We start from the raw sequence: 72,089 nt of genomic DNA on the forward strand, positions 1-72,089 counted from the left end.
CTGTATTGACTCTGTGCCACCTGTCCTGACCTCTGTCTGCTCACTGTATTGACCCTGTGCCACCTGCCCTGACCTCTGCCTGTTCACTGTATTGACCCTGTGCCACTTGTCCTGACCTTTGCCTGTTCACTGTATTGACCCTGTGCCACCTGTCCTGACCTCTGCCTGTTCACTGTATTGACCCTGTGCCACCTGTCCTGACCTCTGCCTGTTCACTGTATTGACCCTGTGCCACCTGTCCTGACCTCTGTCTGCTCACTGTATTGCCCCTGTGCCACCTGTCCTGACCTCTGTCTGCTCACTGTATTGACCCTGTGCCACCTGTCCTGACCTCTGTCTGCTCACTGTATTGACCCTGTGCCACCTGTCCTGACCTCTACCCGTTCACTGTATTGACCCTGTGCCACCTGTCCTGACCTCTGCCTGTTCACTGTATTGACCCTGTGCCACCTGTCCTGACCTCTGTCTGCTCACTGTATTGACCCTGTGCCACCTGTCCTGACCTCTGTCTGCTCACTGTATTGACCCTGTGCCACCTGTCCTGACCTCTACCCGTTCACTGTATTGACCCTGTGCCACCTGTCCTGACCTTTGCCTGCTCACTGTATTGACCCTGTGCCACCTGTCCTGACCTCTACCCGTTCACTGTATTGACCCTGTGCCACCTGTCCTGACCTCTACCCGTTCACTGTATTGACCCTGTGCCACCTGTCCTGACCTCTACCCGTTCACTGTATTGACCCTGTGCCACCTGTCCTGACCTCTACCCGTTCACTGTACTATATGGTCTTGTAATTTGGAAACGGTATGTTAGCATTATTTTAATAAAGTGATATGGAGACCATATGATAATACAATGTAATTACTATATTGTCCTATATTCAGGAGAATGTGTGGTAATATGATTCAGAGACCATAGTGGTATTTCAGTACTATGTAGCGCTGGGATTTATTGCTCCGTCTTTGAGCCGTGCAGCTACTACAGGTAATTATCCATCACCACATACTGACATACAAACGAAAAAAAACGAAAAAAATTCTTGTTGCTTAGCACCGACTAGGCCAATAGAGAAGTGTAGTTCAGCGCATGCGTCATTAGTTACATACCGCGCGCTCAGGTTTTTCTTTTTTGGCCATGGGCCAGGCGCATGCGCGGTGGCGCTAGTGGATGAGTGTGAGAAGCTGGAACAGGGCGCATGCGCGGCACCGCTTTTCATTTGCCTGTGGCGCAGTCTGCTGGGAGAAGCGGCTGAGGAGATGGGAGACCCCGCGGGTGACGTGAACTCCAACCTGCTGATACCGAGCTCCACCGGGGATGCGGAGCTGGACGCCGCGGTGTGGCGGTGGCTGCGGTGGGATAAGGTGAGAGCCGGTCTGTAGCGGTGCTCCGCAAGTGATGGACGGCGGTGTCAGAACTACAACTCCCACCATGCTTCATTCCTGCATCCAGTCAGGGCATGCTGCAAGTTGTGGTCCTGCAGTAGGTGACAGGTTGCTGGGCAGATGTCTATAGGTATCTGTGTGGCGGTGGAGACGTCTGTGGAGGTGATGGTGGAGACGTCTATGGAGGTGATGGTGGAGACGTCTATGGAGGTGATGGTGGAGACGTCTATGGAGGTGATGGTGGAGACGTCTATGGAGGTGATGGTGGAGACGTCTATGGAGGTGGTGGTGGAGAGGTCTATGGAGGTGATGGTGGAGACGTCTATGGAGGTGATGGTGGAGACGTCTATGGAGGTGATGGTGGAGACGTCTATGGAGGTGATGGTGGAGACGTCTATGGAGGTGATGGTGGAGACGTCTATGGAGGTGATGGTGGAGACGTCTATGGAGGTGATGGTGGAGACGTCTATGGAGGTGATGGTGGAGACGTCTATGGAGGTGATGGTGGAGACGTCTATGGAGGTGATGGTGGAGACGTCTATGGAGGTGATGGTGGAGACGTCTATGGAGGTGATGGTGGAGACGTCTATGGAGGTGATGGTGGAGACGTCTATGGAGGTGATGGTGGAGACGTCTATGGAGGTGATGGTGGAGAGGTCTATGGAGGTGATGGTGGAGACGTCTATGGAGGTGATGGTGGAGACGTCTATGGAGGTGATGGTGGAGACGTCTATGGAGGTGATGGTGGAGACGTCTATGGAGGTGATGGTGGAGACGTCTATGGAGGTAATGGTGGAGACGTCTATGGAGGTGATGGTGGAGACGTCTATGGAGGTGATGGTGGAGACGTCTATGGAGGTGATGGTGGAGACGTCTATGGAGGTGATGGTGGAGACGTCTATGGAGGTGATGGTGGAGACGTCTATGGAGGTGATGGTGGAGATGATGCTGAGACGTCTATGCGGAGGCGGCGGTGGGGAGGTCTATGCGGAGGCGCCGGTGGGGAGGTCTATGCGGAGGCGCCGGTGGGGAGGTCTATGCGGAGGCGGCGGTGGGGAGGTCTATGCGGAGGCGGCGGTGGGGAGGTCTATGCGGAGGCGGCGGTGGGGAGGTCTATGCGGAGGCGGCGGTGGGGAGGTCTATGCGGAGGCGGCGGTGGGGAGGTCTATGCGGAGGCGGCGGTGGGGAGGTCTATGCGGAGGCGGCGGTGGGGAGGTCTATGCGGAGGCGGCGGTGGGGAGGTCTATGCGGAGGCGGCGGTGGGGAGGTCTATGCGGAGGCGGCGGTGGGGAGGTCTATGCGGAGGCGGCGGTGGGGAGGTCTATGCGGAGGCGGCGGTGGGGAGGTCTATGCGGAGGCGGCGGTGGGGAGGTCTATGCGGAGGCGGCGGTGGGGAGGTCTATGCGGAGACGTCTATGCGGAGGCGGCGGTGGGGAGGTCTATGCGGAGACGTCTATGCGGAGGCGGCGGGGAGGTCTATGCGGAGGCGGCGGTGGGGAGGTCTATGCGGAGACGTCTATGCGGAGGCGGCGGGGAGGTCTATGCGGAGGCGGCAGAGGCGGCGGGGAGGTCTATGCGGAGGCGGCGGGGAGGTCTATGCGGAGGCGGCGGCGGCGGGGACGTCTATGCGGAGGCGCCGGCGGAGACGTCTATGCGGAGGCGCTGCTGCTCGCAGTTTTGGTTGTTTTTTTTTCTTTTATCCGGTCGCGGACGCCGGTGGCCGTGATCAGCGCCGCTGGTATCGTTGTGATGTTGCAGCAGTCTCTTTGGTGCGCTCACTCTTGAGATTGATTTTGTAGCTGATGTTGGCGGTCGTATAACCCCCATCATCCACTGGTCAGTATGGCGGTAAGGAGGCTGTACTCGGGGGTGGAGTCTTATTACAGTTATACACCTGTATCGGGGGTCACAGGATTTTTGCACATATGACGCTGTTACTGGAGGATTATAAGTTGGTGAATTATAGGAATGAAGGCCACCTCTGACGGCTGTGTGACGGGGGGGCGGCCACCTATGACGGCTGTGTGACGGGGGGGCGGCCACCTATGACGGCTGTGTGACGGGGGGGCGGCCACCTATGACGGCTGTGTGACGGGGGGGGCGGCCACCTATGACGGCTGTGTGACGGCTGTGTCGATTTACGTTATAATTCGCTGATTTCCAATGACTGAGGGGGTTGCCGCCCTCCCCTCCCCCACCTCCCTGACTTTTCGTTCCCCCCTCCCCCCCCCCCCCGCTCCTTACCGATCAGGTGACCTTTTTTCATTCCTTGACAGAACCTGAAGACCAGAGATCAGATCGGGCGCCTGCTGCAGGACGGGAAGAACAAGGAGCTGCGGGAGCGGCTCTGCTCCCGGATGGCATTCGGCACGGCTGGCCTGCGCTCCCCCATGGGGGCCGGCTTCTGCAGGATCAACGACCTGACCGTCATCCAGACCACGCAGGTGAGAGCCCCGATCACACCGCTGCAGGATTGGTTTTCTCCTCTGTTTCTGGAAAAGCTGGGTGGCAACAAACATGGCCGCCTTCACCGCTGCTCTCGGCATGTCAGGACGATGTATCCACAACACTGTGCTGATCTGACACCCAGGAGTAATGTATGTACAGTGACTGCACCAGCAGAATAGTGAGTACAGCTCTGGAGTATAATACATGATGTAACTCAGGATCAGTACAGGATAAGTAATGTATGTATACAGTGACTGCACCAGCAGAATAGTGAGTGCAGCTCTGAAGTATAATACAGGATGTAACTCAGGATCAGTACAGGATAAGTAATATATGTACACAGTGACTGCACCAGCAGAATAGAGAGTGCAGCTCTGGAGTATAAAACAGGATGTAACTCAGGATCAGTACAGGATAAGTAATGTATGTACACAGTGACTGCACCAGCAGAATAGTGAGAGCAGCTCTGGAGTATAATACAGGATGTAACTCAGGATCAGTACAGGATAAGTAATGTGTGTACACAGTGACTGCACCAGCAGAATAGAGAGTGCAGCTCTGGAGTATAATACAGGATGTAACTCAGGATCAGTACAGGATAAGTAATGTAATGTATGTACACATTGACTGCACCAGCAGAATAGTGAGTGCAGCTCTGAAGTATAATACAGGATGTAACTCAGGATCAGTACAGGATAAGTAATGTATGTACACAGTGACTGCACCAGCAGAATAGTGAGTGCAGCTCTGGAGTATAATACAGGATGTAACTCAGGATCAGTACAGGATAAGTAATGTATGTACACAGTGACTGCACCAGCAGAATAGTGAGTGCAGCTCTGGAGTATAATACAGGATGTAACTCAGGATCAGTACAGGATAAGTAATGTATGTATACAGTGACTGCACCAGCAGAATAGTGAGTGCAGCTCTGGAGTATAATACAGGATGTGAATTTGTGGAAAGCTTCAGAGCAGATGGATGAATCCCTGATGAGGATGGTGGGCACCAGGCTCTGTCTCGATATAGTCCGTGCACATTGTTGTCTCCGCTTCGGCTGCGGTCTCAGATATCACATGCATTGTTTATGGAGTAGCATGCCGTCCCTTCTACAGGGTGTATAACATGTCTGGTCTTTGGCGGGTATCCCCTGTAATATTATAAGTTGGGGGACCCCCTCTTACATAGATCCCACCTACAGATGCAGTGTTGGTACTGTTGAAAATCATAGGCTTTATTTTATAGTACGCTCTGTAATGCCGTGAAACCCTATAGTCCTGTTCATCCTGAGCCGTCTGGTTCATGAATAGAAATGTGAAGACTCCTGCAGGCAGAGCAGGAGTCCTCAGGGTGATGACGCGGGGGTTAGTCACCCGGCATCACAAGAGATGCTGACTGCAGGACTTCTCACAGCTGAGGGTTTGTTATAGTTGTATCCAGTGTAGACATCCCTATGTCACCTGATCGCTTTCAGTATGCTGGGGGTTGTAGTCACAGCAGCTGGAGAGGCACAGGTTGCCGAGCTGCAGCGGTCCCCCGGGGCGGTGCCTTCCAGCTGGTGCGAGATCTGTTTACATGCTGCACACGGTCACGTGACTGTGCATGCCGGGGTCATGTGACGTGCATGCCGGGCTCTCGTGCTGTCCACGTGCTGCCTGTGTTGTGCACTGCAGAGCCGACTCAGTGTTACGCAATGTGGAGCTGACGTCCTCGCTCTGCTTCCCACACACCAGAGGCTCCGTTATATTTAGCACTTGACCTTATGAGATCCCGGGGGCCGGGGGAGGGTCGCTGGGGGCCTGGGGCTCCGGGGGAGGGGTGCTGGGGGCTGCTGCCACCAGTGGGAACTTAGTGCTGAGGAGGAGAGGCTGTGGCCACTGCACCACCAATGACTATAATTAACCCATTAGTTTAAGTGTTGGCAGCGGGTGCCGGCGGCAGTATCACATACCCGTCGCCCAGCTTCTGACAGGGCACAGCGATCCCGTGAACTGCACCTCAGGGGTTAATTGACGGGGATCGCATCGCCCTGTCAGAGGCTGGGTGACAGGTATGTGATACCGCCATCGGCACCTGCTTACACTTAAATTAGTGGGTTAATTATATTCATTGGTAGCGCAGTGCGCCCCTTCCCCCGACCCAAGTATTATAAATTATAACCATTGGTGGCAAAGTGCGCCATCCCCCCAGTATTAAAGTCATTGGTGGCAGTGGCCACAGGTCCCCTCCTCATTGGTGGCAGTGGCCACAGGTCCCCTCCTCATTGGTGGCAGTGGCAGCTTCTGATCGGAGACCCAGCAGTGTAATCCTGGGGCTCCGATCGGTTACCATGGCAGCCAGGACACTACTGAAGCCTTGCATGGTAACCTCCCTGCTGCGGTGTGCACAAAGCCCAGCTCAGCAGGGAGAGAGTGACGTCCTGTCCTCCCCAATAGATCTCTATCAGGGTGAATAGGACAAGGATTCTAACCCCCAAGGGGGGAAATGATTAGTAAGTAAAAAAATACCAAAATACAAAAAGTTTAAATCGCCCCCTTTCCCAGTTTTATATATAAATATATGATGTATCGCCACGCCCAAAAAAGTGCAAACTATTAAAATATAAAAAATATCTCCTATGTGGTGAACGCCATAACAGAAAAAAAAAATCAAAACCGCGCGATTTTGCCATTTTTAGTCACCTTGTCCCCCTCAAAAATAGGATGGGGGATCGGACTGTTCGATTATGGGCCGGACGTTCCATAAAATGCCGACTGCACGCAGCCTTTTGGTGGTGGTGTTTTTTTTTATTTTTTTTACTTTTTTATGGTATCGAAACCGAATCAAAATTTTGGTATCTTGACAACCCTAGTGTGATTCTAGCGTTAAACTTACCTCATTTAACCCCTTGTGCATCGGGTGATTTATACGTTTTTGAATTTTTCTTTTTTCCTCCTTGCCTTCCAGGAGCCATAAAGTTTTTATTTTTTCCGTTCACATCGCCATATGAGGGCTTGTTTTTTGCGGGACAAGTTGTCCTTACCAATGGCCCCATTTTATATTCCTTAAGATGTAGTGGGAAGCTGGAAAAAAGTCCCCGTGGGGTGAAAGTGGATAGAAAACGCAATTCTGCCGCAGGTTTACGGCTGTTATTTGTGTGGCATTGCCTGTGCGCTAACGCTGCCTTTTCTTTTCGTCGCCGTATTCTGACCCCCCCCATAACTTTTTTTTATACTCCCCTCTGTGGAGCTCGTCTTTTGCAGGACGATCTGTAGGTTTCACTGAATCCATTTTGGAGTGGGAACGACTTTTTGATCACTTTTTATTTAATATTTTTTGAGAGGTGAAGCAAAGAAAAAACAGCTATTTTTCTCTTTACACCCCAGTTTTTAGAATAGAAAAATAAGAAAAAATATTTTTCATCAGACCTCATATCAGCCCACTCAGAGCCTTATAAAACCTCAGATTAGCCCATCAGTACCCCCAATCAGACCTCAGATTAAGCCCATCAGTACCCCCAATCAGACCTCAGATTAGCCCATCAGTACCCCCAATCAGACCTCAGATTAGCCCATCAGTACCCCCCAATCAGACCTCAGATTAAGCCCATCAGTACCCCCAATCAGACCTCAGATTAGCCCATCAGTACCCCCAATCAGACCTCAGATTAAGCCCATCAGTACCCCCAATCAGACCTCAGATTAGCCCATCAGTACCCCCAATCAGACCTCAGATTAGCCCATCAGTACCCCCAATCAGACCTCAGATTAGCCCATCAGTACCCCCCAATCAGACCTCAGATTAAGCCCATCAGTACCCCCAATCAGACCTCAGATTAGCCCATCAGTACCCCCAATCAGACCTCAGATTAAGCCCATCAGTACCCCCAATCAGACCTCAGATTAAGCCCATCAGTACCCCCCAATCAGACCTCAGATTAAGCCCATCAGTACCCCCAATCAGACCTCAGATTAGCCCATCAGTACCCCCAATCAGACCTCAGATTAAGCCCATCAGTACCCCCAATCAGACCTCAGATTAGCCCATCAGTAGCCCCAATCAGACCTCAGATTAAGCCCATCAGTACCCCCAATCAGACCTCAGATTAGCCCATCAGTACCCCCAATCAGACCTCAGATTAGCCTATCAGTACCCCCAATCAGACCTCAGATTAGCCCATCAGTACCCCCAATCAGACCTCAGATTAAGCCCATCAGTACCCCCAATAGACCTCAGATTAGCCCATCAGTACCCCCAATCAGACCTCAGATTAGCCCATCAGTACCCCCAATAGACCTCAGATTAGCCCATCAGTACCCCCAATCAGACCTCAGATTAGCCTATCAGTACCCCCAATCAGACCTCAGATTAGCCCATCAGTACCCCCAATCAGACCTCAGATTAAGCCCATCAGTACCCCCAATAGACCTCAGATTAGCCCATCAGTACCCCCAATCAGACCTCAGATTAGCCCATCAGTACCCCCAATAGACCTCAGATTAGCCCATCAGTACCCCCAATCAGACCTCAGATTAAGCCCATCAGTACCCCAATCAGACCTCAGATTAAGCCCATCAGTACCCCCAATCAGACCTCAGATTAAGCCCATCAGTACCCCCAATCAGACCTCAGATTAAGCCCATCAGTACCCCCAATCAGACCTCAGATTAGGCCCATCAGTACCCCCAATCAGACCTCAGATTAAGCCCATCAGTACCCCCAATCAGACCTCAGATTAAGCCCATCAGTACCCCCAATCAGACCTCAGATTAAGCCCATCAGTACCCCCAATCAGACCTCAGATTAAGCCCATCAGTACCCCCAATCAGACCTCAGATTAAGCCCATCAGTACCCCCAATCAGACCTCAGATTAAGCCCATCAGTACCCCCAATCAGACCTCAGATTAAGCCCATCAGTACCCCCAATCAGACCTCAGATTAAGCCCATCAGTGCCCCCAATCAGACCTCAGATTAGCCCATCAGTACCCCCAATCAGACCTCAGATTAAGCCCATCAGTACCCCCAATCAGACCTCAGATTAAGCCCATCAGTACCCCCAATCAGACCTCAGATTAAGCCCATCAGTACCCCCAATCAGACCTCAGATTAGCCCATCAGTACCCCCAATCAGACCTCAGATTAGCCCATCAGTACCCCCAATCAGACCTCAGATTAGCCCATCAGTACCCCCAATCAGACCTCAGATTAGCCCATCAGTACCCCCAATCAGACCTCAGATTAGCCCATCAGTACCCCCAATCAGACCTCAGATTAGCCCATCAGTACCCCCAATCAGACCTCAGATTAGCCCATCAGTACCCCCAATCAGACCTCAGATTAGCCCATCAGTACCCCCAATCAGACCTCAGATTAGCCCATCAGTACCCCCAATCAGACCTCAGATTAGGCCCATCAGTACCCCCAATCAGACCTCAGATTAAGCCCATCAGTACCCCCAATCAGACCTCAGATTAAGCCCATCAGTACCCCCCAATCAGACCTCAGATTAGCCCATCAGTACCCCCCATCGGACCTCAGATCAGACAAAAATAAAAAACATCTTATCTGTCCTGCGCCGCAGCTCCTCTTCAGCTGTCGCGCTCCCATCTTCCCGGCCTGCGCTGCGCTGTCACATGACTGCGTACAGCGTCAGGTCATAGTGTACGGGGTCAGGACAGTGCAGCGCAGGCCGGGAAGATGGGAGCGCGACAGCAGAAGAGGAGCCGCGGCGAAGACCAGGGAGGGTAAATATTACCTGCGCTTGCGGCGCTCCGCTCCCTGCTCCTAATACATACTAGTGAGCGCTTCCATAATACGGTAATTGGCCATTTTGATGTGTTTTGTTCTCCATACGGGATAAGCAAGTTTATATTTTAATAGTTTGGGCATTTACGGACGCGGCGGTGCGCATGATGCTTATTTTTTTGTTATTTGTTTTGTTAGATCGCGTGTCCCATGGACTGCAGTGAATTACCACAGGCAGGAGGGCTCCGCAGGAAGCATCGCTGTGGTGGTCTTCAGAGAGACCGAGGCTACCACAGGGGGTGAGGGGCTGCCCCGATCACATTGCGGAGGAGCGCGGGTACCTCAGATGCTGCCTTCACAATTGACCACAGCATCTGAGGGGTTACATGTCTGTGATTTGCATCATCACCAATCGCAGACATTAGCCCTGGCCGTCTGCCGTTTAATACATCAGAAATCCGGCGGCTATGGTGCCCACTGCGCTCTGGAACGGGGGGCGTTTCTAAAGAACACGTATGTTCTCTGTTCTTGTGATTAAAGTGCAACACACGAAAGAGGCGTGCAAGGGCGGGGGGTTTGATGCCGCTCCTCTACCATTGCTATACTTCTCGACTCCTGTATACATCCTTCCCAACTTGTCTCCCCCGCCCCCCCCCTGCTCTTTCCCGGATCCCTCTTCGGGCCCCCTGCTCTTTCCCGGATCCCTCTTCGGGCCCCCTGCTCTTTCCCGGATCCCTCTTCGGGCCCCCCAGCATGTCCGATTCTTGTTGCCGCTGACACGTGCCATGAGGCCACCCCTTGTACAATGTCTACATTGATGTGCTGTGTATTAGTAGGGCACAGAGTCTCGCTCTTCCTCCAGGTGATGCCGCTATCCGGAGTGCCAGCCTGGTGCCCCAGGTGAGATGCCCGTGGTCTCGGCAGTGACGGCTTTGTCTCCATACAGGGAATGTACCACTATCTGGAGAGGAGCTTCCCGGAGCTGAAGAGCAGAGGCCTGGTGGTTGGATACGACACGCGGGGACAAGCGAGCAGCGACTGCAGCAGCGAGAGGTGAGAGGCCGTAATGTGCTCCAGTCACTTCCAGAGCTGCATTCACCGTTCTGTCGGCTGCCCCTAGGACTCTGTTCATCTACTAAACTAAAGCCTCATTCACACGTTGGTGTTCTCCACGGACAGTACGCGTCCCCGTTCATTTTATGTATTCAGACATTAGTGGTTTAGTACGGTCCGTGGGTCCGTATATTTAGCGCGGATGCATCCTCTATTTTTTCCGTGTTCACGGATCCATCACGTCCATTATAGTCTATGGGTCCGTGAAAACCATGGATGCAACACGGATGCCATTTTTTGAAAATTATTTTTCAGCTGTTCAGTGTCTGTGAAACACGGACAGCAAAAAGCGGACACACGGACCCAACACGGATCCTTCACGGATGCGGCACTGACCACCTTCTCACAGATTTGAGCACGGACATGGATGTGTGAATGAGGCTTAATGCTGTGGATATAGCACCTCCCATAATGCAGTGCGGCAAAGCGCCATCCTTACCGGATCCCGGTATCATGGTGAATACATGGGGGGGGGGGGGGGGGTCTCACATCCAGAGCTGCAGCCTCACGTCTGTCACTCCACTGTTCCCGGCGCCTCACTGCTGCCCCCTGCTGGTTCAGTCATTTCACCCAGTATCATGGTGAATACATGGGGGGGGGGGGGGGGGGTCTCACATCCAGAGCTGCAGCCTCACTGCTGCCCCCTGCTGGTTCAGCCATCTCACCCAGTATCATGGTGAATACATGGGGGGGGGGGGGGGGTCTCACATCCGGAGCTGCAGCCTCACTGCTGCCCCCTGCTGGTTCAGCCATCTCACCCAGTATCATGGTGAATACATGGGGGGGTCTCACATCCAGAGCTGCAGCCTCACTGCTGCCCCCTGCTGGTTCAGCCATCTCACCCAGTATCATGGTGAATACATGGGGGGGGGGGTCTCACATCCGGAGCTGCAGCCTCACTGCTGCCCCCTGCTGGTTCAGCCATCTCACCCAGTATCATGGTGAATACATGGGGGGGGGGGGGGTCTCACATCCAGAGCTGCAGCCTCACTGCTGCCCCCTGCTGGTTCAGCCATCTCACCCAGTATCATGGTGAATACATGGGGGGGTCTCACATCCAGAGCTGCAGCCTCACTGCTGCCCCCTGCTGGTTCAGCCATCTCACCCAGTATCATGGTGAATACATGGGGGGGGGGGGGTCTCACATCCGGAGCTGCAGCCTCACTGCTGCCCCCTGCTGGTTCAGCCATCTCACCCAGTATCATGGTGAATACATGGGGGGGTCTCACATCCAGAGCTGCAGCCTCACTGCTGCCCCCTGCTGGTTCAGCCATCTCACCCAGTATCATGGTGAATACATGGGGGGGGGGGGGGTCTCACATCCGGAGCTGCAGCCTCACTGCTGCCCCCTGCTGGTTCAGCCATCTCACCCAGTATCATGGTGAATACATGGGGGGGGGGGGGGGGTCTCACATCCGGAGCTGCAGCCTCACTGCTGCCCCCTGCTGGTTCAGCCATCTCACCCAGTATCATGGTGAATACATGGGGGGGTCTCACATCCAGAGCTGCAGCCTCACTGCTGCCCCCTGCTGGTTCAGCCATCTCACCCAGTATCATGGTGAATACATGGGGGGGTCTCACATCCGGAGCTGCAGCCTCACTGCTGCCCCCTGCTGGTTCAGCCATCTCACCCAGTATCATGGTGAATACATGGGGGGGGTCTCACATCCGGAGCTGCAGCCTCACTGCTGCCCCCTGCTGGTTCAGCCATCTCACCCAGTGCCCTCGGCTGTCCTGCACCGTGGTGGATGTAGGGTGCACACCTAGCGCTGTGCTGTAATCCGATACCGGATAATCTGCAGCGCGTTGTGCTAATGTGTGAGATCCATGTGTGTCAGCACAGGGCTGCAGCTCCGGATGTGACTGGAGTAGAACATGTGAGAAGGCTCTAGATCAGTGCAGGGTAAGACCTAGTATTTGGCACTCAGTGCTCTGGTAAGTAGCCTGCAATCTACCTTCCTTCCCATCTGGCTTCTCCTGCTACTCTGTCTTTCTCCAATGCTTTACACTACATCTCTGCTCCCTTAGGGCACAGCGATGATCAGTGACTGCAGATTAACCGCTCTGTGTGTTGGAGTCTGGAGTAGTCTGTAATAAATCTCCTGTCTCATCCACAAACACCATGCTTTACACTGCAGCTCGGCTAACTACGCGATAAGCTGATTTCCACTGCAGCCGATCACCCCTCCCCCGTGTGCAATCTGTGTTTCAGGCTGGCAAAGCTGACGGCGGCCGTGCTCCTCAGCCAGGGCGTGCGGGTCTACCTCTTCTCCAGATATGTCCCCACGCCGTTTGTGGTAAGTACCAGAGCCTGGGGGGGTGGGGGGGGCGGGGTAGCATGTCACTGTGAAGAATCATCTGGTCTCTTCTGCTACCCCCCCCAGCCGTACGCTGTACAAAAACTGCGAGCCGTGGCCGGAGTCATGATCACAGCTTCTCACAACCGCAAGGAGGACAACGGCTACAAGGTGAGGCACCACCCCTCCCCCGACATGTATAACTTCTATGCTCCAGTCACAGCTAGAGCTGTAGACTTCTACACCGGTCACTCATAAAGCTGCATTCACATTTCTGCTGCTCAGTACCTCACGTCTCGCTGCTGCCCTCTGCTGGGTGATGCATGTTTATTTCAGTAAAGGCCTCCACCGCTGTTCTCTAGTTTTGATAAATCTCCCTCAGTGCGTTGTGGCAGATGTTTACAGCGTAATATTCAGTACAGTGTATGAATTCCATGTGCCAACCAACAGCATGGAGACCGCAGCTCTGGATGTGACTAGAGAATAAAGCATTTTCCCAATATTTATAAAAGATTTTAACCGAATTGCATCACTAATTTTGCAACTACTTAGGATGCACCAATCCTGTGCTTTACTCTAATCATATCCAGAGCTGCATTCGTAATTCTACTGTAACCCATCACCATAGCCATCAAACTTTTTGTCCAAATTGCTGAGCAGTCGGTACCTGTTCCGAGCACTACATCTCCCACTAAGCAAACACGGAAGAGCGTACATTAAATAGAAGCCTCCGAGAGTGGGAGGTCAGCAGGTTTGTGTATGCAGCTGTGGTTGCGATCGGAGTAGAAGGCATAATTTAATGTGTGCTCTCCTCATACCAGGTGTACTGGGAGAACGGAGCTCAGATCACGTCGCCCCATGACAAAGAGATCCTGAAATGCGTGGAGCAGTACCCGGAGCCCTGGGCCGACTCCTGGAGTGTGAATCTAGCCGACACGAGCCCGCTCATGAGGGACCCCCTGCAGGCGATCGTCGACAGCTACATGGAAGACCTCCGGACGGTCTGCTTCCACAGGTATCCCGCCGCTCGTATTCCTGTCTCACTCTCTTTCTGAATAGAGAAAGCGAAGGAATCCTGAATTGTCACAGTGGGATGTTTCCCTTTAAATGGAGGCGGGGTTGGAGGCGGAGTCTGGGCATTGACCTGTGTGTATCCTGCAGGGAGCTGAACCAGAAGACACGGCTGCGGTTCATCCACACGTCCTTCCACGGAGTCGCTCACGATTACGTCCAGTCAGCCTTCCGAGTCTTCGGCTTTAACCCTCCGATTCCTGTCCCCGAACAGAAGGAGCCGGACCCCAATTTTTCAACTGTGAAATGTCCCAACCCCGAGGAAGGAGAGTGCGTGCTGGTAAGTACTCCCATCATCCGTACACCCCTCAGGGGGTATTTCTGTGCACCAGAATGGCAGATCCAGTGCAATGTACATCTCCTGCTTATCTTGCCATTCAGGTGTCTGGAAAAGTCGGGTGAATCCGGCCTAAGATCGTCACCCAGCTTTTCTGTCCTCCTGAGGGACTCATCTACTTCCGTGCAATGACACCGGACGAATCTGCCATGCAGGATCTGGAAAAGCTGGGTGAATCCGGCCTAAGATCGTCACCCAGCTTTTCTGTCCTTCTGTGCAGTGACACCGGACGTATCTGCCATTCAGGGTTCTCGGAAAGCTTAGTTAAAACTGTAAGCTTGGGTGCTGTAAGGGTGGTCATCTTGATTTTCACCCAGCTTTCCCATCTTCCTTGTTGACTTCTCTATCTGGAAAAGCCTGGTGATATCTCCTGCTGGTAGCTGTAGTGATATTTTGTGTTGGTGGTCACCCAGCTTTCCTAATCTGTTTTGCTGTATACGTTTTGACATTCAGAGGTCTGGAAAAGCTGGGTGAAGCCTCCTTATATCATAGTGACTCATCTACACTACTTTTCAGCATTTCTAGACAGATTGGGATCTCGGGAGCTGTATGGGTGGCCATATCGGTTCTCGCCCATCTTCCTTCACGACTTCCTGGAAAGCTGGGTGGTGCCTCTGGGTTGGAGCTGTAGCAGTGTTTAGCATTGGTGGTCACCTAACTCTTCCATCTTCCTTACGGACTACACCACCTGGCAGCATAGCTAAACAGCTTTGCCATTCGGGGTCTGGAAAAGCTGGGTGAAACATCCCTATGAGGATCATATTGGTTGTCGCCCAGTTTTCCTACCCTTCTGAATGTGTAATAATGCTGGTCCTGCTTTGCAGCGTCACTTATCTAGACCATCTTGCAGCTAGACAGATTTGTCATTCAGGCGTCTGGAAAAGCTGGGTGCCAATTCCCTGAGATCATAGTGACTTATCTGCACTACTTTGCAGCATAACTGGGCAGAGTTGCCATTCAGGGGGTCTTGGAAAGCTTGGTTGAAATGCCCCTGGTAGCTGTAAGAGTGGTTTTCTTGACTTTCACCCAACTTTCCCATCCTCTTGCAGCATCACCTGGATGAGACTGGAATGGGAGCTCAGTTGTCACCCATCTTTTTTACCCTCCTGAATGGTAACTCTAGATGACATCAGACTTATCCTGGATGGCAGCATCACCGGACAGATCTGCCATTCAGGAGTCTGGAAAAGCAGAATGTGGTGGTTGTCACCCAGCTTTCCCAGAGACAGATGCCAGGTTCCTGATGTAACACTTTTCGCTCTGCTCGTCCTAGGAGCTGTCTCTCAGGTTGGCAGAGAAGGAGGACGCCCGGGTGGTGGTGGCCACGGACCCTGATGCCGACCGACTGGCCGTAGCCGAACTACAGGACTCGTAAGCCACATTTTGTAAATTGGAATCCCTTAACCTCTTCGCTATCGGCGCTGGTGCAAAGTGCGAACATGGCGCCCGCTCGTGTGTGCAGCGGGCATCATGGCCGGCGGGTCTCTGCTGTTTCAAACAGGCCAACAGCAATTCTGAACAATACATGGATGTAAAAAACTCCATGACTTTTCAGAATAAAAAAAAAAATTATTGGATTTTGTAGGGTCAAATATAAGCTTCAAAATCATAATAAAAAAACTATTAAACTTTTTTTTTTTAAACGTCCGTACTACTAAAATTAAAAAAAACTTTTTTCCAACACGTCGTAATGGGGGAAAAAAGGTCAAAATGGCAAATTTGCCATTTTTTTCATTGCTTACCCAAAAAAGTATAATAAAATGTGATCAAAAAGTCACACACACCAAAATGGTGTCAATAAAAAGTACAGATTGTCCCCCCACAGCTCAGTGGACAGAACTATAAAAAAGTTCTGGGGGTCGGAATATGGGGATGTAAAAAAACAAACAATAATTTAATTTTAATTTGGACATAAAAAAAATAAACCCTATACACATGTGATGTCGTTGTAATCGTACTGACCCGGAGAATGAAGGGCACAGGTCAGTTTTGCCGTAAAACGGTGGAGGAATTGAGTTTTTTTTTTTTACAATTCCACCCCATTTAGAAAAAAAAAATTCTGCTTCCCACTACATTGTATCCCATGGTACAACTTGTCCCGCAAAAAATAAGCCCCCCTACAGCTATGTGAACGGAAGAATAAAAAAGTTATGGCTCAAGTAAAGATGGGGAAGAAAAAAATGCAAACGACCAAACCTCCGGTATCCAAAGGGTTAAATAAGGGACTTCCCTTTCATGATGCACCTGCCCTGGGCTATAGGACGTGTTAACCATTGACTGACCACGATGTATCCCCAGGGGCTGCTGGAAGGTGTTCACCGGGAACGAGCTGGGCGCCCTCCTCGGGTGGTGGATGTTCTTCTGCTGGAACAAGTCGGGTTCCACCTCCAAGGTCCAGGAGGTCCACATGCTGGCCACGACCGTCTCCTCCTCCATCCTGCGCGCTGTCGCCTCCAAGGAAGGCTTCCAGTATGAGGTGCGTCTCGGAAGGCCTCCATTGTAGAGTAGGGCTCTGTGACAGCAGTGGGGCATCGGGATGTTCTGTCACAGGACTATGGCATTGAACTTCTGTTTCGTGATCTCTGCTTGCCGAGAATGAATGGAAACCCCTACGGATCTAATGCTTCTAGGATTTGCTACACTTGTATCCAATCTAGACAGTCCTCTGGACTCCAGATATATTTTACCTGCACTGATACAATGTAACAAAAGATCAGGGCAGGACCTCTGTGAGAAGTGTCAGGTCACTGACAGCAAGCAGAGATAAAGAATTAGTATATCACAAAGTTGCAGAATTGTTTATAACTCAGCTTTATAGCTAACGCTTCTCACAGCTGAGGGTACGTTACAGTGTATCAGTTTTGACAATATGCTCTGATACACTGTAGCAAACAGTCAGACGATGATGGGGGGGGGGGGAGGCGGGTTTGGCTGTTCAGAGTGGAGTCATCCCTTGTGCCAGAGCTGGATTAGGACAGGGCAGGTTTTCATCCTCCTGGGTGTAAACATGGACACCTCCATTCACTGACAGCAAGCAGAAATCATGAAAATTGAAGTGCAGTTTCTGAGGAAGTTGCAGGAAGTTGTTCTTCTTCAGTAAAGTGTTATTTGGGGTGGGGTTTCCCTATGCTTTTAGTGAGAGTTCTTACTGGGGTCGTCCGTCTTCCTACAGGAGACTCTGCCGGGATTTAAATGGATCGGGAACCGGGTGAAGGCGCTGCTGGACCAGAACAGAACCGTCCTGTTCGCCTTTGAGGAATCTATCGGTCAGTGACCCCCTGACCTCCGCCTTGTCCAGAATGCAGGCCCACTGTGGACGCCACCTTATGGGAAAGGGGGCGAAGTCACCTAGATTTGTATGCACAGAATTAAAGGGGTTGTCTCCATCATGGACAATGGGGGCATATCGCTAGGATATGCCCCCATTGTCTTATAGGTGCAGGACCCGCACCTATATCAAGAACTGAGCCCCGCAAGGTGGTGGCTGGAGGGCTTCAGTCCGGCCACCACCAAGCCAGCTCCCCATAGAAGTGAATGGGAGCGCACCGCGCATGCGACGGCCCCCGCTCCCATTAATTTCTATGAGTCCGACGGAAATAGCCGAGCCAGCGCTTGGCTATTTTCACCGGCCCCATAAAAAATGAATGGAGGGCTGCTGCGCATGTGCAGTGCGCCCTCCTTCACTTTGGGGGCTCCGTTCTCGATATTGGTGCGGGTCCCAGCAGTGGGACCCGCACCTATAAGACAATGGGGGCATATCCTTGCGATATGCCCCCATTGTCCATGATGAGACAACCCCTTTAACCCCTTAACGGCTGCCATGTAGTGTTTCTACAGCAGCCGCTTGGAGCGGTTCTTCAGAATCGCGTCCAGTCCTGGCACCAATTGGGGGGACTAATAAGTTTGGTCCCCTATCTTATATCCCTTTAGATCCGAGGCCTGTCATAACCTGGCCCACATAAAACAATCCCTCGCACGGCTAAATCGACAGAACTACAATAGTTACGTCTCTTGACGTGAGGTCGGAAATGGGCTAGTGCTTAAAGGGTTAAAAAGAGTGGCGTTCCCTGGATCACACAGACAGTACGATGCAGTACTTTATTTCCCCTGTGGGGGTGCTGCAGGGGAAGTAAACGGCTGCTCTTCTCCGTGCAGCTGCTTCATACACTGCTGCCACTAGAGGGCGATCTATGTGCGGTCATATATGTCTCCTATTCACCCGAATAGGATCAGCACAGAGGTTGCCCCCTAGTGGCAGCTGAGATGTTTACAAGTCAGTGTAATCTGCGATATAAGGCCTCTTTCACACTTGCGTTGTCCGGATCCGGCGTGTACTCCACTTGCCGGAATTACACGCCGGATCCGGAAAAACGCAAGTGAACTGAAAGCATTTGAAGACGGAACCGTCTTCCAAATGCGTTCAGTGTTACTATGGCACCCAGGACGCTATTAAAGTCCTGGTTGCCATAGTAGGAGCGGGGAGCGGGGGAGCGGTATACTTACAGTCCGTGCGGCTCCCGGGGCGCTCCAGAATGACGTCAGAGCGCCCCAAGCTCATGGATCATGTGATCCATGTGATCACGTCATCCATGCGCATGGGGCGCTCTGACGTCACTCTGGAGCGCCCCGGGAGCCGCACGGACTGTAAGTACACTGCTCCCCGCTCCCCACTACACTTTACCATGGCTGCCAGGACTTTAGCGTCCCGGCAGCCATGGTAACCACTCTGAAAAAGCTAAATGTCGGATGCGGCAATGCGCCGAAACGACGTTTAGCTTAAGGCCGGATCCGGATCAATGCCTTTCAATGGGCATTAATTCCGGATCCGGCCTTGCGGCAAGTGTTCCGGATTTTTGGCCGGAGCAAAAAGCGCAGCATGCTGCGGTATTTTCTCCGGCCAAAAAACGTTCCGGTCCGGAACTGAAGACATCCTGATGCATCCTGAACGGATTTCTCTCCATTCAGAATGCATTAGGATAATCCTGATCAGGATTCTTCCGGCATAGAGCCCCGACGACGGAACTCTATGCCGGAAGAAAAGAACAACGCAAGTGTGAAAGAGCCCTAATTCTGATAATTACCTCTCTGATTTCCTTCAAGGCTACATGTGTGGGACGGCCGTGCTGGACAAGGACGGAGTGAGCGCGGCCGCTGTTGTTGCGGAGATGGCGACGTTTCTGGACAGCGTCGGCATGAACCTGGCACAGCAGCTCGTCCAGATATACGAGACGTAAGCAGTGGGATGTTCTGAAGATTTCTGATGTACCCGTGTGTTTTAATTCTTCCCCATTTTTAAAGAGCCCTGCTGGCTGTCAGTGAATGAAGAGATTACTATACTATTCACATTCAGAAGCTGAAAACCAAACCGGTCCCAGTCTCTGCAGCTCCTCTGTCCTGGACTCTTAACCACATGTGCAGCACTGGGTCAGGACGACTTTCCGGCCTCTGAGTGTAAACAGAAATGTTTTTATTCACGGACTGCGACAGAGATCTTGAACGTGGTGAGAAGCCCCAAGGACATTACAGGTTTTCATTCATTTGTGAAGGCTGACGCCAGTGTATAGAGTTCTGTGCGGGCAACAGTGACACCTGGTGGTCAGAAGTCAGAATTCCGCTCCGACAGGCAAGACTTTTTAGTTTTCCAGTTGCGTGTACCAGAGCCTGTTTTTTTCGGGATGAGTTATAATACTTAACCCCTTCCTGATGGAGCAATTTTCTGTTTTTGAATTTTTTTTAAAAAAAAATTATTCCCGCCTTCCAAGAGCCATAACTTTTTAACTTTTCCGTTCACATAGCCGCAGGAGGATTTGATATTTGCGGACAAGTTGTACTTTCTAATGGCACCATTTACTATTGCATATATGCTGTAGTTGGGGAGCTGGAAAAAAATTCCAAATGTGGTGGAATTGGAAAAGAAATGCAGTTCTGTGGGTTTTGTTTTTAGGGCGTTCACTACGTGGTAGCACTGAGCTGTGCTCTTCATTCTGCAATTCCATTCTTACAGTGATACCACATTTCTATAGTTTTTCTTGTGTTTTAATACTGAAAAGAAAAAAAAATATATATTTTTTTATTTTCATCGCCATATTCCCCTAGAACTTTTTTACAGTTGTGTACGGAGGTGTGTGACGAGCTATAGTTTTTTACTGATACAGTTTTGGGGTGGGTATGACTTTTTGATCACTTTTTGTTACATTGGGAGGTGAAGTGAGGAAAAAAATGGCAAATCAGCCATTTTGATTTTTTTCCGTTACGCCATTCACAATATGGGATAGGTTTTTGGACGCGGCAATGCCTATAATGTTTTTATTTTGGGAAAAAAGCAACCATTAGATTGCAATTTTATATAGAATAGTGCCACCTGCTGGCCTGAATTGTAATATGCCTAGAAGCCTAGTACAGGATCTGGCTTATTACTTCTATGGAACGCCTTCCACAACCTTGTCCCGGAGGCGTTCCTGCCCGACACACACACACACGCGCGCGTGCGCGCTTCCATGTTTTCGGCCTCTCAGATGTCGTGGTCACATTTGACCAGCGCATATGAGGGGTTAAATGTCCGCAATTGGCATTAGCGCAGATTGGGGACATTATCCCCTGGTGTCTGCTGTGGCGCTCCGCTCCGAAGTGGGCACGGTCTTTAAAGACTCGACATCTGCTGTACTTTTAGTGGATGTCGGGAAGGGGCTAATAACCTCTTTCTCATCCGTATCATGGGGGGGGGGACCTAGGATAGACCATGGATATAGCGGCTGCCACTAGGAGGTGGATACTTAAAAATGCATAGAAATGTTTGCTCCTCCCACAGGGGCGAAGTCTGGATGCTGCTCCGTGTTTGCTCCTCTTACGTCTGCTTCCCGCTACCCTTTAGTGACGCTCACATTCTGATCAATCCATTATGCCTCCAGACTGAAAAAAGCCATTGTGAAGATGCTAAGCGGCAGCCAGAGACCCCCCCCGACTCTGAGGGCCCTTCCTCCATGTCCAGAGAGGACTCCCTAAGAACCCCCCATCTCTTATCTCACTCTGTTTCCCCAAGATCTTCCATTTCACCCCCAGTTGCTCAGAAGGGGAGATTTCAGACATAGAGCACACTCCGGATGAAGAGCGCTCATCCAGCCTCTCCTCTATGGTGGACAGTCTCATTTCAGCCGTGGTCGACTCTACAGGTCACAGAAACCGAGACGGGTTCTTGTTTCGCTGCCTAAAATGTATTCACTCAAATCATTGAGATTTAGAATCCAAATAAGGCCCAGGACAGACAACTCGACTGCAGTGGCGTACCTCAAACTTCAGGGAGGAAGATGATGCCTGGAAGCCATGACAGAGATGTCTGATGATATTGGGCAGAGATTCATGTGCCAGCCCTGTTGGCCGTCCACATTCCAGACGTGGACAACTGGATTGCAGATTTTCTAGGCTGAGAACGCATAGATCCAAGAGAATGGGGCACTTCATCCTTAGCTCTTTCAGGAGATATACTATGGTTGGAGACTTCCAGACATGGATCTCGTGGCATCCCGCCTCTACGGTCAAATTCCCGTCTTTGTCGCTCGGTCACGCAATCCTCTTGCTCTGGCAGTGGACGCACTGGTCATTCCTATAGTTGGGCCTTAGTTCCTTCAAGGGACAGGTTTCCGCACTGTCAATCCTATTCCGGCGTCCCAAGGGCAACAGTTCTCCTAGTTGCACCTTCCTCAAGGGTGTGGCCCTTTACCTCACAAGGACCTCAGCCCTGTCCTTGAGGCTCCTACGAATGGTCGTGGTCACCTCCATTCGTAGGATGTCGAAGCTTGTGACCTTGTCATGTAAATCCCTTGTTTCACCTCTTTTTGTCCTGAGCCATCTCAGGCCAAGGCACAGGCACAGGCCCGACATACGTTGCAGTTTGCACTTACCTTTCCGTCACCTCTACCATTTGGAGATCAGACTCTCTGTTAATTGTCCTCGAAGGGTCTGGAGGTGTCTAAATCCACCATCTCCCATTGGATTCTTGCCATTTCTGAGGCTAACCATTCTAAAGACTGGAAGCCCCTCTTCGAGGTTTCCACGCATTCCACCCACTCCCTGGGAGCTTCCTGGTGGGTGCGTCACCAAGCATCTGCCCTACATGGGGTAGAAGAAGGCTACCTGGTCATCTCTACACAAAATTCAAGATCTGTGGGTCTCTGACCTGTTCTCCAGGGTCGGCTCTGTTCAGGGCGCCCTCTGGTGGCTCCTGTTCGCCACCTCCTGCTCTGGAACACATTGATCTAACTCAGTGCCTGTGGGAGGATTGAACACTTTTATGCTTAGTGGCAGCGGCTATACCCATGGTCTATCCTGTGTGTGTGTCTCGTCGCCCCCCCCCCATGAACAGAAGAAAAATCCTGTTTTTTGGGGCAACCATCTCAGTTTTTATAGAGATACCCAATATTGTTGTATTGTTTTTACCTTAGGCTACTTTCACACCAGCGTTAGGTGCGGATCCGTCTGGCATCTGCACAAACGGATCCGCACCTATAAATGCAAACGCTTGTATCCGTTCAGAACTGATCTGTTTGCATTATTCATAAAAAAAAGTCTAAGTCAAAACTGATCCGTCCTGACTTACAATGTAAGTCAATGGGGGACGGATCCGTTTTCAACTGCACCATATTGTGTCAGTGAAAACGGATCCGTCCCCATTGACTTACATTGTAAGTCAGGACGGATCCGTTTGGCTCCGCACGGCCAGGCGGACACCCGAACACTGCAAGCTGCGTTCAGAGCGGAATGGAGGCTGAACGGAGGCAAACTGATGCATTCTGAACGGATCCTTATACATTCAGAATGCATTGGGGCTGAACTGATCCATTTTGAACCGTTTGTGAGAGCCCTGAAACGGATCTCGCAAACGGAATTCAAAACGCCAGTGTGAAAGTCGCCTTAGTTTGTTCATGCTGTTTTTATGGAAATACTTTTTATTTTTTTGTGAGTTTTGGTCCCATCCTCAAAGTTTTAATATGTGTAAAAGAGCCTGTAGGAGCAATGGGGGCATTGCCTTTGCACCTAGAGGCTCCATTCTCCCGGCTGCTGCCACCCCCCCCCTGCACTTTGATTGACAGGGCCAGGCATTGTGAACGTCATCCGTGCGGTTCAGTAATGGACACAGGACAGAATAGAAATGCCGATCAGCCTCTTCCCGCTCCTGTGTCGGTGGGATGACGTCCACGGTGCCTGGCCCTGTCAAAGTGCGGAGGAGCAGCAGCATTGACAGCAGAGCCCTAGGAGTAGCGGCAACGCCCCCGTTGCTCCAGAGGCTCATCTTCATATATTAAAATAGTATTTTTTTCTCCGACCGGCCACATGTCTGGATCGGACCCAAGCTCAATTCTGCCGACCAGCGCATAGGCCTACGGTTAGCCGGTGTAAAGCCCCATTCAGATGAATCTAAGGGCTCCGTGCACGTGCTGCGGACTGCAATGCACGGGACCAGCCACGTGCACTCCATGACCCATTGACCTGAATGGCATTTGGCAAAAAGATACAACATGTCCTATCTCTCTACATATCTTGTGGATCACGGACCCATTCAAATCAGTTGGTCCGCACTACGGAGTGCACATGGCTGGTGCCTGCGCGATGCGGACCGTTATTTGAGGTCCGCAGCACGAACACGGAGCCCTTACGGTGGTGTGAATGGGACCTAATGCAATGAAACTGGTGACGGAAACCCTTTCAACTTTATTTACCTTGATAACAAAGTTGTGATAATTTTGATGAAGCCAACCTATATTAACCACAGCAGTTAAGGGGTTAAACGGTTAAGATCAGAGTCCTCTCTCCGTTTTTGACCCTTGCCGCAGGAGGCCATCTGTCCTTGTCAATACACCTTCTCCAAAGACTTGTGTGACCCTCAAGCCTGCCATCCTTCTACCCTTAGGTCCTTGTGTCTGTAGGATGTAGATGTTGCTTTCCCATCATGCCTCAGACTCATCTCCGTTTTCTTCTCGCCCATTTCCAGATACGGTTATCACATTTCACAGACGTCTTATTTCCTGTGCCACGATCCGCCCACCATCAAAAGGATATTTGAACGGCTGCGGAATTACAGCGGTCCCAAGCAGTACCCGCAGGCGTGTGGGGTGTACGGCATCCTTCATGTGCGGGACGTAACGATGGGATACGACAGCAGTCAGCAGAATAAGAAATGTGTAAGCGCAGCACATAACTCCCAGCATCCGCTGCTTATTTCTGCTGAACGGTGATTTGCATTGTGGGAAGTGTCGCCTTTACAGTCACCTGAAGTAGTAAAAAAAATGGCCCAAGTGCTTTCTGTACGCTGTAGAGTGCGCTGGTATCGGGGAAGTCTCGTGGGTGCGTATAGCAATCCAGTATGTCTCATGCTAGGTTGTCTCTTGCAGCTGCTTCCGGTCAGTAAAAACAGTCAGATGATCACCTTCACGTTTCAGAATGGATGTGTGGCTACCATGAGAACAAGCGGGACAGAACCAAAGATCAAGTACTATGCTGAGATGTGCGGGGTCCCTGGCCAGGGGTAAGTCTTCTCCCTTTCTCAGCACTGGAACTGTAGCTACTTTTTCAAAAGTCACCTTTGGACCCTTATGGATCCTTTGTTGCCTGTTGTACCATTATGGGTCCTTTTTTGCACCTTTGACCATCATGGGCTCTTTGGCTGCCCCTTGGACCCTCGTGGGTTCTTTGGCTGCCCCTTGGACCCTCGTGGGTTCTTTGGCTGCCCCTTGGACCCTCGTGGGTTCTTTGGCTGCCCCTTGGACCCTCGTGGGTTCTTTGGCTGCCCCTTGGTCCCTCGTGGGTTCTTTGGCTGCCCCTTGGACCCTCGTGGGTTCTTTGGCTGCCCCTTGGACCCTCGTGGGTTCTTTTGGCTGCCCCTTGGACCCTCGTGGGTTCTTTGGTTGCCCCTTGGACCCTCGTGGGTTCTTTGGTTGCCCCTTGGACCCTCGTGGGTTCTTTGGCTGCCCCTTGGACCCTCGTGGGTTCTTTGGCTGCCCCTTGGACCCTCGTGGGTTCTTTGGCTGCCCCTTGGACCCTCGTGGGTTCTTTTGGCTGCCCCTTGGGACCCTCGTGGGTTCTTTGGTTGCCCCTTGGACCCTCGTGGGTTCTTTTGGCTGCCCCTTGGACCCTCGTGGGTTCTTTTGGCTGCCCCTTGGACCCTCGTGGGTTCTTTGGCTGCCCCTTGGGACACTTGGCGGTCCTTTGGTTGTCCCTTGGGACACTTGGCGGTCCTTTGGTTGTCCCTTGGGACACTTGGCGGTCCTTTGGTTGTCCCTTGGGACACTTGGCGGTCCTTTGGTTGTCCCTTGGGACACTTGGCGGTCCTTTGGTTGTCCCTTGGGACACTTGGCGGTCCTTTGGTTGTCCCTTGGGACACTTGGCGGTCCTTTGGCTGCCCCTTGGGACACTTGGCGGTCCTTTGGCTGCCCCTTGGGACCCTCGTGGGTCCTTTGGTTGTCCCTTGGGACCCTCGTGGGTCCTTTGGTTGTCCCTTGGGACCCTCGTGGGTCCTTTGGTTGTCTCTGACATCTCTATTTCTCTGCAGTGACAGGTCGTTCCTTGAGCAGGAGCTGAAGAAGGTCATCCGGGCTCTGGTGGAGGAGTTCCTGGAACCCAGTAAGAACGGCCTGATCTGGAGGGCGTAATCTGTATGAGGATGCCCGGCCCCGGTATCTCCGACCCTGCTCTGTGCAGCCTCCATGTTACACGTCAGCAGCGCAGATCGGCCGGAACGGCAGTGAAATAACGTAAAACTGTCCAGACATGTTCAATGCAAAGCTCTTCCATGTGTGATCCTGCTGCAAAGCATTGTGGGTAGTGTCTGTGGTAACTGCTGCAGGGCGGGTGCGTGATACAATGGACGAGCCGTATCATTACTCTGTGGACACGTTTCTTAAAGTGACAGTGCACCCCCCCTCAGTTTAAGGTTTATCAGTTTGACGTTGTTTGTGTTTGGTTTGTCCGCTTACGACCAAATGACTTTTCATGTCTTCGTTGGAGAGACGAGGCGCCGATCTCTGCCGAAATTTCCAGCGTTCTATAAGGGATATGGTTGCAGGACTGGTGCCCTTTAAATATCAAAGCTTACCAAATAGGTGACCAGTGAATACCCCCTATCAAGGCCATAGACCAGGGGCCAGCAACCTTCGACACTCCAGCTGTTGTGAAACTACAATTCCCAGCATGCTCCATTCATGTCTATAAGAGGTCTTAGAAGAACAGAGCCAGTATGCATGTTGGGAGTCGTAGTTTCACAACAGCTGGAGTGCGGAGGTTGCCGACCCCTGCCATAGACGTTAGCATCGTCTGGAGCATCATGGGAAACAAGGGAACCTGTCTAGTTTACTTAGCAAAGAGATGAGCGTCGCCAGATGTGCGGCGTCTGCGTGACCTCTGAGCTTTGATAAGCGGCCAGTCCTAGCAAGTGTTCTTTCAAAAGTGCGCCAACTAGTGGCAGCCGCCATTGTGAAGGGCGGAGCTTACACTGATGAGTTCTACCCATCCATCAGGGACCACGAATGGCGTCCGCAGCCTCTGAGAACGCAGGAGGTCACTGCGTGGACATGACGCGACCACCTAAAAAAAAAGTGTCACTTTTCTGTAGTTTTGTTCCTGTTTTGTGTTAATTTTATTGCTTTTTTTTTTTTTTTTATCCCAGTGGAAGCGCCACGAGCGCTGGCGCCGGTCCGGGCGCTGGGTCTTCTGGCCGCTTCTGTCGAGTATTATGTCACATTCGTTTTGTTGCGCTGCTCGGAGCTTCTCCTGCGGCTGGAGGAAGGTGTGTTGTTGTTTTTTTGTTATTTTTTTTGCCTTTGAGGTTTTTGTTTGATTGCGTTGAGGCAACGGTCGACTGGGAATCGAAACTACAACCCCCAGCATACAGGGAGTAGTGGTTTTGCAGAAGCTGGAGGGCCGCAGGTTGGAGACCACTGATCCAGACTTAACCTGTTGTGAACTGTATGACGAGGAGAACTCTGCTTGAAGGACCGGTCCAGACTTGTGCAGGTGAAGATTTCTAATAGACTTTGGGGGAGATTTATCAAAACTGGTGTAAAGTAGAACTGGCTTAGTTGCCCATAGCAACCAATCAGAGTCCACCTTTCATTTTCCAAAGAAGCTCTGATTGGACGCCATGGGCAACTAAGCCAGTTTTCCTTTTATACCAGTTTCGATAAATCTCCCCTTTGTGTATAGAGTCCTTACCGTTTTCAAGATCTCTGCTTGCTTCCAGTGTCAGGGCGTAAAGAGCTGCCCCCTGACCTAGTCCTGAGCGTTTGGTAAATCACTCCTGGCCCAATTGCTTGCTGCAGTGTTTCAGCGCAGGTGAAATGTGTAGGCCTGGAGTCCAGCTACCGCTGACACATTGTAACCCACCCTCAGCTGTGAGAAGTTGTTTCAGGACACGTTTTTTACAATTCAAGGGGTTTCCAGCTTTTGGAGCCATCAAGTCCTTTGGGCCGGACCTGTGCCCCTCAAGCCCCTGAACGTAAAGAGAGACTCGCCCGTCCGCGGGCCTGTCTACGCAGGCTGGGTCCTGTGACCGCTGCTGCCAATCGCAGGCCTTAGCGTTCAAGATGCTGAGGCCCGGGATGGCCAGCAGTGACATTTGTGACAAATACTCAGCTGTGCAGACAGGAATGGATCAGCCTCTGAATAGTAACAGTGTTTCCAATCACTGACGGCAAGCAGAATTCTTGAAAATGGCTAACTGTTAATGATATGGTGGGATGGGACTGGGCCGGTTCTCCCCGGGGTGCTCCTGGTCCCTCATTCTTCTGAGCGGTGATTTTGGCGCAGTCCATCCCTCTCCGCTCTCATATGCGACATCAGATATGAAACGCGTCGGCTCTGAGCATCCACTACATGGATCACATCGGACGTGATCTTGCCGGTGTTCTCTGCGCTTTATATCCAGTACAATCCTTCCCCGCCGCAGGAAGAACCACTGCAGAGCCCACATCAGAAGTATAAAGCTGCTGCGTCGGTCCGCCCTGGAGAGGCAGCTCCACCAGTGTACAGGTGAAATCCACATGTAATGTTCTCTTGTACTCCAGTCACATCCAGAGCTGCAGCCACCGCCACATCCTGTCTTGTGGTACAGTCACCACCGAAGCTGCATTCAGAATAATGGATATTTAATGATTTCTATACACTAAGAAGCATTGTGGGAGATGTAGTGTTTGCACCACTCACTGTACATGATTATAGTATAATCCATAGTGCATTGTGGGAGCTCAGCCAAGCTATTCAGGCAGCCAAAAGAATTTTGAATGCAGCTCTTGATGTAACTGGAGTACGAAGCTCTACACCAGTACAAGCTGTGGGCACATCACATGTAGCTTTGACCTGTATGTTGGTAGTAGGAGCTTGGTGGCTCTTCGGGTGGTTGACCTCTCAATGTCGGAGTAACCACTCGTCACTGCTCTGCGTAGCCATCTTGAGGATGCCCGTGGGCAGTCGCTGCCCGCTGGGTGTCCGGGCGCGCTGTGCCCGTACAGTGACCGGGCTCCATGTGTCTCTATTGAAGCTTTTTGCACTGTGATTCATAATGGCTTCCCCGAGGTCTGGAGAAGCGGCCGGCCCGGGGTTGTATTGCACTATGTCTCATTGCACTATGTCTCATTGCACTGCTCTTGTCTATATATGGACGCAGCATCCTCTAGGGGGCGCTGCAATGTGCCTAGGTTATAGCCAGATTGTTATATTGCTTTCTTTACATTGATTTAATCTTCATTAGGGCTCATGCACTGACATGTACTTTTTTTATCCGCATCCGATCTGCATTTTTTTAAAGTCAGATGTGGACTCGCTGACTTCAGTGGGGCCGCAAAAGATGCGGACAGCACACCTATGAGGCACCCTCTATAAGGGGCCGGCCGTTCCGTAAAATATGGAGTAGGCATCTATGTTTTGTGGATCCGCAATTTGCAAAACTGCCAGTGGTCGTGTGCATGAGCCCTTATTGGCGTCTCCGTGACTTTATAAGGTGCTTCTCGCGAAGCTTTCACATTCTGCTTAGCACTGGATGTCTTCTCCCCACGAGTCTGTTGTCCTGTTTACCCAAAGACTTCTTCGACCTCTTCGGTGGTGACTTACCGAGGTCATCGATGTTCTCACCATCTCCAGTTTCCTAGGAGTTTGAGAAGACCAGTTATGGTTGGCTTTAGACAAGTGATGGTTCTTCTGAGTCTCTGACCAGGTTTCGAGACCTGTACCTTTTTGATTTTAGGAGGTTTGCATCCCATACAGTTAAGCACGGCGACGTTGGCTGCGACATTTGCCGTAAATTTCATTGGAGTGTTAATGAAATTGAATGGGGCCTCGCTGTGCTCAGTCACGAGATGCAGATCTTCTTGTGAATTTTGGACCGTGACAACTTGCGGTTTGCGATGTGACCTTATTCACTATCATGCCGTATAACTCCAGTCTTGGTTATGTTTACGTCAGAGACTGCGTTCAAGGGTATGGTCAGTAAAAGTTCTAGACCACCCCAAGTTCCCGGTTAAAGGGGTTGTCACATGAAGACCACCCCACATATCACAATTCGTTATGCTGTATTTAAAGGGGTTGTCTAGTCTTAAAATAATAATTGGGTAAGTCATACTCCCCGTTCCCCCGCCGGTCCCTGTCGACACATGGCCGCTCAGCCAATCCTGGCAGAGGCGGGTCACCACTGTGGTCAGCGATCGGCTGACTTGTTTATTTCCTGTGTCAAGAGGGTCAGAGAAGTAGAGAGCAGCGGGGGGTCGGGAAGGTGAGGCTTTAAAAAATAAAAATCATCTGGACAACCCCCTGAAAGGACAACTTGGCTGTGGGTGTAAACCCCGACGGACCTCTCTGTACACAGTTACACTTCAAACGAGCTTTAAAGGGGGTGTCAGAATAAAAAAAAAAAAAACGGCAGCTTTTTTTTTTTTCCCACCAGTCCACAGGCGGTGAGTGGTATCACACCACCCCCCGGTCACTTTAACCTGCTTTAATATCACATACAGCCCAGGTGTGGCAGAAAGCCACCATGTTTTTCCTTGACACATCGAGACGTTCAGCTCTGCCGTATAGACCTGTTCTTTCATGTTTACCTCAGAATAGGGATAATTATTTTGTACACAATTCTGTTGCCGTTAGCGCATTGTTGTGTTTTTTTTTATTTTTTATTGTGATATTTTGTGTAACTGGTGTGCAAATAAACTCTGGTTATAATTGGATGTGGGGATGATTACTTTTGCAATGCGCCTATATACAGTCTACATCGAGACTCGAAGGCCTTACGTGTATTGGGGAGGTCGAGGTCTTGGTCAGGATCATCCATGGCAGACAGTTTGTCACCCACCACCGACCTATATTTGGACATGAGATCAGAAGAGAGGACACTGGTGATGGGAACCACCCATGTCCTTCAGGAGATGCAGCAGAATGGTCAGCGATGTAGTCCAAGACACGACAAGACATCTTCAGGTACGAAGGTGGAGAACGCACTACTGAGAAGCCAAAATTCTAGCTAACTGAAGCTACAACTAGGGGGAGCTGTAGAGTCTACCCAAGACAGGTTTGTCCACTTCGTCTGTTGCATTTTAGTTTTCTTTACATTCCTGCCTTCCAAAAAAGTAACTTTTTTTTTACTTTTCTGTTCACACAGCCGTATGAGGGCGTTTTTTTTTTTTTTTATGCAGGATAAGTTGTACTTTCTATTAGCACTATTTCATATTCCATACAATGTTCTGGGAGGTGGAAAAAATTATTACCGGGGCAGAATTGAAAAAACGCAATTGCGCCCATGATTTACGAGTCTTGTCTATAAGATGCTCATTCTGCAGGTCGGCGCCATACCAAAGGTTTATCATTTTTATGTTCTAATATAAAAAAAAAAATCCTTGCCTGACCATATCGTGACAGACATAACTTTTTAATATAATTACGTCAAAAAAGTGAAAAAAAAAAAAAAAGTCTCTACCAGGTGGATACAAAGAGCAGTACCCTGAATGGATCACTTTTTTCGGATGAGTCTACAGAGAAGGTTTTGATGATATCACTTAATGCCAGTCTGCTGCATCAAAAGCTAGCAAGCTGTTTTCTTGTAAGATGTCATTTTCACCTTTTACTGTGGTGGCCTCACCTTGAGTATACCATCCAAAAATTCTATAGCTGAGCTCTGGAGAGAATAAAGAAGAAGCCTAGTCCCAGAAAACCTGTGTGGGGGGGACAAAACTGCACCTGACTCCAACAACCACGAGCTTCCACGTGACACCATACCCAAATACAAACCAGCAGAAACACTGAGTGCAGTCACCACAGGAGATGCAGCAGAAGCGTCTTGGGTATTATCGAAGTGTTGTCCACAATAAGTTGTGGCAAGTAGCTAGTTAGCGCGAGCCATCGTACTGTTACTGCACAGGAATGGGGTGGGCTCAGGAGCTGTGCCTGCGCCATCACCTGCAGGTGCTGCATTGTACTGCTGGCACACTATCACTGATGGATGTTTTAACCCCTTGGATGCCACAGTCAATGCTGACCGTGGCATTAGAGGGGGCCCTATGCCATGGACCATGGGATTCCCCGATGGCAGGCTTCCAGTGGGTTGATATGGCAGTCCAAGAGCTAACAATGGCCTCCAGGGCCTGATAGGCTGCCAGTCAGTTTTAGGGCTCATGCACACGAACGTATGTATTTTGCGGTCCGTGAAATATACATCTGACGTCCGTGTGCATTCCATATTTTATTGAAACGGAACAGCTGTCCCCTAATAGATCAGTACTATCCTTGTCCATGATGCTGACAATAAAAGAACATGTTCTATTTTTTATTTTATTTTTTGCGGAACGAACATACAGAAACGGAATGCACGTGGAGTTTTTTTTGGTAGACCCATTGAAATGAATGGTTCCGCAAAAAAAAACCCTGAGCGGACACGGAAAGAAAATACGTTCTTGTGCATAAGCCCTTATACTGACACTAGTAGAAGGACCCGGCTTCGCACAGGTATATTTTAACTATTTCAATTAATGTTTGTGTGTGATTAAAAGATATCCACAGTGTCCTCCCATAACAGTGACCTCTACAGTGCCCCACCCTACATAGTAGACCGTAAGGGTACTTTCACACTAGCGTTTTTGTTTTTCAGTATTGAGTTCCGTCCTAGGGGCTCAATACCGGAAAAAAACTCATCCGTTTTATCCTAATGCATTCGGAATGGAGAGCAATCCGTTCAGGATGCATCAGTTCAGTCCCTCTTACGGTTTTTGGACGGACAAAATACCGCACCATGCTGCAGTTTCCCCTCCGGCCAAAAATACTGATCACTTGCCGGAATGCCGGATCCGGCATTAATTTACATTGAAATGTATTAGTGCCGGATCCGGCATTAAGTGTTACGGCAAAACGGATCCGGCTTTCCGGTCTGTGCATGCGCCGATCTTTAAAAATGCAAAAAAAATTTTATACTGGATCCGTTTTTCCGGATGACACCAGAGAGACGCATTCGGTATTTCAATGCATTTGTCAGACGGATCTGGATCCGTCTGACAAATGCCATCCACTTGCGTCCAGATTGCCGGAATCCTCTGCCGCAAGTGTGAAAGTACCCCAATACAGAAGTATGAGTGATTAGAGGATCGCATGTTCAAGTCCCCTAGTGGGATAGTAATAAATGTTTCAAAAAATTGCTTAGAAAAATATAATAAAAATCCAAGTAAAATAAAAAGCAGAAATTCTTTAGGCTACTTTCACACTAGCGTTCGGGGCTCCGCTTGTGAGTTCCGTTTGAAGGCTCTCACAAGTGGCCCCGAACGGATCCGTCCTAATGCATTCTGAATGGATGCGGAGCCGCTCAGAATGCATCAGTTTGACACCGTTTGTCCTCCGCTCAGCAGGCGGACACCTGAACGCAGCTTGCAGCGTTCGGGTGTCCGCCTGGCCGTGCGGAGGCAAACGGATCCGTCCAGACTTACAATGTAAGTCAATGGGGACGGATCTGTTTGAAGAGTTGACACAGTATGGCTCAATTTTCAAACGGAACCGTCCCCCATTGACTTTCAATGTAAAGTCAAAACGGATCCGTTTGCATTATCATGAAAAAAAAAATATAATTTTTTTTTTTTTTTTTTCATGGTAATGCAAACGGATCCGTTCTGAACGGATCTAAGCGTTTGCATTATAGGAGCGGATCCGTCTGTGCAGATACCAGACGGATCCGCACCTAAACGCAGGTGTGAAAGTAGCCTAATTGTGCTGAAAGTTATTTTTTTAAAAGGTAAAAATATACATAATTTGTATGGCTGTATTCTTAATGACCCGTACAATAAATTATTTATGTCACAGGGTAAGCAGTGTAAAAAGATTAATAAAAATGACCGGCTGTATTTTATTTATTCCTGCTCCCAAAGGACACAATAAAAAGTGATCAAAAAGTTGGCATCAATAAAAACTACAGTCCCCACACGAAAATAAAAGGCCATACAGCTTGGCTAACTAAAAAATGCTATGGGTTTTTGAAATACGGAGATAAAAAAAAGTTACTACTGTAAATAAGCCGTGTCCCTAAGGGTTAATTATGTAATTTATTCTTTAGCATGAATAAACATTTAGTTCAGACACTGAATTAGGCCTCATGCACACAACAGTATTTTTTCACTGTCCGCAAAACGGGGTTCCGTTGGTCTGTGATCCGTGACCGTTTTTTCGTCCGTGGGTCTTCCTTAATTTTTGGAGGATCTGGCCGTGCGGAGCCAAACGGATCCGTCCTGAATTACAATGCAAGTCAATGTGGACGGATCAGTTTGACGTTGACACAATATGGTGCAATTTCAAACGGATCCGTCCCCCATTGACTTTCAATGTAAAGTCAGGAGTTAATATACCATCGGATCAGAGTTTTCTCCAATCCGATGGTATATTTTAACTTGAAGCGTCTCCATAACCATGGGAACGCCTCTGTGTTAGAATATACCATCGGATTTGAGTTACATCGTGAAAACTCAGATCCGACAGTATATTCTAACACAGAGGCGTTCCCATGGTGATGGGGACGCTTCAAGTTAGAATATACTACGAACTGTGTACAAGACTGCCCCCTGCTGCCTGGCAGCAAACGATCTCTTACAGGGGGCTGTGATCAGCACAATTAACCCCTCAGGTGCCGCACCTGAAGGGGTTAATTGTGCTTATCATAGCCCCCTGTAAGAGATCAGGGGCTGCCAGGCAGCAGGGGGCAGACCCCCCTCCCTCCCCAGTTTGAATATCATTGGTGGCCAGTGTGCGCCCCCCCCCTCCCTCTATTGTAATATCATTGGTGGCCAGTGTGCGGCCTCCCCTCTCTTCCCCCCCCCCCCCCCCGATCATTGGTGGCAGCGGAGAGTTCCGATCGGAGTCCCAGTTTAATTGCTGGGGCTCCGATCGGTAACCATGGCAACCAGGACGCTACTGCAGTCCTGGTTGCCATGGTTACTTAGCAATATTAGAAGCATCATACTTACCTGCTGCGCTGTCTGTGTCCGGCCGGGAGCTCCTCCTACTGGTAAGTGACAGGTCTGTGCGGCGCATTGCTTAATGATCTGTCACTTACCAGTAGGAGGAGCTCCTGGCCGGTCACAGACAGCGCAGCAGGTAAGTATGATGCTTCTAATATTGCTAAGTAACCATGGCAACCAGGACTGCAGTAGCGTCCTGGTTGCCATGGTTACCGATCGGAGCCCCAGCAATTAAACTGGGACTCCGATCGTAACTCTCCGCTGCCACCAAGGATCGGGGGGGGGGGGGGGAGGCTGCACACTGGCCACCAATGATAATACAATAGAGGGGGGCGGCTGCACTGGCCATCTTCGGATCCGTCTGTATGAAAGTAGCCTACGGATCACGGACACGGATGCCAATCTTGTGTGCATCTGTGTTTTTTCACGGACCCATTGACTTGAATACACGGATCACGGAGGCGGATGACAAACGGTGCATTTTCCAAGTTTTTAACGGACCCATTGAAAGTCAATGGGTCCGCAGAAAATCACGGAAAACGGAACAACGGTCACAGGTGCACACAACGGTCGTGTGCAATGAGGCCTTAGTCGAAGCTCTTCATCTTATGGTTGTACGGATCCCGTTCTCCTGACTTCAGATCTTCTACAAACGTTCACAAACCTTCTCAGTCATCAACAAATCCATGGAATCACTGTCAATCGAGCAGATTTTACTTGGGACTACTCCTAAGTAGCAGTCCCCTGGCCTTCACACTTTAACCCCTGTACAGGGATCTGGATTTCGCTGCAGCGGAACCACCAGGCCACTACCTCCTGTACTATTCTTTGTATGATTGACAGGTACCTTACAGAGTGCCGAGGGGTAAGGCTAAACCAGTGATGGCTAACCTCTGGCACTCCAGCTGTGGTGCAGCTACGAGCCCCAGCATGCTTCATTCATTTCTATGGAGTTCTGAGAACAGTGGGCAGCACAGGGTCAATATGGAGATCGGAAGCGAAGGTTCAAATCCGGGAAACAGGAAGAAGTCGGCACATGGTCAGAGAAATGTATGATCACAGTTTAGTAGGACACAAGAGCACTAGGAACCTATTTCTACAGAGGAAGGTGCCTTAAGTACTCCAAGATGTCAACCATTGACTGTTGAAGCTTGGGGTGCATGCTCGCTGGCCTTTTAAGAGCCTGAGGGAGCATGCACGCCCTACAGGCAGAGTGAAAGAGGCTAGCCAGCAAGCAGGCTGCAGCTTGTGTAGAGGGACAGAGCTACCCCAGCAGCTGGTGAGCAAAGCAGTGACTGCCATAGGGGGGGGGGTCATGCATATCTACAGTGCTGCTCATAATTATTCATACCCCTGGCAAATTTTCACCGAAAGTTACTTTTATTCAACCAGCAAGTAATGTTTTGACCTTTTGCAAAAGCTCATCTGGACAGAGAAGAAAAAGAAGACTTCTGGTCTTCTGTGTTATGGTCAGATGAAACAAAAATTGAATTGTTTGGTCACAATGATGTTCCCTTCATTTGGCTTAAAAAAGGAGAAGCCTTCAACCCAAAGTACACCATCCCCACTGTCACACATGGTGGTGGGAACCTAATGCTTCGGGGGTGTTTTTTAGCCAATGGACCAAGGAACCTAATCACAGTGAACGGCACCATGAAAAAAGAGCAATACATGAGGATTCTCAACGACAACATCAGGCAGTCTGCAGAGAAACGTGACCTTGGACACCAGTGGACGTTTCAGCATGACAATGACCCAATACACACAGCAAAAGTGGTGAAGAAACGGTTAGCAGACAACAACATGAACGGTTTGGAGCGGCCCAGCCAGAGTCCAGACTTGAACCCAATTGGGAATCTGTGGAGGGAGCTAAAGATCAGGGTGACGGCAAGAAGACCCTCCAACCGGAAAGATTCGGAGCTCATTGCTAAAGATGAATGGGCAAAAATACCTGTGGAGACAAAAAGCTGGTCTGCAATTATAGGAAGCGTCTGATTGCTGTAATAGCCAATAAAGGCTTTTCTATTGATTATTGTGAAGGGTGTGAATAATTTTGGACTGGACACTTTTTGTTCAAATGTAAATAAAAGCTGAGAAATGTTTTTTTTCTCACAATAAAGCCTCTTGTACGTTGTCTTATTATCTTTTGGGAGACACCCATGTCATTTCCCGCCAAAAAATTACTTGCTGGTTGAATAAAAGTAACTAAGTCAAAATTTTCCAAGGGTATGAATAATTATGGGCAGCACCGTATGGGGTGTATGCGCATTGTGCTCACGCTCTGCTGTTAAAGGACAGCACAATGTATGATTATACAAGAGAAAATATGAGATCCGCACACCCTAGATGGTGGGTGCTCGTAGAGGACAGACGTCGATAGATTCACAGGAGAAATCCACGGCACACCATATGCATTTCATCAATTAATCGTTTTTAATTCATAGTAGTTTATACATCATTTTTTGTTCCATCCAGAGGAATTATTCGAGCAATATAATAGTTAAGCAGTACAACCCCAATGTTTCGGTCGGTGTCGACCTTTATCAAGGGATCTGTGACTTTGGATATGCAGGGTCTGCTCCTCCACCCTGTTCAGCATGCATTTTATTTTTTTCTGGTAAAATAAGTGAGGCTGTTATAGGTCAGTGGGGTTCATTGATTCCCCAAAATGTAATAGTCAGATACTTTTTGGTTGAATTAATAGGAAAAAATTATGATTTTATAAATGTGTAAATCTTTTTAGCTTTATTACTTGAAGAATCATTTTTGCCTTCAGAGCTTTCATCCTTATCCCAAACACCAGGGGGTTGAGAAGTGGAGGTAACACCAGAGTGGGTGTAGACAGCAGGATGTGACCACTAATGGGCAGATGGAAATTACTAATTCTATACCGAATGCAGACAAATATGACTCCGATGAGAAAGATGGAGAAGTTGATTAGGTGGGTGACGAGGGTGTGCATGGCCTTCTTACTGGATTCTAGAGATAACTTACGACAAATGAGATAGATCTTAATGTATGAGAAGACAATGAAGATCGTAGAGAAGAGGAACAAGGTAGTCATCATAAACCCTCCATAGATGTTATTAATGGACGTGTCTGTGCAGGCCAAAATAAATATAGACATGTTGTCACAAAAAATATTTTTGATCTGTGTCCCACATAGAGGAACCCTCGTGGTCAGGAGAATAGCCACCAGGATCACGATAATGGAAGCAACCAGAGATGCGGTCAGAAGGTGAGCGACTTTCTTGTTGGTCATCAGGGTGATGTACTGTAATGGATGGCACACAGCCAGGTACTGGTCGTAGGCCATGATGGTGAAGGTCAAGATTTCATAGAAAGCAAAAATTGAGACACTGAAGGACTGAATGATGCAACCGACTCTGGAGGTGGTCTTTGAAGATGTCGACAGATCCATCAGTAACTTTGGAAAGAATGAGCAACTCCCGAATACCCCGTTGCAGAGCAGATTACATATGAGGAGGTACATAGGCTTATGGAGACTCACCTCAGTTAGAACCAAATACAAAATGAAGCCGCTCAAGACGATGATGGTGAAGTATAGCACTAGAGACAAGACACAGTAGAGGACTTTATGACCTTCCATTTCTAGGAGGCCTAAGAGCTCAAAGCTGAATTCCACTGAAGATCCATTTTCCATTTTGGTTCTTTCTTCACAACTTGACTCCCTAAGCAAGATCTGATGAGGACAAGATTTAAAACACATTTATTGGGGGTCAGGAACGTCTTTCTCACCTTCCAGCAGTCTGTACACCCATCCCAATGCCTTCAGCTTCTCGTAAAGGGTGAATTGATATTATGACACAAATTTGCTGCAAAATCTGCTTGTCTTTCCTGTGGATTTTAATTCCTGTTTGCAGTGGAGGTGCTTCAGATGTCGCCCATTGCAGTGGCTTTCTCCCCTATTCAGAACACATGCATGCTCAGTCAAGGGTTAATGTGTGGGAGGCATCGGGTGGAATACCTGTTTACAAATGGACATTTGGCCCACAGCTATCTGATGCGTTTATCCAGCTTTCGTTAAACGGTCAAAACAAGGTGAATATCGATTCAGAACTAAGTGAACCCTTTGGAATTTCTTGGCTTTCTGTATTAATTACTAATGTCTACTGATTGTGTAGAATTGTGACTTGTATAACTAATAACAGTTAGTAGACAATGAAGAAATCACTGCAGCTCTCACCTCCTTGTGGAGCACGGATATTCAGACCTGGACTCAGTCTGGACCAAAATGTGAAAAAAATATATGGATTCCAGCTCTTCACAATATAAAGGCTTCTTTATTCAACTTCCTTAAAATCAGACATCAAAAAGTAGGACAGTACGTAGTTGTGACGCGTTTCGGGCTGTTACATCTTAGCCCTTCATCAAGACAAATAAACAAACCTAAAATCTCAATTTTATACACAGTCAGAAGAAACCTCACCCACCTGATTGGACAACTTCCATCACCTGGAATGAATACCAGGTGGCCATAGACTAATGGTCATGAGAGAAATAATCCGAATCAGGTGGGATGGAATTCCCAACCAATAAATCATTTATATTGTAAAGTTAAGTCATGCTTCCTATTTAACCACTTAGGTATACATGTACCAAGATTGAACATCCAATATGTTTCTCGACTGTATAATTTTTGCCTACGATCTCCCCCTCTGGCTGGAATAGTGACTCTTTCAACACCTTGAACATAAAACGCAGAGGTATCGCCCTTGTGTACTACTGCAAAGTGTGACGTGGCTGCTGAAACATTGCGCGTTAAAACATGCGGGATGTCACTCAGATGTTTACGGATTCTCACTTTGAGCTGATTTATTGTGCATCCAACATATTGTAGCGCGCAAGCTCGACACGTGATGACATAAACAACATATTCCGTGTTGCAATTAATGTATTGTTGCAATTTATGTGTGCTACCATTTGATGTAGAAATAACATCTTTACTGACTGACACATATGTAAGCAACATATACATTTTTTACTTCCACATTTGTGATTTCCCTTGGTGATTAACCACACTGGTTCACACATTGCGTTTTCCACAAAAAGGCTAGGGCTAACTTTTTGCGCAATGGTTGGTGCTTCTTTCACAATGCACCTAATACCTGCCTCTGCGATATCTCCCCAACCTTCATCAAAGCCTATCACTGGAAAATGTTTACGCAAGATATTGCAGATCAGGGGATATTCGGCACTATAATTTGTTACAAGAGTTACAGGTTCGCTCGAATCCCGAGTGCGAACTCGAACATTTTTAGTTGTTTTTTTCTTTTTCTTCGCATTCTTTGTTCGAGCGAATATGAGTGAATCTCTGTCCACCGATGTTACGTATTCCATCGCCTTACGATTATTCTCTTTCGAATATCCCCTAATCTGCAACCTTGCTGAGATATCAGTAGCTTCCTTCACAAATAGACTCAAGGAAGAGCAATTGCGTCGCGCCCTCAACATTTCCCCTTTATGGATGTTCTCGGCTACGTGAGGGGGGCGGCAGGATGATGCATGGAGTAAAGTGTTCCCCGTAGTATTTTTGCGATGTGTGCAGGTACAAACTATCTGGTTCTCTCGATCACCCCCTAATAAAAGATCCAGAAAAACAATCGAGACATAATCGCTGACCATGGTAAGTTTGATCGAGGGAACACAGCTATTCAAATATTCTACAAATGGCATCAAATCTCTTGCATCACCCTGCCAGACCCACAACACGTCGTCGATGAAACGTCCATACCATTTCATCGACATTAAATATAGGTTGCCATCCGAAAATAAAAAACTGTTCTCCCACCATGCCATAAACACATTTGCCACTGAAGGCGAGAATTTGGCACCCATTGAAACTCCAGATATTTGTAAATAATATGAACTATTAAACATAAAAAAGTTGTGTTTAAGCAAAAAATCGGTACAGATACAAATATATTCTTGAAGTTCCAAGGTATAGTTGCTGAATACATCTAAAAACCTTTTCAAGGCTGCGATCGCCAGATGGTGAGGAATATAAGTATACAATGAATTAACATCGGCGGTAACCCATATAAATTCCTCTTGCCATGCGAATTGATGGAAATTTTGAAGTACACTACATGTATCTCTAAGATAGCCCGGTATATGTGGTACAAGGGGTTGAATAAAGAAGCCTTTATATTGTGAAGAGCTGGAATCCGTATATATTTTTCACAACTAAAAACAGTTGTACCGATTGTGTTTTTTTTTTTTTTTAACGCACATTGAGTAAAGGGAGAAAAAAAAAAAAAGTGAACCTTTGAAATATAATAACCTGTAGATCCCTTAGCATCTCTCTCACGTCTTTCAGGATTGCCCGTTGGGCTCTTGCAGTGAAATTATCAGGACACCACTCCTTGGGATAGTAACCTCCTTGAATTTTCTTGTAGATATCTCTCACTCTGAATTGATGGCCTTCAAGATTTTTGCTTCTGTAGCCTTTTCCAGCTTCATGCATCTGTAGAACAAATCTACTGAGGTCTCTGAATGGAGACATGGTTCATGCTAACCAGTCTTTCATTAGAAGAACAGACTTGCCAGTAACCAGGCTTTGTGTGCCTTTTATTTAATGGGCAAAGCTCCTGTGACGCTTCCAATCTCCTCTCCTTAAATGGGTTGGCTTTTTTTGACTTGGCTATTTCTGGAACTTCCACAGAAGTAAATGGTGGGTGGCTGCGCTTCATAGTGCACCCTTGTTCACTTTGGGGCTCCTTTCAATACATAGGTGTGGGATCCAGAGCTATCTGACATTGGTGTGCATATCCTAGTATCCTTTAAGGAGATGAGATTAGAAATGTGTGCTTCAAAGGTGCTTTACCCATTAAATAAAGGTACAAAGCCTGGTTACAGGCAAAATCTGAACCATATTTCCATTCAGAGACCTTAGAAGATGTGTTCTAGAGGTCTATGAAGATGGAAAAGGTTACAGAAGCAAAGATTGGGATGTCCATCGATCCACGGTGAAGAACACCCCAAAACCTATCAGGGATTACCAATTTATGGGCATAATTAATCCACTCCCATTTTGGCCCCGGGCAGTCTGAATATGCTTGGACTGTCTGTGAAAGCTAGGGACAAATCATGGAGATCTGGGACTGTCTGCAACGAGGCAGATGGCACTTGTGCCTGTGGGAAAGTCCTCCTGACTGGAAAATTTTGCTCCATCAAAATCTGTTCCCACCCTGCATCTGCAATTGTTAATGTTTAATAAAGTTTTTAACTAGGAACAAGTGGAACAGAATAGGCTGGGAAGCTCACGATGTGGTCCCTCATATGACTCCTCATTTCAGGCGTGTAAGACATCTTTACAGACTATGTTATTCAATTTACCAGAACCTCTTGCCCTGTTGAATGTCAAAACTCCTGATTCCACCTCCTCTGTGCATGTGCCAGGGAAACAAATAGTTCTGACCCCCCGTCCACAGCACCCGAGCTGTGAAAGCAACGTCCTAGCCATAGACTAAACTGGAAACCTGACAAAGCACAAGACGTTGGTGGAAGCAGGATTTTCAGAAGAGGAACGTTGGGTGACCAGGTTCCCAATTGGCCGATCCACATAATTTCGAGACCTAAGTATATTAGAAACTCTCTTTTACAGGTGAGATTTGAGTAACTAGGGTGGATTTGGAAGACCCCCTTAAGAATTGGAGATGAAATCACAATTTGGAAAGGATCCACCCAGCTTTGACTGATATCATCTTGATTTTATGAGGTCAAAATAAGTTATGGAAAATATTGAGGATGAATTAAAAAAATTTACAGAAATTTGCAAAAACACAAGATATGATGCAGTTAGATTGCCAGCAATGCCACCTGTCAACAGAGGAAAACTATGGCAGTGCTGACATGGGGCACACTTACCTGTGGGTGTTACTGGGTGGCTATTGAGAAATAAATTACCAGAGAACATCCAGACTGATATCTCAGAACCCAAGGCCAAAAAGACGGCCTGCAACAGTTAGTTGGGAGTCAGGACCTATGGCCAGGTTTGGCACATGCAGCTTTCCTGGTGCCTACACCAAACCTGTTCACATAGCTGGATTTGAACACACCCTCAGACTGCCCCACCAGAGTGGCAGAGGATCCTCCAGTAGACTCAAATTCTGACACCCTAAAATGGCCTAAAGGTCCATTCGCTAGCTGCTTAGAGTAGACACATTTAGTGCAATTGTTTTCTGATTTTTTCTCATTTTGGGTTAAAAAATGTATTTTTTACTGGGTTTCATGAAAAATCGGCAGTTTTTGTGATACATGGTTTAAAAATCTGTCTGTTTGCAGAGTATCACTTCTCAGTCCTGTTAGCTGACAGCTCATGTTAATTAACACTAATTTAAGCCATATTTTTATCAGTTTGATAACAATTTTAGCTATAATAAGTATTTATTAGTTCAGGAGATCAGAGATAAGGCTTAACACGAGCCACCAGCTGAAGGGACTGAGAAGTGATAGAGGGGTTTAAAAAAATCGCTCTCCAAAAAACTGCTGAAAGTTTTTAATAGACCAATTGAAAACATTATTTTTAGCTCAAAATGAGAAGAATGCAATCATAAACACATTTCCTCAAAGTTGTCCATAGCTTTTAATGTGACTTTTTGACCTCAGAACCATATTCCCACCATGTCTTGTGTTCTTCTAACTAAAAGACTTTTGCCCCATTTCTTCCTTAAAATATTTCCCCCAAAAAACGGCTTCTGTAAGTGTAAGTCAGTGCAGAGATGCTGGCACTACCCGCCTCCATAGCTCACCAGTTCTGCAGGACAGGCCCTTGCCAGAAGATGCGTTATGTAAACCTGTGGATGGTGGTCCTGTTACGCCTCGTCTCTGTGCCCTTCTGCTTCCCCAGCATCATTCAGCTTCATTGTACACGGTCCATGTATTTATATCTCCACACGTTTCCCTAGAGTTTTCCAGATTCAAAAACCCCCAAAGGATAAAAGTCATCAACATCAAGAAATGAGCAGTTTATTACCGACGGAAGGGATTTCATTAACCCCTGTTGAAGTAAAGAAAACAGGAACCAAACTCCCACCTGAGAGCGCGCAGCAATAAAAGTTCCCGCAGCTGATACAGTTACAGGATCCATGTAAACTGCATAATAATATATCAACAAGATAACACCCGGTTGCCAATATTAAAGGGGTTATCCAATGTCTAAAACATTCCCAGACCCCTCATATAGATTATACTTACGTCGCTCCTGATCCTTGCTCGTCCCCCCCCCCCACCGTCACTGGATGTTTTGGTCCGTGCTAGGGTTGTCACAATACCAATAACAAAATTTAGATTCAATTTTGGTCCGATAAAAAAGAATTTCGATACTACGCGATAAAAATAAAAAAAACAAAAAGCTGCATGCTTTCCGCATTTTATGGAACATTCGGCCTATAATAGAGGAGTCCTATCCTATTTTTAAGGGGGACAAGGTTACTAAAAAATGGCGACTCACAAATTTTTTATTTATTTTTTTCTGTTACGGCGTTTACCACATAGGAGATATTTTTTTATATTTTAAAAGTTCGGACTTTTTTGGACATGGCGATATGTAATATGTTTATTTTTTTTATTGTTTACTAGCAGAAGGACTCGGCTTCGCACGGGTATATTTCATCTATTTCATTTAATGTTTGTGTGTGTCATTAAAAGATATCGACAGTATCCACTATAACAGTGACCTCTACAGCACCCCGCACCCTCAACAGTGAACTCCACAGCCCCTCACCCCACCGCAGTGCCCCGCCTCCTTAAAATGGGATCTCCACAGCAGCCCATCCCCTTAACTTTGACCTTCACAGCAGCCCATCCCCTTAACTTTGACCTTCACAGCAGCCCGCCCCTTTAACAGTGAGTTTCACTGCATCCCACTCCCTTGACATTGACCTCCTCAGAGGCCCGGCCCCTTAACAGTGACCTATACAGCACCACGCCCCTTAACACTGACCTCCATAGGGGACCGTTCCCTTATCTATCACCTCCACTGTTCCCTGCCCCCTTAACAGAGACCTCCACAGCACCCGTTCCTTTAACAGTGACTGCCACAGTACCCCGTTCCCTTAAAAGTGACCTCTACACTACCCAACTCCCTTAACAGTGACCTCACAGTGACCTGCCCCCTTAACAGTGACCTCCACAGTGCCTGCCCCTTTAACAGTGAGATCCACATCAGCTGCCCCTTTAATATTGGCCCCTGCCCCCTTAACAGTGACCTGCACAGCAGCTGCCCCTTTTAATAGTGGCCCCTGCCCCCTTAACAGTGACCTCCACAGCGCCCTGCCCCTTTAAGGCTAGGGCTACACAACGACATGTGTCGCTTGACATTTTATCGCACCAGTGTCATGCAACAATTGTTATAACAATAGGCTATGGTGTCGCACTGCAACATGACAGTCGCAAAAAGACCATCCAAGATTGATTTTTCTGTGACTGTTGCAATCGCAGCATGTCGCAGTGCAAAACCATAGCCTATTGTTATAAAAATTGTCGCGTGACATTGGTGCAACATCAATGTCGCAGTGTAGTTGTGCCCTGTGTATCGTGAGACTTAATGTCGCGTGACACATGTTGTTGTGTAGCCCTAGCCTAAAGCTGACCTACAGCAGTGAAGAAAAATGGCTGGGTTGTTATGGAAACCTGGAGTAAAACTGTGTGTACTTGGAGACTAAGGGCCTGCGAGCTTCTATTGGCTGATAAGGCACATGTGACCGTGTGTATGGCAGTTGGGATTTGAAGCAAAAGAGTTGCAGGCTTGTATTGACTAATGCAGGTCATTTTTGGGAATATCTCAGGAAAGGTACGTCCTAGAGAGCATATACCCGGTCTAAAACCTTCCCGGACACCTGATGTACATGTCTGCCAAATTTGGTGAAGATTGGTCCACTCGTTTGGTCGCGCATAAAGAACAGACAGAAACTCATTTTTATATATATACTAGCAGAAGGACCCGGCTTCGCACGGGTATATTTCATCTATTTAATTTCATGTTTCTGTGTGTCGTAAAAAGATATCAACAGTTTCCCCCATAACAGTGACCTCTACAGTAACCGCCCCTTTAACAATGACCTCCACAGTGTCTGCCCCTTTAACAGTTACTTCCACAGTGCCCGCCCCTTTAACAGTGACCTCCACAGTGGCCACCCCTTTAACAGTGGCCTTCATAGTGCCTGCCCCTTTAACAGTGACTTCCACAGTGCGTGCCCCTGTAACAGTGACATCCACATTGCCTGTCCCTTTAACAGTGACCTCCCCATTGCCCGCCCCTTTAAAATTGACCTCCACAGTGGCCGCCCCTTTAACAGTGACCTTCACAGTGCCTACTAATTTAAGAGTGACCTCCCCATTGCCCGCCCCTTTAAAATTGACCTCCACAGTGGCCGCCCCTTTAACTGTGTCCTCCACAGTCCCGCCGCTTTAACAGTGACCTCCACAGTGCCCACCAATTTAACAGTGACCTCCACAGTGCCCACCGCTTTAACAGTGACCTAACAATTTAAATAACATGATGTTACACAAATACAACCAATATCCACAATTTGGTCCACTTAACCATCATGAGTACAAAAATTAGTATAAAAAAAGATCCTATGTATCTAATCACCCACCCTCAATGTCTCGGGGCACATCCATGGCGAACAGGGCCCTGTGGCCATGTTGACCAAGTTCTATCCCATTTTGTTTTCTGACTCTTATTCTGAATAGCGAGTTTCTCAAATTTCTTCACTTTATCAACAAGTTGTTGCCGTACCGATACAGTCAGATGGTTATTTGAGCCCCAATTCCTGGCAATTACAACCCTGGCCAACATCAGCGACTTCATCCAAAGCATATTTTCTCGTCCCTGCCCATCAAATAGGGGGGCACCTAAAACAGCAGTGGTTATGTCCGGATCATAGTTAGATAAAGAGCATCTACGGAGCTCAGAAAAAACTTTGGTCCAGAAACCCTGAATCACCGGACATAACCAAACAAGGTGTAAAAATCCGCTCGTTGGGCCAGGCATCTACGACATCTATCTGAGACATTATTATAGAACCGGGAGAGAGAAGGAGGCGTATAATATAGACGGTGTAGAATCCTAAACTGAATTAACCTGTGATTCCTAGATTTAGAATTTTTTTTAATATTTCTGTATATTGCATCCCAATTTAATAGTTTATTATTCCCTATATCTTGTCCCCATTTCACTTCACTTCTGAACTTATTCATTTTACCCATTTCTTTCACAGTTGCCGCCCCTTTAACAGTGACTTTCACAGTGACCGCCCCTTTAACTGTGACTTACACTGTCACCGCCCTTTTAACTGTGACTTTCACTGTGACCGACCCTTTAAGCAGTAAAGAAATATGGCTGGGTTGTTATGGAAACCTGGAGTAAAGCTGTGTTTATGGCAGTTGGGATTTGAAGAGAAAGAATTGCAGGCTTGTATTTGGGGGGGGGGGCTCATTTTTTGGGAATATCTCAGGAACGGTACGTCCTAGAGAGCTGAGACACAGTCTAAAACCTTCCCGGACACCTGATGTACCTGTGTGCCAAATTTGGTGAAGATCGGTCCAGTCGTTTGGTCATGCATAAAGAACGTCTAGACAGACAGACAAACAGAAACTCATTTTTATATATATGAGATAAGAGATATATTTTATATGTAAAATTTGGAAAGAGGGTGACTTAAACTTTTAATATTTTGGTGTTTTTTGTAATTTTTTTACTTTTTATTTACTATTAGCCCCCTTAGGGGTTAGAATCCTTGTCCTATTCACCCTAATAGAGCTCTCCCTGCTGAGCTGGGCTTTGTGCACACAGCAGCAGGGAACTTACCATGGAAGGCTTCAGTAGTGTCCTGGCTGCCATGGTAACCGATCGGAGCCCCAGGATTACACTGCTGGGGCTCTGATCAGAAGCTGCCACTGCCACCAATGAATATACTGAGGAAAGGGGGGTGCCATTGAGCCACCAATAAATATAATTAACCCCTTAATACAAATGTAGGCGGTGGATGTCGGCCATATCACACAGCCGTCACCCGGCCTCGATGACAGGGATACCGCCGAACCGCGTCAATTAAATCCTTAGGTGCCACACCTGAGGATTTAATTGACTGGGTTTGTGGAATCACCGTGCCCTGTCACTGAGGCGAGGTGCTGGCTGTGTGACATTTGGTCAGTTGGTGGTGCAGTGGCCACAGCCCCTCACCTCCACTTACATTGGTGGCAGCAGCAGCCGCGTCACAGCGGGGAGGGAAAAAAGGGACTGCCTCCTTCTCCACTGTGCCGGCTCAGGAGAAAATGGTGCACGCTAAGGGGGGCGTGTGCCATGATCCCTAACAGATACTAGGCTGTGCAGTAGCCTAGCCTGGTATCGGAAAATAGTAAATCCCAGTATTGGATCGATCCGGGTGTAAAAGTATCGATTGGGTATGGAACGTTCAATACCCGATGCAACCCTAGTCCACGCAATGGGGGGATGCAGCAGTGGCCATGCAGGGATCTGGAGCAACGCAAGAATTATCTACATGAGGGGCCTGGCATTGGAGGGACATTAGATAACCCCTTCAGCGATTTTCCGCTTTTGCAGTTTCGTATTTTTACTCCCTGCCTTCACAAAGCCATAACTTTTATATTTTTCCGTTCACATAGCCATATAAGGGCTTTTTTTTTTTTGCGGGACAAGTTGTAATTTCACCATTTACTGTTGCATTCAATAAAGTGGGAAGTGTTAAAAAAATTTCAAATGAGGTGGAATTGGAAAAACCCCACAATTTTGCAACAGTTTTTGGGTTTTGTTTTTAACGGTGTTTCCTAAATGGTAAAACTGACTTGTTCTTTTCATTCTCTGGGTCAGTACGATTACAGTGATACCACATTTATATAGGTTTTCTTGTGTTTTAATAATGAAAGAAAACTTTGGCTTATTTTTTGCGGGACACTTTCTAATGCCAACATTTAATATGGCCTACAATGTAGTGGGAAACGGGGGAAAAAAATTCCAAATTGGGTGGATTTGGAATAAAACACAATTCCTCCACTGTTTTGCGGGTTTTGTACCTACGGCGTTCATTTTGTGGCAAAACTGACCTGTGCACTTCATTCTTTGGGTCAGTACGATTACAACAATACCCCATATGTATAGGTTTTTTATGTCTAAATAGTTAAATCTACTGAGCTGTGTGGGGGCTCATTTTTTGCGGGACGATTTGCAGCATTTATTGATAACATTTTGTGTGTGACTTTCTGATCACATTTTATGACATTTTTTGGGTAAGAGAAGCAATGAAAAAAGGGTGAATCGGCCATTTTGAACCTTTTTTCGGTTACACCATTCGATGTATTGGAAAAATGTTTATATATTTTAATATTATGGGTGTTTTCGGACACGGTGATGCTCATGACGTTTATATTTTTTTGTTATTTATGCTTATGTTTTTTTAATTTTTATATATTTGTTAAGTTTTTTTATGGTATTGTAGCTCATGTTTGAGGCTACAAATCTCTATTTTTTTTTATTTATTCTGAACCATCAAGGTTCTTATAGATCCATAGTGAGAGGAGAATTGCTCATTTTTTTTGTTGACCTAAATAAGAATTATAGCTTCAATACCCTCGGTCTCTTCAGAGAGAACCAGCATATTGAATTCATTTACCGGCATCCTCATTGGCCGCAGAGGTTGCCGATAAGAATTATTGAGCTTTAAGATGCTGTGATCACACTTGATCATGGCAACTAAAGACTTTAATGCCAATAAATGCCAGTCGCGGTCGTTTGAAACAGCAGGGACCCGCTGGTCATGGCGCCCACTGTACGCCATGTTTATCCATCACTCCAGCGGCGTACATGTACGGCGCTGGTAGCGAAACGGTTAAGTCAATCTAGATGACTATAATAAGCAATCATTAAATTGCTTCTACAATACATTGCGTTGAATTGCTATTCCAGTTCATTGCAGATTTGCTATGTTCTTATGGAGCCCTGTCACCTAGAGTGCTTTCAGAGTGAACCAACAGCTCCTCCGATCGCTGGGCGGGGGAGCCCTTCAAGCTCCCGGAGCAGAGCACTACCAGGTTTTCCGCTCTTAGATGCCATGGTCACAAATATCAGCGATCACCGATTGCACATTAGCCCCAGATGTAAAACAGAAATCCAGCAGTCATGGCGCCTGCTGTGCTCGTGAGCAGGCACCATTTTTAAAGACTGGACTTCATGAGGTGCAGAAAGGGTTAAAGGGATATTCCCATCTGGAACATTGACGGCATATCACCAGGATATGCCATCAATGTCAGATACGTGTGGTTTCCACATCTAGGACCCCTGAAATAAACAGAGAGCCATCCTCTGTTCACCCCTACGGGTGTTCCGTGAGTAACAGAGTGCTGGTTTGGCTATTTCTGGTGTTCTCGCGGTGGTGAATGGAGAGGTGTCCACGCTTGTTAAGTGCGTTCTCTGTTCACCGCCATGGGACCTCCAAAAAAGAGCGTCTCATCTGACACAACTCCACTGCCTCTCCATAGACCGTGCGACTGTCCTAATGAGCCTCTCCTTGAAGTCTACACCTGTTCTGCCTGAAGACATTGTGGTATCTGTCAGAGGATGCCCACAATCTGCTCCAGTGTCTATCTGCCGGGGTTGTGCCCTTTCTACAGTAGCAGGTGGTAGTTGAGCTGAGCATGTGCGTCCATCTCCGTGAGCAGGACAGAGAAATTAGAAAATGCAAACAGCAGGTGGCGCTATACAGATAGATTTCTGTGAATAACTCAGTAGCTCTAATAAATTTTTAATTATATGCAATTATACAAGTATTTATATCCACATGCTCGTTTGAAAAATGTAGAATGTTTTTCGTGGGACAACCCCTTTAAGGGTCCATTCACACGTCCGTAAGTGTTTTGCGGATCCACGGATCCGCAAAACACGGACACCGGCAATGTGCGTTCCGCCTAATGTTCTATTTTTTTCGGGAACGGAATTGCGGACCTGGAAGTGTGGATCCGCAATTCCGGATCCGGGCAGCACATCGTGCGGCCCTATGGAAATGAATGGGTCCGCAATTCCGTTCCGCAAAATGCGGAACAGAATTGCGGACGTGTGAATGGAGCCTAAGACTGCTGATTCCTGATTGACTTGGCTGTTATTGCATGTGTATTCAGGGCTCTAAACTGTGCGACTAACTTCTGACTTCTCTGCTTATCAGACTTCTAGCTTGTTTTTGGATTATCCCTGTGGCTGCTGTTTCTGCTTTTTATGTACTGAGCTTGGTTCTGGTGCTGTATATATGTACTGAGCTTGGTTCTGGTACTGTATATATGTACTGAGCTTGGTTCTGGTGCTGTATATATGTACTGAGCTTGGTTCTGGTACTGTATTTATGTGCTGAGCTTGGTTCTGGTGCTGTATATATGTAATGAGCTTGGTTCTGGTGCTGTATATATGTACTGGGCTTGGTTCTGGTGCTGTATATATGTACTGAGCTTGGTTCTGGTACTGTATATATGTACTGAGCTTGGTTCTGGTGCTGTATATATGTACTGAGCTTGGTTCTGGTACTGTATTTATGTGCTGAGCTTGGTTCTGGTGCTGTATATATGTAATGAGCTTGGTTCTGGTGCTGTATATATGTACTGGGCTTGGTTCTGGTGCTGTATATATGTACTGAGCTTGGTTCTGGTGCTGTATATATGTGCTGAGCTTGGTTCTGATGCTGTATTTATGTACTGAGCCTGGTTCTGGTGCTGCATTTATGTACTGAGCTTGGTTCTGGTGCTGTATTTAAGTAATGAGCTTTGTTCTGGTGCTGTATATATGTACTGGGCTTGGTTCTGGTGCTGTATATATGTAATGAGCTTGGTTCTGGTGCTGTATATATGTACTGAGCTTGGTTCTGGTGCTGTATATATGTACTGAGCTTGGTTCTGGTGCTGTATTTATGTGCTGAGCTTGGTTCTGGTGCTGTATTTATGTGCTGAGCTTGGTTCTGGTGCTGTATTTATGTGCTGAGCTTGGTTCTGATATTGTATTTATGTGCTGAGCTTGGTTCTGATACTGCATTTATGTACAGAGCTTGGTTCTGGTGCTGTATATATGTAATGAGCTCGGTTCTGGTGCTGCATTTATGTACTGGGCTTGGTTCTGGTGCTGTATATGTGTACTGAGCTTGGCTCTGATGCTGTATTTATGTGCTGAGCTTGGTTCTGGTGCTGTATATGTGTACTGAGCTTGGCTCTGATGCTGTATTTATGTGCTGAGCTTGGTTCTGATGCTGTATATATGTACTGAGCTTGGTTCTGGTGCTGTATATATGTAATGAGCTTGGTTCTGGTGCTGTATATATGTACTGAGCTTGGTTCTGGTGCTGTATATATGTACTGAGCTTGGTTCTGGTGCTGTATATATGTGCTGAGCTTGGTTCTGGTGCTGTATTTATGTGCTGAGCTTGGTTCTGGTGCTGCATTTATGTGCTGAGCTTGGTTCTGGTGCTGTATATATGTGCTGAGCTTGGTTCTGGTGCTGTATTTATGTGCTGAGCTTGGTTCTGGTGCTGCATTTATGTGCTGAGCTTGGTTCTGGTGCTGTATTTATGTACTGAGCTTGGTTCTGGTGCTGTATATATGTACTGAGCTTGGTTCTGGTGCTGTATATATGTACTGAGCTTGGTTCTGGTGCTGTATTTATGTGCTGAGCTTGGTTCTGGTGCTGTATTTATGTGCTGAGCTTGGTTCTGGTGCTGTATATATGTACTGAGCTTGGTTCTGGTGCTGTATATATGTACTGAGCTCGGTTCTGGTGCTGTATTTATGTGCTGAGCTTGGTTCTGGTGCTGTATTTATGTAATGAGCTCGGTTCTGGTGCTGTATATATGTAATGAGCTCGGTTCTGGTGCTGTATATATGTACTGAGCTTGGTTCTGGTGCTGTGGGTTCTGGTGCTGTATTTATGTGCTGAGCTTGGTTCTGGTGCTGTATTTATGTACTGAGCTTGGTTCTGGTGCTGTATATATGTACTGAGCTTGGTTCTGGTACTGTATTTATGTGCTGAGCTTGGTTCTGGTGCTGTATTTATGTACTGATCTTGGTTCTGGTGCTGTATATATGTAATGAGCTCGGTTCTGGTGCTGTATATATGTAATGAGCTCGTTTCTGGTGCTGTATATATGTACTGAGCTTGGTTCTGGTGCTGTATTTATGTACTGGGCTTGGTTCTGGTGCTGTATTTATGTACTGAGCTTGGTTCTGGTGCTGTATATATGTAATGAGCTTGGTTCTGGTGCTGTATTTATGTAATGAGCTTGGTTCTGGTGCTGTATTTATGTACTGAGCTTGGTTCTGGTGCTGTATATATGTAATGAGCTTGGTTCTGGTGCTGTATTTATGTAATGAGCTTGGTTCTGGTGCTGTATTTATGTAATGAGCTTGGTTCTGGTGCTGTATATATGTACTGAGCTTGGTTCTGGTGCTGTATATATGTACTGGGCTCGGTTCTGGTGCTGTATATATGTACTGAGCTCAGTTCCGGTGCTGTATTTATGTAATGAGCTCGGTTCTGGTGCTGTATATATGTACTGAGCTTGGTTCTGGTGCTGTATTTATGTATTGAGCTTGGTTCTGGTGCTGTATATATGTACTGGGCTTGGTTCTGGTGCTGTATATATGTACTGGGCTCGGTTCTGGTGCTGTATATATGTACTGAGCTCAGTTCCGGTGCTGTATTTATGTAATGAGCTCGGTTCTGGTGCTGTATATATGTACTGAGCTTGGTTCTGGTGCTGTATTTATGTACTGAGCTTGGTTCTGGTGCTGTATTTATGTAATGAGCTCGGTTCTGGTGCTGTATATATGTACTGAGCTTGGTTCTGGTGCTGTATATATGTACTGAGCTTGGTTCTGGTGCTGTATATATGTGCTGAGCTTGGTTCTGGTGCTGTATATATGTAATGAGCTTGGTTCTGGTGCTGTATATATGTAATGAGTGTGATACTGGTGCTGTATATATGTACTTTGCTCGGTTCTGGGGCTGTAATATATGTACTGAGCATTATTATATATATATGTAATGAGATTGGCTCTGGTTTTATATATATGTAATGAGCTTGGTTCCAGTGCCGTATCGATGTACTGGGCTTGTGACACATGCACTCAGTGAAGAAGCAGCTATTTGCTCTCTGCGTGCACCGTGAACCACGATTGATCATTTTTCTCCTAGTGGGACGGCTGTGTAGGCATTTATCTTATTTGAGGGCTGCACCTATTGCTACAGAATCTCAGAGGAACGATAAAGTGATAGCAGTGCACAGGAGAGGATTGGGAGGTGCAAGCAGCTGAGATCAGATGCAGAGAGCTCCTGGCAGGGATGACTGGAAACTTGTGGCCCCAGAAAAAAACTAAATGTTTCCCCATGTAGACGGGTCCAAATTGAAAGAAGGTGGGCCCACACAAGCAGGCATGGACAACAGAACTAGGCAGTGCCAGGAATGACGTAGTGTAGCACAAAATACCGCCCCATCAGAAACAAATATCAGAGTGCAGCACAAAATCCTGCCACCCCAGCTACACTATTCAACTATATCACTGTCCTAAAAATGGCAATACAGTTGAATTTGGGGAGCATACCTGTGGCGGCTGGCCAGGAACACAAGTACCTGGTGCTCCTAGTATTAATTAATGCTGAGAGCGTCCGGTCGTTATGTACCCGGCCGGCAGCTGTGAGGAGGGCTCAGGCAGCCACTGCTCATTGGCCCACTGGGAAATTTACTGGTAGGGGCTATGGCTATTGGACCACAACACTTGAAGTGTCTTCAGCGCCATACATTGTGCAATGGACTGCCTCCCCCCAGGGCCCTCTATGTCGCGTTCCAGGTGTAGGAAATGCCAAGTGATGTAGTGCGGCCTAAATGTCTCTTTATGTGTCACGGTGCTCCTACCTGGATACTGCTGGACCCCAGACTTTGGCTCCAAAGCAATAAATAGGGGGAATAAATGAGGGATTGAAAAGAACTTGAGTCCAGACCTTGATATAAAGTTTAACAGCAGCTTTACTTTGAATAAACATTTCTTCCAACAGCTTACAGGCTTTGACTTGGTTCCAGCAGGCTTTAGCATTAAACTGGCAGGCAAACGCCACTCTGCTATATCTTTCTCTCACTCTGCTGTACTAACAAGCTGACTTGATAACTTGGCTTCTTCTTTATGCTGCACTTCTCTCTTCAGTCGGACTTATGTTTCAGCCGAGGAACTAATCTCCTGGCTCCTGAGGCTTCTATGCTTCAGCCTCCCTGGCCAGCAGAGCTTAAGGTGCTCTGGCTGGCGTGGGCATGTCCAGCAGAGACGTGCCCCTGCACACCCTTCCCCTGTCTAGGGAAGACTAGAACTAGACTTCTAACTGGTCCCCACCCTTCCTGCAGGGATTAGGACAAGCCCACTTCTCTCCAGAGGGGGGTTAGAATGGAATGGAGAGTTCCATTCTATCCAACTACAGCTCTGCCGTATTTGCTGCCACCTGCTGGTGAACCAGGCATATTACATGAACATAACAGTTGCAAACAGAATAGGAATGCACAGGGTGGAGGACCTGGACAAAATACATAGATGACATTGGTGTTAGCCCATTAGAGATAGTAGCAGGGTGCAGTAGAGGTAACACCACTTTGGGGTGTTACAATATTGGGGCTGTACGTGGTATTCCAGCTCAGTTCTGTTCACTTGATCGGAACTGAGCTGCTCAAAGGCCACCTTGGATGTGACATCAATGGAGGAGGAAGAGGCTGCAGCATCCAAACGAGCACTTTGGGCCCCTTCCAACTACTGATTGGTGGGGTGATGGAAGTCAGTCATCAGTATTTAGGTCCTGGAGAACCCCTTTACAGATGTACAGACCTGGTTTTCATCTTGGTGTCCATCATATGCTCCCCATAGACAAGCTAAATATAAAAGGAAAGGGATTTAGAGACAACTAAAAACCTAATTCGTCCCCATCATAATCACATTTCTGAAATTGAAGGTCACTTGCAGCCAACATATTTTCTACTTAGTCTACCAGGGTTTTCTGTAGAGACATTGGTCCAGCATGTTTATTCTACAGCTCCCATGGCAGTTCTCTGGAGCGTTCACTCCCTGTAAGAAATCCTACTTGCTGCAGACAAGGAACTTCCAGGAACCCAGGCTACTCCAGGATAAGACAGAACATGGACCAGGATGGGTTTGTCGTTCACTAATGAGATTCTGGCTAATTGCTTTTCTTTTTGTTGAACCCCTTTCACATTTTAGTTTATCTATAGTATGTTAGCATGTATGTATGTGGTCGGTCACAACAATCCATTTCCCGCTCTTGTAATCGTTTCAGCACCACGGACAGAGATGACAATGACAGTGATGTGATCTTCTCATTCTTACACCTTACTGCCCTGTGATTTGGGGAATTGCTGCAAATTGTGGACTGTAGGCAATTGAGCAGCAGCAGATCTCTTAAAAGCACCATCATGAAGTTATACATGGGCAGAGAAAAAGGAGCAATTGCTCCCGGGCTCCATAAAATGATTCCGACCCAATGGTAGAGCGATCATGTTTATTGACCCTGAGAACGGGGGAAAAATACATGCTAGGCATATCATATACATGGTTGATACATGTTTTCCCCAACGCTAGACCGAGATGGCCAGTCTCGTACACATTATATTGTCACTAGACCTTGTGAACAGTGGTGGGATCTGATGGAAATTACTATATATGTCCAGCTACACTTATCCAACTATTATATTACACTTTTACTGGGGAGGGGACCCTACCAACCTTGATCCAGCCCTGTGCTCTAGAAGTGGTATCACCTAATGTTTTTGTTACTTGCCTCCCATTTTTACATCTAAAAATTCAAGTCACACCATGATTAATTAAGTAAATCTAATTTCAACCAACCAATTTCAAAAATTTCAACAAGTTCTAATGTTATTGATCCTGACTTTCTTGGCTCCATATATTGTGGGGAACAGATGTAGTTTCTGGAGATGTTGAATCAGTTTCACCTTCAGGGCTTTAGTTCTTATTCCGTAGATCAGAGGGTTAAATAATACAGGGGTGACCGAGCCAACAACTGATATAATATTATGGGCAGTGACAGGAAGTTTATGGCCATTCAATCTATAACGAATAAAAACAAACAAAATCCCCATCATGAAAACCGAAAAACTGATTATGTGGGTCATCACGGTGTGGACGGCTTTCTTTTGAGATTCCTTAGAAAGCTTGACGCATATAAAATAAACCTTTAGGTATGAAAAGACTATGACGGAGGTGGTCAAACTTAAGTAAGTGCTCCACACGGACTCTCCATGCACTTTATTTAAGGTTGTGTCCCCACAGGAGAGAATTACTAAGGACATTTTATCGCAGAAAATATTTTGGATTTGGTTTCCACAAAAGTAAAGCCTTGCGGTTAGCATGATGCCGATGGAGACAGCAGTTACAGAAAAGATCAGGCATACAATTATGAGTTTAACAGCCATCTCGTTAGTCATCAGGTTGGGGTATCTCAATGGGTGACAAACAGCCAGAAACCGGTCATACGCCATAAGAGTGAAGGTGGCTATTTCCATGTAGGCAAAAATAAGGAGACAGTAGGACTGAACTAAACAACCTACTAAGGAGATTGTCTTCGTGGACATCAACAAGTCAATCAGTAACTTGGGAAAAAATGATGAGCTCCCGAATATGTCATTGAGGATCAAGCTAGAAATGAACATGTACATGGGCTCGTGAAGGCTTCGATCAGTCAACACCACAAACACGATAGTTGAATCCAGAAGCATGATGAACCCATACACGATGAAGGACAGGGACCAGTATAGATGCTTACATTTTTCCATCTCCACAAGTCCTAGAAGCAGAAAGGTGGAGCTGACGTTGGTCCCCGATCCCATGTTCTTTCGTCTTCAGGTTCAAGATCCACATTAAAGGTCAGTTAGTAGGATACTATTTAATAAAAAAAAAAAAATAAAACCATTAGAAAAACGATTTATATATGGTTAATAACAGAAATGTTCAGTTCCACAGATTATAATGTGGTGTTGATGGAGAAGAAGGCAGAAATCCCTATGAAATTTACCGTGACAGTCCTCATAGAAGTTGACTCCAAATATTGAAATCGATCCATAGCTGAATCATCCATCTCAAGAAATCTAAAGATGTTCACAGACATAAAATTTTAATTGTCTGGCCACACTTTTGGACCATACTACAAACATCCAAGTCATCTTTATATATTGTAGACTGGCTAGGGTGGGTGCCTAGCTGTCTAATGAGTTCCTGCTCTAATGCCATGGATTGGAGGAATCTAAGTGAGATCTAACTGTTTTTAGAGGTAAGGAGCTCCCTTGGTCACCTCATCGACCAACCCCCAAAATGATCCTGTAGTGACAGTGGTTGCTGTGGCAGTCAGAGGTCTAGCTGATCATCTACGGAAGCTTATTAGATCCTGCCAGGGTCTAATAGGCTGTCTTTCATTTTCGAGAGATATAAGTAGTGTAGTGTATTAAGTTAACCATCAATCACTGATACAAGTTCCCTTTTGGGTTTAAAAAGGTTATAAAAAATTTCTACAAAAGGTTGTGAAAAAATGCTTTGATGATGGGATGTGATAAGGAGAAAAACTAAGAACATTGCCAACAAAATTGTCCACTTACTAAGGGGTTGGTGAATATGAATGGACACTGTGTCATACTTTATCTACCCTGAAGGGGGTGCTGCAGGGAAATTGAGCCCTTACTTGTAGAGGTCTCATCGGGAGGACGCTTTATGCTCAGCTTATACTCATGATATAATTTAAAGGGCTTCTGTCACCCCACTAAACAGTATTTTTTTTTTTTGGTTACTTATAATCCCTATACTGCGATTTATGCATACATACTGTAATTAATCATTTTGGTTCAGCAGATTCTGTTAAAAACATACTTTTAAAATATGCAAATTACCTGTCTACCAGCAAGTAGGGCGGCTACTTGCTGGTAGCAGCCGCATCCTCCTATCCTAAAGACGCCCCCTCCGCATGTTGATTGACAGGGCCAGCGGACGGGATTTTTCTCTGCTGGCCCTGTTTGCATTCAAAATCTGGCGCCTGCGCCGTACCTGTCTTCAGTCGGCGCAGGCGCACTGAGAGGCGGACGCTCGCTCGGCCGCTCCATCCTCAATGCGCCTGCGCCGATGACATCACATCTACACCCGGCGCAGGGGCATTGAGGAAGGAGCGGCCGAGCGAGCGTCCCCCTTCTCAATGCGCCTTGCGCCGGGTGTAGATGTGACGTCATCGGCGCAGGCGCATTGAGGATGGAGCGGCCGAGCGAGCGTCCGCCTCTCAGTGCGCCTGCGCCTACTGAAGACAGGTACGGCGCAGGCGCCAGATTTTGAATGCAAACAGGGCCAGCAGAGAAAGATCCCGTCCGCTGGCCCTGTCAATCAACATGCGGAGGGGGCGTCTTTAGGATAGGAGGATGCGGCTGCTACCAGCAAGTAACCGCCCTACTTGCTGGTAGACAGGTAATTTGCATATTTTAAAAGTACGTTTTTAACAGAATCTGCTGAACCAAAATGATTAATTACAGTATGTATGCATAAATCACAGTATAGGGATTATAAGTAAAAAAAAAAAAAAAAAAAAAAAAAAAAAAAAAAAAAAAAACAGTTTAGTGGGGTGACAGAAGCCCTTTAATTTGCTTTGGCAGCAGCTGCCTGGCACTGGTTGCTAAAGTTCTGCTTTCTATCTATTACTAATGGTCAATGGTCACTTCTCGAAAGGATGACGGATGGTCAGTTATGAGGGGAAATGCATGTCAGTTTCTCATTCAGAGGCATAACTACTGCACCATCCGCCCTCCGCCATTCCCTGAGGCCACCATCATCGATGAAGCTGCAGATAGTAACGGAGCTGGAGCTAGGGCCCGAGTCACAGCAGGCTCCCTCCATGCCCGCAGTGGGTGGAGGTGTTGTTTCTTCAGCCAGGCAGGTAACAGCCACATTATTCACAATATCTGTGTTATCTGTACTCAGACATCACTGCGTATCGATGGTGTTACATAGGACTGCAGGTGACATCAACTACATTATCTGTACTCAGAGAGTTATCGCTGTGTTATCTGTGGTGTTACATAGGACTGCAGGTGACATCTACTACATTATCTGTACTCAGAGAGTTATCTCTGTGTTATCTGTGGTGTTACATAGGACTGCAGGTGACATCTACTACATTATCTGTACTCAGAGAGGTATCGCTGTGTTATCTGTGGCGTTACATAGGACTGCAGGTGACATCTACTACATTATCTGTACTCAGAGAGGTATCGCTGTGTTATCTGTGGCGTTACATAGGACTGCAGGTGACATCTCCTACATTATCTGTACTCAGAGAGTTATCGCTGTGTTATCTGTGGTGTTACATAGGACTGCAGGTGACATCTCCTACATTATCTGTACTCAGAGAGTTATCGCTGTGTTATCTGTGGTGTTACATAGGACTGCAGGTGACATCTACTACATTATCTGTACTCAGAGAGTTATCTCTGTGTTATCTGTGGTGTTACATAGGACTGCAGGCGACATCTACTGCATTATCTGTACTCAGAGAGTTATCACTGTGTTATCTGTGGTGTTACATAGGACTGCAGGTGACATCTACTACATTATCTGTACTCAGAGAGGTATCGCTGTGTTATCTGTGGCGTTACATAGGACTGCAGGTGACATCTCCTACATTATCTGTACTCAGAGAGTTATCGCTGTGTTATCTGTGGTGTTACATAGGACTGCAGGTGACATCTCCTACATTATCTGTACTCAGAGAGTTATCGCTGTGTTATCTGTGGTGTTACATAGGACTGCAGGTGACATCTACTACATTATCTGTACTCAGAGAGTTATCTCTGTGTTATCTGTGGTGTTACATAGGACTGCAGGTGACATCTACTACATTATCTGTACTCAGAGAGTTATCGCTGTGTTATCTGTGGCGCATCTCAAGCGCATCATCAGAATGGCCAGCAGAATCCCTGGTGCTCAGTTATCATCACTGACATCTTCACTGCTCGCTGCAGCAACAGGGCAAAAATTATCTGCGGGGATCCAAATCACCCCGGCCACAGCCTTCTCATTCCCCTACCCTCTGGTAGGCGTCTTAGAGCCCTACATGCCCGCACCACTAGGCTGAAGAACAGCTTTTACCCCAAAGCAATCAGTCTCTTAAATGCTCAGAGATTATTGCCCCTTCCTAGGATAGAAACTACCGCAGACTGAAAGTAACAGCTGCATTCATGAGCCCATGATGATCTCTTGTCTGCAGTGGTGTCTGATCAGTGTATATATATACTATATACTCATAAGCACTTCCTACTTTGCTCTTGCTATATACACTCATCTAAAGAATTATTAGGAACACCTGTTCTATTTCTCATTAATGCAATTATCTAGTCAACCAATCACATGGCAGTTGCTTCAATGCATTTAGGGGGGTGCTCCTGGTCAAGACAATCTCCTGAACTCCAAACTGAATGTCAGAATGGGAAACAAAGGTGATTTAAGTAATTTTGAGCGTGGCATGGTTGTTGGTGCCAGACGGGCCGGTCTGAGTATTTCACAATCTGCTCAGTTACTGGGATTTTCACGCACAACCATTTCTAGGGTTTACAAAGAATGGTGTGAAAAGGGAAAAACATCTAGTATGTGGCAGTCCTGTGGGCAAACATGCCTTGTGGATGCTGGAGGTCAGAGGAGAATGGGCCGACTGATTCAAGCTGATAGAAGAGCAACGTTGGCTGAAATAACCACTCGTTACAACCGAGGTCTGCAGAAAAGCATTTGTGAAGCCACAACACGCACAACCTTGAGGCGGGTGGGCTACAACAGCAGAAGACCCCACCGGGTACCACTCATCTCCACTACAAATAGGAAAAAGAGGCTACAATTTGCACGAGCTCACCAAAATTGGACTGTTGAAGACTGGAAAAATGTTGCCTGGTCTGATGAATTTGGCGTAAACAGAATGAGAACATGTATCCATCCTCTGATGGCCACTTCCAGCAGGATAATGCACCATGTCACAAAGCTCGAATCATTTCACATTGGTTTCTTGAACATGACAATGAGTTCACTGTACTAAAATGCCCCCACAGTCACCAGATCTCAACCCAATAGAGCATCTTTGGGATGTGGTGGAACGGGAGCTTCGTGCCCTGGATGTTCATCCCTCAAATCTCCATCAACTGCAAGATGCTATCCTATCAATATGGGCCAACATTTCTAAAGAATGCTATCAGCACCTTGTGGAATCAATGCCACGTAGAATTAAGGCAGTTCTGAAGGCAAAAGGGGGTCCAACACCGTATTAGTATGGGGGCACTAATAATTCTTTAGGTGAGTGTATATGCTGTGAACTGTGAATAGTAACGCTTTCTAGTGCAAGGTTTTGTTTTTTTCTAGTGTAATGCTTTAGTTTAAATGTCAGTTCTTGTTCCTCTATCCATGGCATCTAGGATTGCTCCAAACAACATTACATTGTATCGTACAGTGACAATAAAGGCATCTTATCTTATCTTATCTACTACATTATCTGTCCTCAGAGAGCGATCACTATGTTAACTGTGGTGTTACATAGGACTGCAGGTGACATCTACTAAATTATCTGTACTCAGAGCGTTATACCCTTACCCATGTAACCAGAAGTCTCACCCTTACCCATGTATACAGAAGTCTTACACATGTTTATAGAAGTCTTACCCTTACCCATGTATACAGAAGTCTCACCGTTACCCATGTATACAGAAGTCTCACCGTTACCCATGTATACAGAAGTCTCACCCTTACCCACGTATACAGAAGTCTCACCCTTACCCATGTATACAGAAGTCTCACCCTTACCCACGTATACAGAAGTCTCACCCTTACCCATGTATACAAAAGTCTCACCCTTACCCACGTATACAGAAGTCTCACCCTTACCCACGTATACAGAAGTCTCACCCTTACCCATGTATACAGAAGTCTTACCCATGTACACAGAAGTCTCACCCTTACCCATGTATACAGAAGTCTCACCCTTTCCCACGTATTAAGAAGTCTCACCCTTACCCACGTACACAGAAGTCTCACCCATACCCACGTATACAGAAGTCTCACCCTTACCCATGTATACAGAAGTCTCACCCTTACCCACGTATACAGAAGTCTCACCTTTACCCACGTATACAGAAGTCTCACCCTTACCCATGTATACAGAAGTCTCACCATTACCCATGTATACAGAAGTCTCACCCTTACCCACGTATACAGAATTCTCACCCTTACCCACGTATACAGAAGTCTCACCCTTACCCACGTATACAGAAGTCTCACCCTTACCCACGTATACAGAAGACTCACCCTTACCCACGTATACAGAAGTCTCACCCTTACCCACGTATACAGAAGACTCACCCTTACCCACGTATACAGAAGTCTAACCCTTACCCATGTATACAGAAGTCTCACCCTTACCCACGTATACTGAAGTCTCACCCTTACCCATGTATACAGAAGTCTTACACATGTTTATAGAAGTCTTACCCTTACCCATGTATACAGAAGTTTCACCATTACCCATGTATACAGAAGTCTCACCCTTACCCCCGTATACAGAAGTCTCACCCTTACCCCCGTATACAGATGTCTCACCCTTACCCACGTATACAGAAGTCTCACCCTTACCCACGTATACTGAAGTCTCACCCTTACCCATGTATACAGAAGTCTTACACATGTTTATAGAAGTCTTACTCTTACCCATGTATACAGAAGTCTCACCCTTAGCCATGTACACAGAAGTCTCACCCTTACCCATGTACACAGAAGTCTCACCCTTACCCATGTATACAGAAGTCTCACCCTTACCCACGTATACAGAATTCTCACCCTTACCCACATATACAGAAGTCTCACCCTTACCCATGTATACAGAAGTCTCACCCTTACCCATGTATACAGAAGTCTCACCCTTACCCATGTATACAGAAGTCTCACCCTTACCCATGTATACAGAAGTCTCACCCTTACCCACGTATACTGAAGTCTCACCCTTACCCACGTATACTGAAGTCTCACCCTTACCCACGTATACTGAAGTCTCACCCTTACCCACGTATACTGAAGTCTCACCCTTACCCATGTATACAGAAGTCTTACACATGTTTATAGAAGTCTTACCCTTACCCATGTATACAGAAGTCTCACCCTTACCCACGTATACTGAAGTCTCACCCTTTCCCACGTATACTGAAGTCTCACCCTTACCCACGTATACAGAAGTCTCACCCTTACCCACGTATACAGAAGTCTCACCCTTACCCACGTATACAGAAGACTCACCCTTACCCATGTATACAGAAGTCTTACCATTACCCATGTATACAGAAGTCTCACCCTTACCCACGTATACAGAATTCTCACCCTTACCCACGTATACAGAAGTCTCACCCTTACCCACGTATACAGAAGACTCACCCTTACCCATGTATACAGAAGTCTAACCCTTACCCACGTATACAGAAGTCTCACCCTTACCCACGTATACAGAAGTCTCACCCTTACCCACGTATACAGAAGTCTCACCCTTACTCACGTATACAGAAGTCTCACCCTTACCCACGTATACAGAAGTCTCACCCTTACCCACGTATACTGAAGTCTAACCCTTACCCATGTATACAGAAGTCTTACACATGTTTATAGAAGTCTTACCCTTACCCATGTATACAGAAGTCTTACCATTACCCATGTATACAGAAGTCTCACCCTTACCCACGTATACAGAAGTTTCACCCTTACTTATGTATACAGAAGTCTCACCCTTACCCACGTATACAGAATTCTCACCCTTACCCACGTATACAGAAGTCTCACCCTTACCCACGTATACAGAAGTCTCACCCTTACCCACGTATACAGAAGACTCACCCTTACCCATGTATACAGAAGTCTAACCCTTACCCATGTATACAGAAGTCTCACCCTTACCCACGTATACAGAAGTCTCACCCTTACCCACGTATACAGAAGTCTCACCCTTACTCACGTATACAGAAGTCTCACCCTTACCCATGTATACAGAAGTCTCACCCTTACCCACGTATACAGAAGTCTCACCCTTACCCACGTATACAGAAGTCTTACACATGTTTATAGAAGTCTTACCCTTACCCATGTATACAGAAGTCTTACCATTACCCATGTATACAGAAGTCTCACCCTTACCCACGTATACAGAAGTAACACCCTTACCCATGTATACTGAAGTCTCACCCTTACCCACGTATACAGAAGTCTCACCCTTACCCACGTATACAGAAGTCTCACCCTTACCAACGTATACTGAAGTCTCACCCTTACCCATGTATACAGAAGTCTTACACATGTTTATAGAAGTCTTACCCTTACCCATGTATACAGAAGTCTTACCATTACCCATGTATACAGAAGTCTCACCCTTACCCACGTATACAGAATTCTCACCCTTACCCACGTATACAGAAGTCTTACCCTTACCCACGTATACAGAAGTCTAACCCTTACCCACGTATACCGAAGTCTCACCCTTACCCACGTATACAGAAGTCTCACCCTTACCCACGTATACAGAAGACTCACCCTTACCCATGTATACAGAAGTCTAACCCTTACCCACGTATACAGAAGTCTCACCCTTACCCACGTATACAGAAGTCTCACCCTTACCCACGTATACAGAAGTCTCACCCTTACTCACGTATACAGAAGTCTCACCCTTACCCACGTATACAGAAGTCTCACCCTTACCCACGTATACTGAAGTCTAACCCTTACCCATGTATACAGAAGTCTTACACATGTTTATAGAAGTCTTACCCTTAACCATGTATACAGAAGTCTTACCATTACCCATGTATACAGAAGTCTCACCCTTACCCACGTATACAGAAGTTTCACCCTTACTTATGTATACAGAAGTCTCACCCTTACCCACGTATACAGAATTCTCACCCTTACCCACGTATACAGAAGTCTCACCCTTACCCACGTATACAGAAGTCTCACCCTTACCAACGTATACTGAAGTCTCACCCTTACCCATGTATACAGAAGTCTTACACATGTTTATAGAAGTCTTACCCTTATCCATGTATACAGAAGTCTTACCATTACCCATGTATACAGAAGTCTCACCCTTACCCACGTATACAGAATTCTCACCCTTACCCACGTATACAGAAGTCTTACCCTTACCCACGTATACAGAAGTCTTACCCTTACCCACGTATACAGAAGTCTCACCCTTACCCACGTATACAGAAGACTCACCCTTACCCACGTATACAGAAGTCTAACCCTTACCCACGTATACCGAAGTCTCACCCTTACCCACGTATACAGAAGTCTCACCCTTACCCACGTATACAGAAGTCTCACCCTTACCCACGTATACAGAAGTCTCACCCTTACCCACGTATACAGAAGTCTCACCCTTACCCACGTATACAGAAGTCTCACCCTTACCCACGTATACAGAAGACTCACCCTTACCCATGTATACAGAAGTCTAACCCTTACCCACGTATACGGAAGTCTCACCCTTACCCACGTATACAGAAGTCTCACCCTTACCCACGTATACAGAAGTCTCACCCTTACTCACGTATACAGAAGTCTCACCCTTACCCACGTATACAGAAGTCTCACCCTTACCCACGTATACTGAAGTCTAACCCTTACCCATGTATACAGAAGTCTTACACATGTTTATAGAAGTCTTACCCTTAACCATGTATACAGAAGTCTTACCATTACCCATGTATACAGAAGTCTCACCCTTACCCACGTATACAGAAGTTTCACCCTTACTTATGTATACAGAAGTCTCACCCTTACCCACGTATACAGAATTCTCACCCTTACCCACGTATACAGAAGTCTCACCCTTACCCACGTATACAGAAGTCTTATACATGTTTATAGAAGTCTTACCCTTACCCATGTATACAGAAGTCTTACCATTACCCATGTATACAGAAGTCTCACCCTTACCCACGTATACAGAAGTTTCACCCTTACCCATGTATACTGAAGTCTCACCCTTACCCACGTATACAGAAGTCTCACCCTTACCCACGTATACAGAAGTCTCACCCTTACCAACGTATACTGAAGTCTCACCCTTACCCATGTATACAGAAGTCTTACACATGTTTATAGAAGTCTTACCCTTACCCATGTATACAGAAGTCTTACCATTACCCATGTATACAGAAGTCTCACCCTTACCCACGTATACAGAATTCTCACCCTTACCCACGTATACAGAAGTCTTACCCTTACCCACGTATACAGAAGTCTTACCCTTACCCACGTATACAGAAGTCTCACCCTTACCCACGTATACAGAAGACTCACCCTTACCCACGTATACAGAAGTCTAACCCTTACCCACGTATACAGAAGTCTCACCCTTACCCACGTATACAGAAGTCTCACCCTTACCCACGTATACAGAAGTCTCACCCTTACCCACGTATACAGAAGTCTCACCCTTACCCACGTATACAGAAGTCTCACCCTTACCCACGTATACAGAAGTCTCACCCTTACCCACGTATACAGAAGTCTCACCCTTACCCACGTATACAGAAGTCTCACCCTTACCCACGTATACAGAAGTCTCACCCTTACCCACGTATACAGAAGTCTCACCCTTTCCCACGTATACAGAAGTCTCACCCTTACCCACGTATACAGAAGTCTCACCCTTACCCACGTATACAGAAGTCTCACCCTTACCCACGTATACAGAAGTCTCACCCTTACCAACGTATACAGAAGTCTCACTCTTACCCACGTATACAAAAGTCTCACTCTTACCCACGTATACAGAAGTCTCACCCTTACCCATGTATACAGAAGTCTTACACATGTTTATAGAAGTCTTACTCTTACCCACGTATACAGAAGTCTCACCCTTACCCACGTATACAGAAGTCTCACCCTTACCCACGTATACAGAAGTCTCACCCTTACTCACGTATACAGAATTCTCACCCTTACCCACGTATACTGAAGTCTCACCCGTACCCACGTATACTGAAGTCTAACCCTTACCCATGTATACAGAAGTCTTACACATGTTTATAGAAGTCTTACCCTTACCCATGTATACAGAAGTCTTACCATTACCCATGTAAACAGAAGTCTCACCCTTACCCACGTATACAGAAGACTCACCCTTACCCACGTATACAGAAGTCTCACCCTTACCCACGTATACAGAAGTCTCACCCTTACCCACGTATACAGAAGTCTCACCCTTACCCACGAATACAGAAGTCTCACCCTTACCCACGTATACAGAAGTCTCACCTTTACCCACGTATACAGAAGTCTTACCCTTACCATGTATACAGAAGTCTTACCCTTACCATGTATACAGAAGTCTCACCCTTACCCATGTATACAGAAGTCTTACCCTTACCCATGTATACAGAAGTCTCACCCTTACCCATGTATACAGATGTCTTACCCATGTATACAGAAGTCTCACCCTTACCCATGTATACAGAAGTCTCACCCTTACCCATGTATACAGAAGTCTAACCCTTACCCATGTACACAGAAGTCTCACCCTTACCCATGTATACAGATGTCTTACACTTGTTTATAGAAGTCTCACCCTTACCCACGTATTGTGACGGTAACGTACACTACACACAGGGGGGAGGATAGTGTCCACTGCGCTCCACCCTCACCCCTGGCCCTGCCTACTTGCCTCGCAAGTCCTAATGACAGGGGACAGCTAGACCGCAGTCCCTAACTTAGGATACGTGCTGGGAAGACAGACAAGACAAATAACGGAATGTGAACGGACCGGGTCAATACCTAGAGAGCTACGCAGTACTAAGGAATGAACAGAGAATAATCAGGAAAAGCTGAGGTCAAATACCAGGAGAGAAACGAAGTACAACAGGAGTCCGCAAAGAATCGTCAGGTGGAAGCCGGGGTCAGGAGACCAGGAGAGATGCGCAGTACAGGAGGAGCAGGCAGAGAATCGTCAGGGAACTCAGGATCAGGTAAGTATGCAGGAACAAAACAATCACCAGATACCTAAAATTAACAGGCAATCTGTGGCCAGCAGGCTGCCTGTATTTATAGTGGGGAGTGAGGGTCATGTGACGTGGCCAGCGTCACATGACCGACAGACAGACAAATCGAGCACCGAGTGATCAGCTCAGAGCTCAAGGCAGACCTAGGAGCAGGGAGCCTCCCAGCTAGCAAAGCCGCCCTGGGAACGAGGCCAAACACAGATCCTCACTCTCGAAGCTAAGCAGCAGGTCTGTTGCTGATGTGAGACTGAGTGCACCTTTGGCGCCCCGTGACAGTACCCCCCTTTTACGAGGGGCCACCGGACCCAAGACTTAAGGCAATGGCCTTTCAGGGTGTTCTAAATGAAATTTTCGAACAAGTCTAGGAGCATGAACCTCCCTGGCAGGTACCCAAGATCTCTCTTCAGGTCCATACCCCTTCCAGTGAATCAGGTACTGCATGGAATTACGCACCTTCCTGACATCCACTATTTTAGACACCACATACTCAACAGCATCATTAACAAGAACCGGCAGAGGCAAGGCTTTTGATTGTACTACTGGTTCAACATATCTTTTAAGTAGAGATTTATGGAACACATTATGAATGTGGAATGACTCGGGCAGCTCCAACCTAAACGATACTGGGTTAATCACCTCCATGATCTTATATGGTCCAATAAAACGAGGAGTACATTTTTTAGAATCTACCTTGAGAGAGAGATTCTTGGAGGATAACCACACCTTATCCCCAACCAGAAAATTTGCGCCCCTTGAACGTTTCCTATTGGCTTTGAGTCTTTGAGAACTTTGAGCCTTTTCTAGGTTCATTTGAACCCGGGCCCAAACTGTGCATAGTTCAGAAGAGAGCCTATCCGCCTCAAGGTTAGAGGAGGAGACGGATGACCCAGAATTAAAACTGACATCTTTGACAAAAAGCCCTCCAAAATTTGGACACAAACTGCACACCCCTGTCAGATACAATATTTTCCAGGATACCATGTAACCGTACAGTTTCTTTCACAAAAATAGATGCCAGGGTCTTGGCATTTGGGAGTTTAGACAGAGGAATGAAATGAACCATCTTGCTAAACCTATCGACCACTACCCAAACCACAGTCTTACCCTCCGCCGGCGGCAGGTCAGTAATAAAGTCCATTGAGATATGGGACCAGGGTCTACTGGGAATGGGTAGGGATCGTAGGTTACCAGCAGGGCGAGTCCTAGGTGTCTTAGACCTAGCACAAACCTCACAGGCTGACACGTAGGACTTGACATCCCTAAATAGAGTGGGCCACCAATAGGATCTAGAAACCAGCTCTCTAGTGCCCTCAAAACCAGGATGTCCACAAAAGGCAGAATCATGACACTCACCTAACAGCTGGAGACAAAATTGTATGGGAACAAAAACTTATCTGTTGGGGTGTTTGCCGGTGCCAGATGTTGTTCAGCCTTAATGAGATCCGAGATATCTTGGGTTAAAGCTGCTACGAAGATATTTGCTGGTAGGATGGATTCAGGCGGTGCCTCTGTAGGCTGAAAAGCATGGAAGCTCCGAGATAATGCATCAGCCTTCACGTTTTTACTTCCAGGCCTGAAAGTAATGGAGAATTCAAAACGAGTAAAAACAGTGCTAATCTAGCCTGACGGGGATTCAACCTCTTAGCAGATTCGAGAAACATAAGGTTCTTATGGTCAGTGACAACAGTTACACAATGCCTTGCCCCCTCCAGAAAATGCCTCCACTCCTCAAATGCCCACTTAATGGCCAGCAACTCCCGATTCCCTATGTCGTAGTTTCTCTCGGTTGAAGAAGATTTTCTGGAAAAGAATGCACACGGTCTTAGGTTAGTTAGACTAGCAGGACCTTGGGAAAGGACTGCTCCTGCGCCGTCCTCAGACGCATCCACCTCCACAATAAAAGGTCTCTCCTGATCTGGCTGGATCAGAATGGGAGCGCTACTGAATGCCTTTTTTAGTGTTTCAAACAAAGTAATGGCCTCAGTAGACCAGTTCTCCAAATCCGCCCCTTTCTTAGTAAGGTCGGTCAACGGTTTAGCAATTGCTGAAAAATTCTTAATAAATTTACGGTAGTAATTGGCAAAACCTAAGAACCGTTGTAAGGCCTTTAAGGATGAAGGCCTTACCCATACCTTAATAGCTAGTACCTTACCAGGATCCACCTTGAAGGTGTGAGGGGTCAGGACATGCCCTAGAAACATATCTCCTGTACACCAAAGACACATTTCTCTTGTTTAGCGGACAACTGATTCTCCCTCAACACCTCTAATACTTGTCTAACATGAGACACATGAGATTTGAAATCAGGAGAAAATATCAAAATGTCATCAAGATAGACAATGACAAATTTACCTAAAAACTCTCTAAAAATATCATTCATAAAGTTTTGGAACACAGCTGGGGCATTGCTGAGTCCAAAAGGCATAACCTGATATTCAAAGTGCCCTGCCAGAGTATTGAACGCCGTCTTCCATTCGTCTCCCTCCTTGATTCGGATTAGATTATATGCCCCTTTCAGGTCAATCTTAGAAAACCAAGTTGCCCCCAGAACCTGGTTAAATAAATCCGGAATCAATGGGAGAGAGTATCTATTCTGGATAGTGATCTTATTCAATTTCCGGTAATCGATACAAGGCCTAAGACCAACATCCTTCTTCTTAACAAAGAAAAACCCCTGCTCCCATAGGAGAGACAGAAGGTCTAATGTGCCCCTTACCGAGGCTTTCCTTAATATAATCCTCCATGGCCTTGCGTTCGGGCTGAGAGAGATTATAAATACGCCCCTTAGGAAACCTGGCACCTTCTACTAACTCTATGGTGCAATCATAAGGTCTATGGGGTGGTAGAACCTCCGGGGTAGGTGATGAGAACACATCAGAATATTACCTAATGACTGTGGGTAATATATCAGATTCTACTGAGACCCCAGCTTGTACCACAAACAAGCACGAGTCACACTTAGGGCCCCATTTCACCAACTCCCCCCTGGACCAATCAATAGTGGGGTTGTGTAATCGGAGCCAAGGCAACCCTAGTACCACCTCGACCGGTAAATTCTCCAAGACTAAGAGGAAACATTTCTCAGAGTGGCACACCCCCACGGTTAAAGAAATCTCTGA

The 72,089-nt window shown here is 47.2% G+C and overlaps 3 protein-coding genes across 3 annotated transcripts; 1 reads left to right on the top strand and 2 right to left on the bottom strand.

Annotated features, from left to right (window-relative positions):
* The first annotated feature begins 1,221 nt into the window (after positions 1-1,221).
* On the top strand, positions 1,222-30,577 carry PGM2L1 (phosphoglucomutase 2 like 1). Its single transcript, XM_040426550.1, has 15 exons — positions 1,222-1,362; positions 3,660-3,827; positions 10,504-10,610; positions 12,883-12,967; positions 13,055-13,138; positions 13,789-13,982; positions 14,129-14,318; positions 15,649-15,746; positions 16,674-16,851; positions 17,548-17,641; positions 19,476-19,605; positions 24,361-24,550; positions 24,761-24,894; positions 25,918-27,761; positions 27,794-30,577. Exons 1-14 carry the CDS (start codon positions 1,258-1,260, stop codon positions 26,015-26,017), a joined length of 1,857 nt encoding a protein of 618 aa, XP_040282484.1. The 5' UTR covers positions 1,222-1,257; the 3' UTR covers positions 26,018-27,761; positions 27,794-30,577.
* Positions 30,578-37,553: 6,976 nt separating this feature from the next.
* On the bottom strand, positions 37,554-38,925 carry LOC120994073 (olfactory receptor 51L1-like). Its single transcript, XM_040422531.1, has one exon. The coding sequence runs from the start codon at positions 38,562-38,564 to the stop codon at positions 37,554-37,556; it is 1,011 nt and encodes a 336-aa protein (XP_040278465.1). The 5' UTR covers positions 38,565-38,925.
* Positions 38,926-56,763: 17,838 nt separating this feature from the next.
* Positions 56,764-57,753, bottom strand: LOC120994074 (olfactory receptor 52D1-like). Its single transcript, XM_040422533.1, has one exon. It carries the CDS (start codon positions 57,748-57,750, stop codon positions 56,764-56,766), a length of 987 nt encoding a protein of 328 aa, XP_040278467.1. The 5' UTR covers positions 57,751-57,753.
* Between the last annotated feature and the right edge of the window lie 14,336 nt (positions 57,754-72,089).

This window comes from Bufo bufo, chromosome 3 (genome assembly GCF_905171765.1).
Source record: "Bufo bufo chromosome 3, aBufBuf1.1, whole genome shotgun sequence".
NCBI lineage: Eukaryota > Metazoa > Chordata > Amphibia > Anura > Bufonidae > Bufo > Bufo bufo.

Excerpts from the sequence above, each read along its gene's own strand:
- PGM2L1 (XM_040426550.1), top strand. The coding sequence starts at position 1,258 with ATGGGAGACCCCGCGGGTGACGTGAACTCCAACCTGCTGATACCGAGC. Across the intron at positions 12,968-13,054 it reads ATGTCCCCACGCCGTTTGTG|CCGTACGCTGTACAAAAACT; the intron begins GTAAGTACCAGA and ends TACCCCCCCCAG. Across the intron at positions 19,606-24,360 it reads CTCGTCCAGATATACGAGAC|ATACGGTTATCACATTTCAC; the intron begins GTAAGCAGTGGG and ends GCCCATTTCCAG.
- LOC120994073 (XM_040422531.1), bottom strand. The coding sequence starts at position 38,564 with ATGTGTTTTAAATCTTGTCCTCATCAGATCTTGCTTAGGGAGTCAAGT.
- LOC120994074 (XM_040422533.1), bottom strand. The coding sequence starts at position 57,750 with ATGGGATCGGGGACCAACGTCAGCTCCACCTTTCTGCTTCTAGGACTT.